Raw genomic sequence first — 72,089 nt, 5'->3', positions numbered from 1 at the left:
GAACATGGCAAACGACTGTTGAATGGTCACATAATGCCAAAAAAATAGTTGCAAGATGGAACCCACCCTTATGTTGTTGAAATAGGACATGCACACTTTAACAAACCAATCATTTCAGCGACAGGGCCTACCAAACAACTGTGGCTGAAATGATTGGATTGGTTTGTTTGGCCCCCCACACAAAAATAACAATTCATCTCTCCCTGTACAACTACAAACTAAACAGGCTCTACTGAGGAAAGATGTCGTCCTCATCCTCAACCTCTGATTCCTCTCCCCCTATAGTGTGTACTTCCTCCTCCTCACACATTATTAATTCGTCCCCACTGGACTCCACAACCACAGGTCCCTCTGTACTATCTGGAGGGCAGTGCTGTACTTCATTGAGGAATTGATTTATTAATTTTTATAAACATCATTTTTTCAACGTTGTGAGGAAGCAACCTCCTTCGCCGCTCACTGACCAGGTTCCCCGCTGCACTAAAAACTCTTTCCGAGTACACACTGGAGGGGGGGAAAATTCAGTTAAAAAATAGAGCCAGTTTGTACAGGGGCTTCCAAACTGTCTTTTGGAGTTCTACCACGTCACTACCTCTAGTTAATTTAGATTGCAAGGCTTGTAAATATAAATACTTTGAAGATAAAAAAAAAGCAGGCTGCACAGACTGTGGAGCTAGAAAGTGAAATTAAATGGACCACGTTACTTTGGTGGCTATCTATGCCCCCCCCCCCCCACCCTACACTTGTAGTTGAATATAAATAAAGCAGCCTGCATAGACTGTAGAACTAGAGATTCAAATATACAAAGAAATGGACAAAGGCAGTTTGGCATCTGTCTGCATCAGATCCCCTCTCCACTAGGAGTAAAATAGAAAACTATTCAGCCGTTATATAATCTAGAATATAAATAGAAATTGAGAAAGGCAATTTGGTATCTGTCTGCATCATAATCATCAACATTCTCCTCAGCGCCAGCTACATCAAAATCCTCCTCCCGGTGTACAACATTCACACCTTCATTAGCCAAATCTGTAACTGGACTGTGGGTGATCCTTCCAGCATATGCAGAGGGCGTGCTGCAAATGCTGGATGGAGTCACCTCTTCCCGTACAGTGATGGGAAGGTCAGGGTTCACAACCAACAACACCCTTGGACTCGCCTTGGGGATTTGTGATGTCATCTGTTTAGAGTTCTTTGCTGTTTTGTTGTTGTTGCTGACAGCATAACTCTCTTAAATTTTTTGTGGGGGGGGGAGGAGGGCTGAGGTCCTTGGGTGAAGCTGGACCACTAGTCATGAACACGGGCCAGGGCCTAAGCCGTTCCTTGCCACTACGTGTCGTAAATGGCATATTGCCATCTTTACGTTTCTCCTCAGATGATTTTAAGTTTCTCTTTTTGCTATTTTTTGAGAACTTGGGCTTTTTGGATTTTACATGCCCTGTACTAGGAGATTGGGCATCGGGCTTGCCAGACGACGTTGATGGCATTTCATCGTCTATGTCATGACTAGTGGCAGCAGCTTCAGCATTAGGAGGAAGTGGGTCTTGATCTTTCCCTACTTTATCCTCAAAATTTTGGTTTTCCATTATATGTAGCACAAGAGAGTGTACCCCTAAGCCACACACACTCGGCAAAGCCTTTAAAAATTATATGCGGCACAGGAGAGTAGCACTGGACTTATACTGCTGAATCAGTGAACTTTGTAATTTAGCAGTACCACTGGACTTATACTGCTGAATCAGTGAACTTTGTAATAGCAGTACCACTGGACTTATACTGCTGAATCAGTGAACTTTGTAATAGCAGTACCACTGGACTTATACTGCTGAATCAGTGAACTTTGTAATAGCAGTACCACTGGACTTATACTGCTGAATCAGTGAACTTTGTAATAGCAGCAGCACTGGACTTATACACTGCTGAATCAGTGAACTTTGTAACAGCAGTACCACTGGACTTATACACTGCTGAATCAGTGAACTTTGTAATAGCAGTACCACTGGACTTATACACTGCTGAATCATTGAACTTTGTAATAGCAGTACCACTGGACTTATATTGCTGAATCAGTGAACTTTGTAATATATCAGTACCACTGGACTTATACTGCTGAATCAGTGAACTTTGTAATATCAGTACCACTGGACTTATACTGCTGAATCAGTGAACTTTGTAATAGCAGTACCACTGGACTTATACTGCTGAATCAGTGAACTTTGTAATAGCAGTACCACTGGACTTATACACTGCTGAATCAGTGAACTTTGTAATAGCAGTACCACTGGACTTATACACTGCTGAATCAGTGAACTTTGTAATAGCAGTACCACTGGACTTATACACTGCTGAATCAGTGAACTTTGTAATAGCAGTACCACTGGACTTATACACTGCTGAATCATTGAACTTTGTAATAGCAGTACCACTGGACTTATATTGCTGAATCAGTGAACTTTGTAATATATCAGTACCACTGGACTTATACTGCTGAATCAGTGAACTTTGTAATATCAGTACCACTGGACTTATACTGCTGAATCAGTGAACTTTGTAATATCAGTACCACTGGACTTATACTGCTGAATAAGTGAACTTTGTAATAGCAGTACCACTGGACTTATACTGCTGAATCAGTGAACTTGGTAATATTGCAGTACCAATGGGCTTATACTGCAGGATTGGTTTTGCAAATTTTGTTGTAATAATTTTTTTTTTAATTATTTTTTTGTATTTTTTTTTTATTTTTATAACTTTTTTTTAATTTTTTAAACACTTGGGAATAATGGGGAAATAACTATGCCCTTAGAAGGACAGAGCACAGGACACAGCACCACTGGACTGAACAGGACACAGCACAGGACCCAGCAGCACCACTGAACTCAAAATTGACAGAGCACAGCACACAGCACCACTGGACTGATACTGCAGAATGTGGGAACTTTGTAATATTGCAACAGTACCACTGGACTTTTACTGCTAATTGTGTGAACTTGGTAATATTGCAGTACCAATGGGCTTATACTGCAGGATTGTTTTTTTAAATTTTGTTGTAATTAAATTTTTTTAAAATTAGTTTTTTGTATTTTTTTTATAACTTTTTTTTATTTTTTAAACACTTGGGAATATTGGGGAAATAACTATGCCCTTAGAAGCACAGAGCACAGGACACAGGACCACTGGACTGAAAAGGACACAGCACAGGACCCAGCAGCACCACTGAACTCAAAATTGACAGAGCACAGCACACAGCACCACTGGACTGATACTGCAGAACACAGCACAGGACAGCACAGAACTAAACAGCACAGCACGAGATCTACCAGGACAGAGGACCACCTAACACACCCTCCCTCTACCCTGATCAATACCCGAGTGAAGATGGTGGCGACTAGCGGGGAATTTATAGGTTCCGAGTGTCACGAGATCCGACAGCGGGATTATGACTCCGAGCCTCGGTTTCAAGTTTTCATTTGGCGCCAATACCCGGATCTGTCTCGGATCCGGCTTGGATCGGCAACGTTCGGGTGGGCTCGGATTCAGGAAATCCGAGTGCGCTCATCTCTAGTGTGAAGGGGGGGCTGATGTCAGTGTATTGTGTGTGTGTGTGTGAGGGGGGGGGGCTGATTTCAGTGTTTTGTGTGTGTGTGAAGGGGGGGCTGATGTCAGTGTATTGTGTGTGTGTGTGTGTGTGTGTGTGTGTGTGAGGGGGGGGCTGATGTCAGTGTTGTGTGTGTGTGTGAAGGGGGGGCTGATGTCAGTGTTGTGTGTGTAAAGGGGGGGCTGATGTCAGTGTATTGTGTGTGTGTGTGTGTGTGTGTGTGTGTGTGTGAGGGGGGCTGATGTCAGTGTTTTGTGTGTGAAGGGGGGGCTGATGTCAGTGTTGTGTGTGTGTGAACGGGGGCTGATGTCAGTGTTGTGTGTGTGTATGTGTGTGTGTGAAGGGGGGGCTGATGTTAGTGTTGTGTGTGTGTGTGTGTGTGAATGGGGGGCTGATGTCAGTGCTGTGTGTGTGTGATGACAAGGGGGCGTGTGGCAATGTAATGTGGGTAGGTGGTGGCTAATAGGTGCTATTTTGTTTGTGGGGTGATGGTGGGGTAATGTAATTTAATAGTGGGGCCTATTAATTTAAGAAGGAGTGGTTTGGGGGCTATTACTTGAATGTGAGGGTGAGTTTGGGGACAATGAGGTCTATTTATTTAATTTGTATATGAATTATTTAATGCCTGGATAGTTGTGAGAAATGGTTATATTTATTAATTTATTGCTGGGGCTCTTGGAGGGAGGTTTATTTATTCAATGTGAATGCTAGTATTTTAATAATGGGGTTGGAGGGAGGCCTTATCATTATATGTGGGTTATTTTGATTTAACACCAGAGCTCCTTAGAGTTTTCTAAATTTCATGTACCCATTTTCTTTTCCAGATAGGGCACCCAGCATTTCAGGATCCAGACAAGTGGAAAACTGAGCAAGAGACACCAGAAACCACAGGTAGGGAAAGCAGCAATAACAGGTAAGAGAGAGCAGGACAGTCTGCCAACTGTATTTTTCTATATTGGCAGTTCCTTTGCACCCTGTTATTAAATAAACAGAAATATGTACAGTCATGGTGTCACACAACTTCTGGGCCACATACTGATTGATGGCCGCCCATTCTTGCCTAATCAATGCTTGGAGTTTGTCAGAATTTGAGGATTTTTGTTTGTCCACCCGCCTCTTGAGGATTGACCACAAGCTCTAAATGGGATTAAGGTCTGGGGAGTTTCCTGGCCATGGACCCAAAATTTTAAAGTTTTGATCCCTGAGCCACTTAGTTATCACTTTTGCCTTATGGTAAGGTGTCCATCATGCTGGAAAAGGCATTGTTCATTATCAAAATGTTCTTGGATGGTTGGGAGAAGTTGCTCTTGGAGGATGTTTTGGTACCATTCTTTATTCATGGCTGTGTTCTTAGGCAAAATTGTGAGTGAGCCCACTCCCTTGGCTGAGAAGCAACCTCACACATGAATGGTCTCAGGATGATTTACTATTGGCATGACACAGGACTGATGGTAGTGCTCACCTTTTCTTCTCTGGACAAGCATTTTTCCAGGTGCCCCAAACAATCTGAAAGGGAATTCATCAGAGAAAATTACTTTACCCAAGTCTTCAGCAGTCCATTCTTTGTACCTTTTGCATAATTTCAGTCTGTCCCTGATGTTTTTACTGGAGAGAAGTGGCTTCTTTGCTGGCCTTCTTGACTTCAGGACGTCCTCCAAAAGTCTTCGCCTCACTGTGTGTGCAGATGCACTCACACCTGCCTGTTGCAAATACTGAGAAAGCTATGCACTGGTGGTGCCTTGATCCCACATTCTGGGGTATATGCAAATTTCCATCATAAAAACTGAGACAGCAGACTTTGTGAAAATAATATTTGTGCCATTCTCAAATTTTGGCCATGACTACATATTGTGATGACATTTTCTGTTACTGGTTTACTACTGCTTAATTTAGTTGCTCATATTGTCCTACTTACTATGTATTAGTCAAAGTGTACCTATCACTCGTACACAGAGAAGGCAGCCATTATGTGGGTGAACCAATAATACCACCCAACTGTCCCGATTTCAGTGGGACAGTCCTTATTTAGGGTTCTGTCCCGCCCAGGGACATGTTTGTCCCATCGGTGGGAATGTTGGGGGAAGGGTGCTATGTAAAAGGCAGTCTAGCACTTTACAGGCCTCTGGTGGCATAGTCGACTTTGTAGTAATCTTGCCTCATTTTGTGCTTGCCCCGCCTACAGTTGATATGGTCCCGTCCACATGAGGCCACTTCCAGAAATTTTTCCAGGGCCACTTTAAGTTCCCAATCCGCCCCTGCGTGTCTCCATACCTATTCTTCTGCTCTGTTCTTACTCCATATGGCTGTCCCGGAGTTACTGAAGCATTGGTACTTTGTGTTTATCGTTCTGTCAGTACAGAACGATAAACAGTTTTAACCCTGTATGGTCTACTGTTTGTACTATGTACGGTGCTGCAGAAACCTTGTGGAACCTAACAAATAAATGATAATAATAATAATAATAATAATAGCACTACCAATCCATAGAGCAATATATTGAACCAAGGTATGTCCAATGCACAGCGGCATATTTCAAAAGAGTCTTAATTCAGGAAAGTTCATGAATTGTTTCACATGGGCTTGAAATCCTGAAAAAACAGATCTCCCGATGGTCTCATATATTTGGGAGAAAAAGAGGTCTTTTTCATTTACCTTGAAAAAGACCCAAGGAGGCGAGTCGAAACACGTTGGTGTTCAAGTGGATTTTGTGTAATTCACTATCCAGCCTGGGATTGAGAAAGAAATCAGGTGTGAGAGAACCTACACACCGCTCCGCATAAGCAACCGGCCTTGTTAAAGGGGTAGCAGCGGCCCCGTCCGGTAAAGGGAGCACCAATCCTGCCACATCCTAGTTGCCGGCACCACACTGCTCCCTGAGAAACATCCCCCAACCGTCCTGGCATCCTCAGCATCCCTATATCCTAGCATGAGGCTCGCATGAGCTTCATATTATTCCCAGAATGCTTCATCATAAGCCAACCACACCCCAGGGCACAAAGATGTGTACATTTCGTGGATTATGTAAAGGCATTTCCAGGATGTGAGTCTCCAAGTAACATACCGCAAAAAAGTATGACCCTTGTCAGACACTTCTTATAGGACTTATAACTAGCTTCGCCCCCGCCACAGCGCTCAAGGGATTGGGACATCACTTTCTTTCCCTTCTCCGTTAAAGCAAATATATCTATGTTTCTGTCTTTATAAATCCTGTCCAGCACTGACACTCAATCCCCTTGAAATATACCAGTGCTAGCGCAGCGCATCATTTCATCACCTGTGAGATTGGGAACCACGAAACTGACCACCCTTGCGGGTGTGATACGATTTTCCGATACTGAGCACACCGACATTGAGCAGACTGACATTTAAAATGCGAACACTGACACCCTGACAGGACAGAAACTGTAACTTCCCGACCCCGTCTCTTCCCGACTGCTGAACATGACTTCACTTGAGAACGCGACTGCAGATAAAGCGCCAATGCACGGACCCGGCTTACTATCATCTCATGTTAGTAGTACATGAAATAATAGTAAGCCGGGTCCGTGCATTGGCGCTTTATCTGCAGTCGCGTACTCCAGTTACGGCATGTTCAGCAGTCGAGAAGAGACGGGGTCGGGGAGTTACTGTGTTAGTGTAATGGTAAGTCGCTGTTTCTGTCCTTTCGGGGTGTCAGTGTTTGCATTTTAAATGTCAGTCTACTCAATGTCGGTGTACTTGGTAACGGGAAAGTGAGTACCACCGGTCCTCGCGTGGTACAAAATGCTTGCGCAAATTCTTAAGAAGCTTCTGGGGGCAGGCCCTTGAGCCATCAGACTCCGCACTATATAGCAATCGGACCACACAGATTGCACATCAGGTAATTCAAAGAGTTCATGCTCACCTGCAAACACGGATCCGCCCTTAGAACCGCCTGCCTGACCGTCCATGTCCAACAGCACCAGAAACAATCCTGGCGGTCCACCGATCATGCATACCACTCAGTAGTGTAAGCGCCGCTATCTGCTGGGAGAGAGATGTTACTACCAGAAGCCTGAGACAGGGAACCACAAGAACCCTGAAAGGGCTCCCTATTATCCATAATCAGCGAACCCTGCCTTCCTCTGTGAAACTGATCCACTCGTTGCCTATCGGTCCTACTGTCACAATTCTCTGACCTGTTATACGACCGGGACCTGCGCAGATCATCCAAACTGCGCTCCCCAGCTTCAGAGCCACAAAGTGTCAGTTGACTATGTTGGATGGTCGTATCATTGGCTTCTGCTACCCCTTGCACTTGCTCCTCTTGATGAATTTTGCCTGTGGTGAGACCTGTTCCTCCTGTCCTACCTATGGAAGCACCCGTCTGGCTCCCAGAAACCGTGCACCTTTGGGAACCAGTAGATGTATGCTGTGGGATACTGCTCCTACCAATAGCTGCTTCTCTCTGTGGAGCCCCGTCCTAGCATTCTGAGCCACCCTCACTGCATCATAAACCACCTGTTGGGGAGCTCTACTTCCCCAATGACCATATAATCCTGGGACCTAGCGTCCCTATTTTCAGCGGGGGGGACGACTGCCCCTGAGAGATGAGAAATGAGATGAGGGCACTCCTATTTCACCCCCAGCAAAATGCCCGCAGGATCTAGAACATAGCATCCCGATGTCCTGCTGCCCTCAGCATGAAAGCGGCCATGCCGCGATCCAGCCTGCTGGCCCCAAGTCTCTACAACGCTCGGGGACATGCCGGCATAAGAGGTCCTAGACCGGACGTGACCGTCACTTCCAGATCGGCAGCGCGGGTCCCAGGCAGGGGCGTAGCTTTTTTCCACAGGCCGCGCCGGGGGGTTACTAGGTTACTAATATAACTATTTTAAATTGCATTCAGGCTTATTTCATCCCTCAGTTCTTATTGTGGGGAAGACATCTGCATAATGTATAATACATATTAGGGAATACAATGTCTATGGCATTCTGTGCAAAATAATTTCTTATTTGATGATTTTTGATGTGGACTTTTTTTTTAACATAAACCCCTATCCTTCATACCTGCCTAATTGTGGTGGGCCTTTCCTTTAACTGCAAATAAGCAGAATCATGAAAGAGCAATAAATTCTCATTCTTATTGTTGGCAAACACACCTTAAAACAACAAGTAAATAAACAACATGGTGTTCTCTTTCACTACATAGTGGATTGCTGCTGTGTCACATTAAAAATCTTTTTGCCCCTCTTAATAAAAATGAGTTAGAGCAGATTTCCCATTACATAACAGGGCAGCTATACTTGTTCAGCATTTCGTTTAATATTTGGATGTTATTAATAAAGGTTATGAACTTATGTTGTTGGGGTAAGGTATTTTCATAATAAAATTGTCTCCAGTTTAAGGCTGAGGACTTCTTGTGAATCTGGAAATATACCTAGCACCCGCACTCACTCCATTGGACTATTGGAACAACCTCTCCTTCCTTGCTTTACTGGGTTTAGCCTGGACATACTGGGAGTGGTGTAAGACTATAGTAGTAAAAAAAAATAAGAAATAATTAACTAACAACCCACCAGTCCATTGTTTTATGTACAAAATAGGCACTGTAATATTATAGTAGGACCAGTTCAATGTTAATTTGCAAAATTGGAAAAATTATCCTGTTCCCAATATAATGAGTGTACACACTAAGATGAACTGATCAGAAATCTGTATAGCTGGGTGGTGTGTAATGGAAAATGTATAAAGGAGTAGAAGTCTGTACAAATGGTGACAGAACCTGTGCCATTCAGCTAGCAATGGAGGTTGTAAAATGTCATTGTTTTGTATTGTTCCCAGTAATGTTAAACAGGACAAGGACCAGCTCACATTTGATGGTCTACATTAAAATTATATTACATTAAGCAGGATAACCTAGATATAGTTTTTTCTGCTTAATGTAATGTGAATTTTGCAATAACAAGTTACTGACCTTGATGTATCTACATTATGATCCTTATACATCACATTCAAATGCATCTACCAAAACCTAACTCATTTCAGTTGTCACATTCATAAGTTGCTTAAAACATTTGAAAGGAACATTTAATTTTATGGGTTACCCCCCCCCCCCCCATCTCATCCTAAAGATACTGGAGACCCTCAGTGGATTAATTGATTAATTGGCTTTTCTGTTCTTCTGTGTTTGCATTGTGACGTGAGCTGCTTGGGTTAGTATGGTGATAATAATATTATAAATAATAATGGGGACAAAAAATGATTCATTATTTTATAGACTAATTGGGCACAATTCATTAATTCTAATACTATGACTAGAGAGGCCCTAAAGCACAATACTTAGCTATGTAGGGTTAAGTTTTTCTGTAGGCTACTTCTAGCCAATGGGATCCATTAGGGGCATATTTTGGGTTTTATCTGGTTGCTCTTCTGCCTAATTCACCTGCACAAAATCTGTGGGATCTGTGGCATAAAAGGCTCAGTATCAGTCAACGCAATTTTCTTCTTAACTGTCTATATTTTTCTTATACATTATATTACCTTTCTTTCTACTTTTCTGTACCTTGGTCTTCATCCTCCCTTTGTCCTTGCCTCCTCTCTCCCTGTTCCCATCTTTTCCCCTCTAACCTTCCTTTCACCCTTTTCCTTCTTTTTATGGCTGCTGATCATACCTTTGTGGGACCAGTCAGCAAGGGATATATATCTAACTAATCCAATTTTCCTGTGTTAGTCTTATTTTCTTAATTCCCTTATCTCTGGCATCTAATTTTAGCACCTTTTCTCCCTGTTCTCTCGCTCCTTGTCATCCCCCCATTTTTTTTCACAGGTCTCCTTTTTCCAGTCCCCTACCCACATTTTTGTAATTTCGCACTCCCCCATTTTTTACCTTCCCCCCAGCAAGTTTGCGTTCCAAATGCCGAACTTCCTGTCGGTGGAACGCACATGCGTTCCACTGCGGAAGTAAAAGGCAGAAGAACCTCCCTCCCTCCCTCCTCAGAGTAAAGACATGCAAAAGGCATTGGTAAGTATCAGAGGCGAAAAAACTGCTAGGACTTTTGTCTTTGTTCAAAATATTTTCTCTGTATATTCTTCCACATAAAAAGTGCACACAAAAATATTGCATATATATCGCTGCGGCTCTCGGTTATGATTACTGCATAAAATACCCGCTATGCCAGTGCTTATATTGCTCTAGATCCATATCGCATATCCCAGAATTATCTTGATAAGGGTTTCACCTAGTACCACCAAGTTACTCATAACTACTTTCGCTATGCAATAGGAGATTTCCATTTATTTCTAGAGGCTGACTTAGATTAACAGCGTCCCTGTAGGAGACGCGCTCACCATACTAGTGTCGGCTCAGTTAAACCACCGCTTCTCAAGTGACAGGCGCGCTCTCTCTTGTTTTCTGTTAGATATTCCCATTAAGTCAATTTGAGAAAGACTATTAGAGACGATGGCACGGTAGCGATGACAATAACTGTATAGACCCGACTTAATAAACAGCCCACTAAATACACTCCATTGGGGATTCATATTTACTACCTATCTTTCCCCATGAGCTACAGCTCTGTGAATATATACACTTATCTCTCTTGGCAAACTAGATTTTATCAATCTGGACAAACATTAGGTTCCATTGCTCAGTTAGATCTCCGTTTTACATATCCCTCCCTCATCAGCTCTTGCTACGATCAGTTCTATATGGTAAAATGAGCCTGATATGCATCTATTAACCTAGCAATACGAATGAAAGCCCTATCTCTGGTTATTTATGACCAGCCCCTCCTCCGGGTAGAGTTTTAAATATACACCTTTTTCATTTATTTTCCACCAATCTATTATTTTAATAATTCGCCTCTTCCTACTGGTCATTGAATTGATGTTTTAATACTTATCAATAAAAGTTTTAAAAAATAAAATATTTTATTTTATTTTTCTTATGACCACTTTAAACTAGAGTGCTCTAAGTGCAGTACTTTCTTCTTTTTGTTTTCATATATGAAAAACTGTAAACATGTACACATCCTGAGCACAATAATGTGATGGACTTTTGATGTTTGAAACAGTTCAATTAGTGTTTCTCCAGAAAAAGGGGTTCAAAGACACTCATCCTTGCTCTTCCTGGGCTGTTTAGCTCCCAAGGTTTATTTTGTTGACTAACAACCATTTTAGAATTTTAACCACCGCACTTTTAAATCAGGTGAGCTAGAGACCCAAGAGTGATGTGCAGTGCACGGTCAGTTTTATTTTATGTGGGATCAAGTCAGGGAAAGAGTGAAAACTAGATACTACGGAGTTAGCATAAACTTTCTTGCCGTTACACATACAAGAGCTAAGCAATCACGTCTAATATTCATATAATAAGATTCATTTTTGGAAAATAGCATTCAATGTCGGTTTTAGTTGTTTGTGGTTTTTGAGACTAAAGTGGGTAAAATTTGGGTCACTGGTCTAGGTCTGGCACAGTTTTGATGTAAAAGACGTGTAAAACGTCACACTAATATGTATTCGTAAACATATGGATCTAGAACACAAATTGCAAAGAGGCTGAATCTATCCAGTGAGAGGGACTTGGGAAATTCTCTTGCCAAATAACTCTGGTTAGTTTATTTAACTGTGGTATAAGAAGTTGGAAAAGAGCTAACATAACTCAACTTTTATCCACTCACCTTCAAATTGTACTATCTGAGACAACTAAATAGCATAAAAAACCCTGTGTAAAACATCACTAACATTACACATTTCAGAACTTCAGCTGTATGTAAAAACTACTTGTAAGTAGTTTTTAAAGCACACATTAGTTTACGTACCTTTTTACCCATTAGCACAGCTCATATATGTGTACGGCACCTGATTGTTATATATCCTATTTTCAAAGCTTTTCATGCATTTATTAATGTAAAAAGCACAAGGGTGCAAGGTTAAGACAATTAAATAACATATTTAAATGGTCACTATGGCATAGAACCGGTTGGTAATTTATTTGAATCCCACCACTGACTGTGTATGTATATATATATATATATATATATATATATATATATATATATATATATAATCATGCATTTGCAAATATGTGTAATAGAATTCCTTCAGTAAAGTGCTAGCCACACCCCCACATTAGGTTGGCCACACCCACTTGGAAAATGTCACTCCCACTTAGATGGGGGCGCCGGTGCCCTGTCTCGCCCAGGGCACTAAAATGTCTAGTTACGGCACTGGTCAACACATCCACAGCTACAGTGAGATTAACGTCACTTAGAAGGACGACTGTTAAATTTATGCTATTAAGGGGGCTATGCAAGGACCTCAAAGTTCTGTAATGTGTTTTAGTAAGGGTTGGATAGTAGTTCTCGCATTGCCCCTTTAATACCATACATGTAACAGTCCCAAACCATGCCAAGTACAGTTCTTATTTTGTTACACATGTTCAACTTAGCTGAAACACTAGCTTCTTGGGGATACCATGCATCCATGTTGTACTGAGCGGAATACCTGGTATTTTCTATTGATTTAGCTTGTTAATTACACTAATTTCTACTCAGAGGACATATTATACAACAGTTTTAAACAGTAATATAACAATAAATTCATTCCAGAGTATAAACTTTTTATATTTTAACACGTTTGCTGAAACATCATCCTCACCATATATTTATAGCGTCATTGATTCCGCAGCGCTGTACAGAGTACTCATTCAAATCAGTCCCTGCCCCATTGGAGCTTAAAGTCTAAATTCCCTAACATGCACACACACAGACAGACAGACAGACAGAGAGAGACAAATAAGGTCAATTTTGATAGCAGCCAATTAAACTACTAGTAACTACTAGTATTTTTTTGGAGTGTGGGAGAAAACAGGAGCATCTGGAGGAAACCTGCGCAAACACGGAGAAAAACATACAAATTCCACACAGATAAGGCCATGGTCGGGAACTGAACTCATGACCCCAGCGCTGTGAGGCAGAGAATCACTGTCTTAAGTGCACCACAATGCAACATTTCTCTTCTTTCTGCTTTGTGTTTTAGCTGGTAGTACCTCCCTGTATATAAATGATAAAACAAACTGAAGAGAAATTTTACAGTCTGCGGTTCAACAAAATAAATTGTCTTCTTAGATGGCTATATTGCAGAAATACTCTCTGTTTGACTAAAATTCAAAGGTCTGAAAAGTACTATTTAGGTACCAGGCTTTGGTCTCCATTGTTTGTTCAGTTGATTTGGCATGAAGTATGTAGCCTTTAGACCGCAAGGTTTATACACATTATTTTTTCTTCCCTGACTAAACTGCAAGTGGGAGCAAGTTTAGCTCAAAGAAATATGGCATCCATTCATCATCATTCATCATCATCATTTATTTATATAGTGCCAACATATTCCGTAGCGCTTTACAATTGGGGACAAATACAGTAAACTAATAAACAAACTGAACAAAGAAACAAATTCTGAGTGTCTGGCGCTTCACTATGGCATGCAGCCTCTCGTATGTATAAGGAACTCCACTTTATAATTCCAAAACTGATCTCAATTGTAAACAAATAGTTACATACATGAAGCGCTTCCTTCCCTTGCACCTGACGATATTTTACAATAATTGAATGATGATCTATTTCAGACAATATACATAAAGCATAGCTTCACATAGCAGAAAACACATGGGTTGTACATACATTAAGAGCTCCCCTGATTTGCACTTCCTTATACGTCCAACCAATTGTTCTTAATGGTTGATATCTGTTTAAAAAACTAAAAACAAACAGAGCTTCTCATAGCACAATACAGTATTGTACACAATAGAGGAAAAAGAAAACACTAGGGGGAATCCGTGTCTTGATATGAAGGTACACCACCAGTCACCCGTGTTCTCACTCCTGCTTCACATCCTAATGGATATATGCTTACACGGTTAAAATGGAATACACGCCCCAAACAATTGCTGTGTTGAATTCCTCCCTCTGGAGATCTACATCGGACTTGTGTAGTAGTGGAAACATGTGGGCATATCAGATTCCTCACACCGATTTCTCATTCCACGAAAGTCACGTTCATGTATAACATATAGGGGTATATTTAAGAAAGCACGGTAGTGCACTTACCGTGTAAATTAGGCCAGGATGTGCTCTCTGCAAATTTATTAAAGGTGCATCGCAGCAGATATCATTGATATCTGCTGCTTTGCACTCCTGATCGTTTTTGCGAGCAGTCACCATTCAACAGAATGGTGACTGCTCCTGGCTGCAATCTATCAAGTCCCGAAAAAATGTTTTTTTCGGGAACTTGTTGTGTTAATGTGAAGCTGGCGTACATCATAACAAATGCAGGTGAAACTTGTGTTTTTCGTTATGTCCAGCTCTGCTCCGGACAGCAGAGCTGGACAGCGCATGCGCAGGGAGTGATCTTGTGATCCCTCCCTGTCACAGCCTCAAGCTCTCTGGTCGGCACATGCGCAGTAGCATGAAGAAGAGACAGTGCACCGAAGAGAAGGAGATCCGGAGCCAGCGCGACCGAAGAGGCAGTGGTGAGTATGGTTTTTTTTTATCACAGAAACAGCAGTTTTTTTCGTAACTGCTGTTTCTGTGTTCCATTTTTAATAAATTTGAGATATACATCAATCCTTATCCATGCGATAAGGATTGATAAGTATTTCTCGTTTTGTCCGATACATGATAAATGTGCCCCATAAAGAGAAAACAATCTAGTGTTTCACCTTTTATTAAAATCGAAATATACAGGAATAAAGAGGACCCGTATCAAATGACAAATGATGTGCGCATGAAGCAGGTAAGTAACGATGCCGCTCACCACAGTCTCCTCTGGTACATCTGAAATCGGGTCTCAGGATAAAATCAACCAACGCGTTTCAACTTCCTCTCGAAGTCTTTATCAAGGTGCAATAGTTCAAATCCTTCTAGTATCTTTCATATATCTCCACGAATTGGTAAACTCCCAAAGCATTTCCAAAATGAGGCTTGGTATTACCCGCTGTGCGGAAGTATCTCCTCATCCAAAGCGAGGTCTGGTTTCTTAAAGTGCCCTCACCCCATTCTAAACACTCACTAATACAAAGATGTATGCCTCTATCTTAAAAGTGTGACAGTTCTCCTTTTCCACAGATTCTTTATTAGATGAATGTACCTCAATCTGAAATAAAAAAGAGATACAGCTTCTGTTAGTGCACAATATCGATCACAGTTCAAGTTACAGAACTATCGGTTAACATAGTCTTACAAATGTACGGACATTTATACCACAACTAGTAATCTTTAACAGACTTATAGCACTTCTCATAATGTAAAACAATAATGAGTGGTTATACTTATGTCCCTTTCGTTCTGTACATCATTAATATTATAGCAGGATCAAAAAGATAAACATAAAATCACAAGAACCATTTTAGTTCGAAATCGGCATTAAGGCCTGTGGGGATGAGTGTATCTATATCATATATACATTTAATTTCCAATTTCGCTAGAGAAGTTGTTAAATCTCTATTTTTCCAGTTCTCTTCTATTTTATTCAAACCCCATTTTTTCACATGTGCCCCTAAACATGAGTATACGAGCTTGAAGTGATTCGAAAGTTCGTGAGTATCAAGACCTTTTTTGATATTATAGAGATGCTCTCTTAGTCTTACTTTAAGTGGCCTTGTCGTTCTTCCTACATACACTTTATTGCAAGTACATTCTATCGCATAGATCACATTTTTAGTATGACACGCAATAAATTGTTCGATTTTATAATCCTTTCCGTTAAGTGTCAAATTAGTGTACTTGCTACACTCGCTCTTACAGATTTTACAGGCAGCACACAGGCCGCACCTATGGAAACCTTGCGTTCTCACAGAATGCCTCACATTATCTGGGAGATCACTCCTTACCAGCTTATCTTTCAGGTTGGGCGCTTTTCTATATATGAATTGGGGTCTCTTCGGAATCATATCGCCAATAACACTATCCTTCTTAAGGATCCCCCAATGTTTCATGAATATTTTCTCTACCTGAATAAAATTGCTATTGTAGCTTAAAAAAATGCCCACTCTTTCTTTGTTGTCTTGATCTTTTTTTGTCAATAGATCCTCCCTTTTGTTATAACTCAATTGTCTTTCTGCCTTTCTGCTTTATCTAGCATGTCCCTATTGTACCCATGAAAATGTTGGCCAACATTAGGTAGAGAAAATATTCATGAAACATTGGGGGATCCTTAAGAAGGAAGTAATAGTAGTGCCAACATTACGAGGAGTATAAATTATAAAAACAAAATAAATACAATTAAGGCTGATGGTTAACGTCGCTATGACTCTCTGTGGAGTTGATAAACGTCCCTTAATTACAGTAGAAGGTGCTCCTTTGTTTAGATAAGATGGGGTTCACCTTACTAAAGATGGTTTGTGACTGTCCATAGAAAAGATCTATTGGAGGAAAGGGAGTTGGCTTTGGTCATTTGGTGGCGAGCTGTTTGCCTATTAAAGGGCTACAGCGTTGATGGGAAAGTACTGTGATCAGCAACAGATACATATGTGTTTTCACTTATTGGCCACAGGTCATTGCCCCCTTTGAAGGATAGGTGGCTCTTGGCCATTTTGTACGGGCACATCATTGTGAGTCTAGAGGGGGTGTAGTCACTCTGATGCTAGATTTAGTGCCAGCCATTCAGTAAGGGAGGTTCTGCTTGGTTTAGTGGATTCAGCGCCATTTGGCCATCCACTTGTTTGGTTCAATAATTAGTTGTTTTAGCTGTCTTGCATTTGTATGGTGGTAGTCACATTCCCTACACTGAATAACACGACAACAATAAATTATACACGAAATTAAAGATACTTCATTTTTAGACGCAATTATTTACCAGACCAAATAAATTAAGACATTGCTAAAATAATGACATTAGAACAATTACTGCCTCACAAATTCGACATATTTAATCACAACACATTATAAAAACCTATATAAAACATACCTACACAAAAAAAACGTGATACTATTAAAGTACCTAATAAAACAAATGACGACCTTAATAATCGCAATCATAGGAAAATAACTACATAAATATCAAAATAGATCTGAACACGATCAACTAAATAAAGATCCTGAATGATATCTACTAACTAAAATATGGACCTACCTAATTTCGAATCATACATAACTGTAGACAAATTAATTAAAACGACATAAGTAAATATCTACAATAGTTTTATTAAAAAAAATAAAACATTATTTACATATATCCAAATTTTTTATTCCCAATTTTTTTATTCGATGCTCATTTATCTTTATAGTTGTACAACCACAATTATCAACAAAACATTCCCTTAAACACAGCAACCCAATACGATTGTCTTGTTAATAAAGTCATAGTTGTTCAAATAAAAGAGCAGGTACAGAAACAGGCTTATGCAATTGTCTTATCAATAAAGTCATGGTTGACCAAAAAAATAAAAATAAATTTAAACTCCTAATTCACTGATGATGTCCTAGAAATATTAATATATTAATACTATCCTATCAAATCTAAAAGAGTACCATAAAATTGATACAATTCGCGTCTTGAATCCCCTACTATAAAAATGTTAGGCGCAAATATGCACAATGCCATTTCTAAGACTCTGATGATCTTGCTGCTTTTTGTGGTGGATTTGGCTTTGCTGACCCGGTTACTGCTTCCAGAATTCCTTTACCAGTGGTGCACAGTTGGTATAGCTGTTAATTCGACAACTAATAGTGAACAACAAAACTGCTTTTTTAAAAGCACAAATTATTATTATTATTATTATTATCATTTATTTGTTAGGCGCCACAAGATTTTCGCAGCGCCATACACAGTACAAACAGAAGACTATACAGGGTGAAACAGTACAGAACAATAAACAAAAATAACAATACTTCAGAAGCTCCAGGCAGGCTGCTGCAATAAGCATGGAGCCGAAGAACAGGTGAGGAGACAGGAGGGAAGAGGGCCCTGCTCATGTGAGCTTACATCCTAAAGGAGGGTAGACAGAACCAGGCACAAGGGGAGCCAGAAGAGAGAAGGGAGAGCGAGTGGAGGAGGTGAGGTGGTTAAGTAGATGGTTGGTAGGCTTTGCGAAAGAGGTGAGTTTTCAGTGCACGTTTGAAGCAGCACAGAGTAGGAGAGAGACGGATGGAGCGAGGGAGGTACTTCTCTAATCTCACAGTATGTCTAGTGATGGTAGGAGGAATGTTTCTTCACAGGAGGAAGAGCAACGCCTTCAAGACTCAAGTGAAGAGGAACCAGTGGTTCACAGTACCGAACCCGTTCTAGCTCAATCAACATAGGCCATTTCAGAGGCAGAAGAGGAACTGGACATGGGTGACCAGGAATCGAGAGAGGATGATGACGGTGATGAGGGGCCCAACACTTCAAATCGAGCCCCATGCTTTAGCGAGGCTGAAAAATAAAGTCTTGGTTTCTCCGGTAAAAAAACTGATATTTTAATTTATTACCCTAAAACCCCACCCCCAATGTAAATGCTCATCTAAACAGTGACTTGAACTAGTAATATTATTTTGCAAAATTACCACTTAAATTCACATCAGTATTAATGGTCACATTTGTTTTATTTAATTATTGTTTTACATGCATGTACAATGTGCAAGAAAATTATTTTTCTCTCTGCTTCTAAGCCCATTAAAATAATGTTAAAATCAGATGCACTCACCCCCAGGGTATAAGGGCTGACATGTATCAAGGTCTGGCTTGTGAGCAACACCCAAATAAGCCTGAAAGACTAATATTTAATCCCCAATGTATGTTTTTCCAAATTGGACTGCTACAAAATATAGCCCTTACACATTTACAATACATCAGCCTCAAATTAACCTCCCTTTTTTATTTTATTTTTTGTACATTATGCGGTTACATTTCACCATTCACCATCTTAATATCAAATGTTTTTTCTTGTTTGGTGGTGTCAACATTTAATCAAATTTTCATATCCAACAATTACTTCAAACAAAAGCTGTAGAGATGACCAACATTATTTTAATCTTTTCTGTCTAAAGTAGAGCTGTGCACACTAATTTTATGGCTTCTATACTGCTTACAACAGGGCAATTTTCTATCTGTAATCTGTTCAGTCAAATGTCAATTACCCCCATGTCTATCTATCTAACATTGACTGTTTGTATTCATGTACAAGAGAAGAAATATCTTTTTAAATGTACTTAAATCCCCACCCCCGCCATAAAATACCTTAAGTGTGATCCACAATGTAACACTGAAGGTAAGTGTTGTGTAATAATGTTTAATGCTACATTTAAAAACCCCAAAAAATAAAAATAAGTCCATTTCATATTGTTGTTGTTTATAGGTTTTGCGATTTAAGGACAAGATGCCTGGCAAAGAGGGTATAAAGACCAGCTACCATGTCAGAAGGAAGATCTGGGGGTAAATGTATCATACTCCGGTTTTTTTAAGTTGCCGGAAATCGGCGAGATGACAGCTAAAATTTAAAGTGGCGCTGCCTTGTAAAGGCAAGTTTCCCTTTACAAGGCAGCGCCGCTTTAAATTTTAGCTGTCATCTCGCCGATTTACGGCAACTTGAAGAAACCAGAGTATGATACATTTACCCCCTGGAGTTTCATCGCCAAAGCTGTGTCAGCGGTTCCTGGCATCCCTCGCAACAAGCAGACTTGTAAGAAGCTATTAAACTTGGTGGTACCAAGCACTTCAGGCTCAAAAGTGGCAGTCCTTGTCCCTTAAGCTTGGTTTCAAAAACTGACCATGTCCATTTTAATATATTTTCAAGGACAATTCCTTCTTGCACTGTTTGACATTTATGCCTTGGTCTATCAACTTGTGCAAAAGTCAACAATTCAGGTGTCAACAGTATTATTAGGTCGCCAATTCACTTGGTGTACAGTATTATTAGGTAGACTATTCAAATGTGGATAGTATTATATAGGGCTAGGGATACGGTTAAGGACAGGCCTAGGGACAGGTCTTGGGATAGGGACAAGGACAGGTCTAGGGACAGGGATAGGGACAAGGACAGGTCTAGGGACAGGGATAGGGATAGGGACAGGAATAGGGACAGGTCTAGGGGCAGGTACAAGGAAAGGGATAGGGACATGTCTATGGATATTGATAGGAACAGGTCTTGGGACAAGGATATGAACAGGTCTAGGGACAAGGATAGGGACAGGTCTAGGGACAAGGATAGGGACAGGTCTAGGGACAGGAATAGGGACAGGGTTAGACTTAAGAATAATGCTGTCTGACTTCATTTCAATTGTCAGCCTAATAAATACTATCTACATTTCAATTATTGTCCTAATAATACTTTCAATGCTATGATATTGTCGACTTTATAACCTTGTCTAGTCTGCTGCAAATCAATCACATTATGTCAATCCGACTAAAGGGTGGGTGTGAGGGCCCAAGGACAATTCCTTTTTGCACCATTTTTCTTTTCTACCACTGCTGTGTGGCAATGTTTCCTACATGTGCAATAAACTGTAGTGTGTTTGGGCCGTTGCTTGATCGCTTAGTAACCAGCCAGCTCGCTGCAGTCTTACAGTTCATTGACATCTCTGTTAGCTTAGCTGCCTTAAGCCCATTAGTAGCTTATTTTGTCAGTGCCCAAACAAACCAAGCATTTCAGTCACAAAAGTGGCACTCTTTCTCGAAAAGCCACAGGGATTAAAGTTAGTAAGAAGCTTACTCAGATCCTACTTAACCAGCCCATCCCTGTTATAAGAAAAGCTGAAAATTGCTTAATTGCACACATTTACCAAGCTTCCAAACTACTTAGAGCAAGAGCCTGGAAACAACCCACGGCCCCTTCTAAAGCAGAACTGATTAACCGTATTTGGTTTATCTCCTATATGGAGCATATCTCTGCCCTGTTGAATGATACCTTACCAAAATTTAGGGAAGTGTGGTCACCCTGGTTTAATTGGCAACAATCCTCCATCCCGGGAAATTCTTGATTTGTAACTCTAATAGATTAAGAGGTTAATACCCCCCCCTCTTCCCCTCCCCCCTGACCTTCACCTTCCCTTTTTCTCCTATCCCGTTCCCTTTCTCAAAAATACAAAACCACCGCTGATTGTTTTACATTTGAAATTCGCTCAGCTGTCTATACTTCCGTGTTGTTGAAAGTGATAATTTTCATCATTGTTAAAGTGTCATGACATTTATGTTTCAGATGTACAGTGTTATTGCTTAAACTGAGTATGTTCATTTACTTGTCTATGCAGTTTCAAAAAAATATATAAAAAAAAGTGGCACTCTTTCTCACTGAAATGCTTGGTTTGTTAAACTGTACCTGTTACCCGTCCTGTTTCTGTGTGAATTTGTTAAACCTTTTTAACATATTGGTGGGTGGGTGGGAACAAGGACAATTCCATCTACCACAACTTTTTTTTTCTGCTACTGCTGTGTAGCAATGTTTCCTAGATGTGCTATGAACTGCTGTGTGTTTGCCCATTGCTCTGTCGCTTAGTATCCAACCAGTTCACTGCAGTCTTTGGCCGGAAGTGGATGTAAGTAATATTGTCATCTGTGAGGTGTTCAAAATTGACTGGAAATGATTGAAAATTAGTGTTATTGAGGTTATTAATAATGTAAGATCAAAAAAAGACCCATATTGTTTGATTTGACCAAATTTTAGCCATTTTTTAAAAAAAATACAGATCGAAACACAAAAACCAAAACACATGAGGTGGTTTTGCCAAAATCAGAACTAAAACCAAAACACAAAGTTAATACAGATCCAAAACCAAACCCACAACCAAACACCAGTGTCAACAAACATCTTTAGTCCTGGTTTTTGCCGTTTGCCTGCGGATGAAGTTTTGAAAGTGTATCTGTTTAGCTCTGAGGTGAGGGAGGGATGTATTTCTGTGAAAGGGGTGGGTGGAATTCACCTTACTGTACCTGTAGCCAAAGTTTACCTTGATTGGGGTGCTGGAAGAGGAAGAGGTATAAAAGATGTTGGGGTATCAGATAATATGCCTATAAATGTGTTACTGGGGACAGATTTAGGAAGAATGCTGTCTCAGTATGTCTGTAATGATGAAGTCAATGCCACCCCTGTTACCGTGTCAGAATCAACTGAAAGTACCAAAGTTTGTTCCCAGGCAGCAGGAGGTGACAAGGAAAAGGTCTGTTCAGTTGCACCTGAAATGTGTAAACTAGGGCGTGACAGGGAGAGGGAATGTCTTATTATATCTGATGTAGGTAATGATGCTAATGCCACTGTGTTAGAATCAGCTGAGAATACCAACGCTTGTTCCCAGGCAGCAGGACATGACAGGGAACGGAAATGCCATATTATACCTGAAGTGTGTAATGATTTTAATGCCACCCATGTTACAGTACCAGAACCTGCTGAGAGTAACCATGTTTTTTCCCAGGCACCAGGAGGTGACAAGGAAAGAGAATGTCTTTTTGTACCTAATGAGTAAAATGAAGAAAATGCCAATAACAGTATTGCATTAGAATCTAAACCTGTGTTAACACTGACATCTTGTCATGGGATAGGGACAGCGGACACTGTTATTGCAGATATTGGCATTGATACTGGTGTAGATATTATGCTTACTAGAAATGGGACAGATGACCATGTGATTAATTCTGTTGTGCTAGAGAAAGACAATGTTTCTACCCAGGTAATATGCTCAGGAGATGCTGTACAAGGTAACTGGGAGGGAGGGCAGAGTGAAGATGTGTATTCTGTGCCTGAACCAGCTGCACACAGAGAGTTTGAGCATGTGGGTGAGACACATAGTCCTGACCAACGGGAAGTAGCGAGTGACAGCAATCCTTACATTGCTGCTGGGACCTGTAGTTTTAATGTTCACCACTCAGATCTACATCTGAGTTCTGACCATTCATCTGAGTTTTCTATAGAGACAGGGGGGTCAGTGGCTAGCCCACACTCACTTAGCCAGCCGTCTAACAGCTTAGAGGAGATAGATGAGGGGCCCAAACTCCCTGTTACTCTACACCCCCAGATAGATGAGTCCATGGGGGAGTGGAGTGTCCTGTTCCGTAGCCCGAAAGATAAGAATTGCATAGTGTGTCCCATTGACAGGGAATGTTGTAACTGGGGAGCAGGGCAGAGTGGAAGTAGGTATTCTGCTGTGCCAGACGTAAGGGGTTCCCACTTAGATGTGTTTCTAGGGGAGGGAGGCGGTTTTGCATGCTGCCCCCACAAGGAGACTCAGTCAGTGAGCAACACACAGAGGGTAGCTGAGGGGCCTAGCAACCCTGTTACTGTATGTCCCCACCTAGAAGTGCAGTGTCAGGAATCCCAGGCCATTTTTCCCTCAGGCTTTAACTTAGAGGACATGAGGATTAGAGACAAAGTGCACACTGTAACAGGGTTGGTACATGAGAACATGACGCAGGCCCAGACAAGCCAGAAGGCTGTGTGCCAGTGGGGGACAGTATATTGGGGTCCTATTGCCTGTACTCTATAGGTGGTGGCAGAACCTGAAGTGTCTGTGGGTCTGAGAGCACTGTGTTTGGGGGCAATTCCGTAGGTCTAGAACCTGTGTGATAGGTGAGAGAGACTGCGGGCTGAAATTGTGTGTGACCTCATGCAGCAAACACCCCAAAGTCACGGGAGCTGGGAGCGTGTTCGTGACACCTTATGAGAGTGGCTCATTTTCCAAGATGCTGTTCATGGAGGTGGTGAAGATTGGGGCAAGTGGATACTAGAGTTTGTGTGGGCTGGTTATACCGATGGTAAGTCGAAATCGGCAATGTCCGCTGCTCTGGCGGGTATCTTTTTTTTCCTCCAAATTGTATGGTCATGTTGATGTGTCCAAATGTCCTGACCTCTAGGGCACTGCGAGGATGGCATAAGAGGTCCCCATTGTTCTTGATGGCAGGTGGCTGATTAACCCCATGTGTCAGGCGCCGTCTCCGCACTGACACTTGGTGCAGGAGACAGACGCCTGCACCTTCCAAGCAACCCCGTCCTGTTGCCTAGCAGTGGGACGCTATCTATGCTCACCTGTCTGCAGCCAGCATGTCTTACCGCTAAAATCTCCCTAACCCTATCAGGAGGCACCTTAGGGTATATAAGGCAGCCTCTGACACATGTCTAGTGCCAGAGTATTAGGTCTTCAGCCTTGCTCCAGCGTTTGTTCCTGTGTTGCTGTTATTTGGATTCTGACCTCGGCTTGTTCCTGACTTCTCCTTGGTTCCTGATTCTGGCTTAGACTGATATTTGGTATTGACCCGGCTTCCTGACCATTCTCCTGCTTCTGATTTGGCTATATCCGTTCCTCTGTTTTTGACCCGGCTTGCTGACTACTCTTCCATCCTGCATCCTGGTGGGCTCTCACCGCTGCCTCAATTGTTACCTCGCCAGCTGACTGATACTGAGGGCCGCGACCTGCACGTCCCTTGCAGCGAAGTCCATACCTCCTTGTGGGGGTTCCTGGTGAAAACCAGGGGCGTGTTAGACTCCCCGCCTCAGTACTCAGTAGCGCCAACTGCTGGCAGGTATCATCAATTCCACCTAGTGATTCTGACAGTATACTCTGCCATGTCAAATGCCGAAGGCACCGGTGATCTCTCTGCTATTGACCTCCTGCAGCACCTGACTCGCTGAGTTGATCAACAAGAGGTTAACCAGACTCAGCTCCTGCAATGCCTTCAGGGACTGGCTACGCACTTGGATACCCTCCAGAGAACCCTGACTCCTCCCGGAGTATCTGTTGCTCCCGCACCCCCCGTTGTCGGCTCTCCAGCTGCACCTAATCCTACTAAAGGGATTCGCATCCCACCTCCCGAAAAATTTGGTGGTGATCCGAGAAAGTGCAGAGGGTTTCACAACCAATGTGCTATCCAGTACGAGCTATCACCAGGAAATTTCTCTTCAGAACCAGCCAAGGTAGCATATATTATTTCGTTACTCACGGATCAAGCGCTTGCCTGGGCCTCTCCTCTATGAGAGCATAATGACCCCCTGTTACAAAATCCATCCTCCTTCATACAAAGCTTCAGAAAAGTGTTCGATGAGCCTGGTCGAGTTGCCTCTGCGGCCTCCAACATTTTGAAGCTACGTCAGGGAAGCCTTCCCGTTGGTCAGTACGCGATTCAGTTCAGAACTCTCGCCTCTGAACTGAACTGGAATAATGAGGCCCTTATAGCTACCTTCTGGCAGGGGCTGACAGATCGGATCAAGGACGAGTTGGTCTCCAGTGATTTACCAGCTACCCTAGATGATCTGATCTCCTTATGCATCAAGGTCGATATCCGGTATTTGGAGTGTAATCAGGAACGAGAACAATCTCGCCGGGCTAGTCCACGTTTGGTCTCCACTTTTCATAACCCACCAATTCTACCTGAGGAGCCCATGCAGATCGGGCGTTCGCGTCTAGCTGTGGAGGAGCGGGAACGAAGGTTTAAAAACCATCTATGCCTCTACTGCGCTGACCCCTCTCACATTCTATCTCAGTGTCCCAAGAGACCGAGGAAACGCCAGATCCTAGTCGGTGCCGGGAAAGCTGGTCTAGGACTGAGTACATCTTCCCCTTATTCTCCAGACAAAACTGGCTTTTTGATGCCAATTATCATCCATGCTTCCCAGGGTCCGGTCTCCCTTTGGGCCTTCGTGGATTCAGGGGCAGCTGGAAACTTTATTTCTGCATCCTTAGCATCTAACCTTCATCTCCCCCTGGAATCATTATTGCAACCCTTGGTTCTGACAGCGGTGGATGGTAACAGAGTGGCCAATGGATCTATCTCTCAGGCCACCCGGCCGATCCGACTGCAAGTTGATCTCCTCCATTTTGAATGGATCTCGTTTCTAGTCCTTCCACAGACTGTTAATCCGGTAATATTAGGACTACCCTGGTTAAGGGACCATTCACCCCAATTTGATTGGCATCATGCTCAGGTTACTTCCTGGGGTCCGCTCTGCGCTGATCGATGCCTCAATAACCTACCTATTAGATGTCACGCTCTCAGACCCAGTCTTGGGTTGCCATCTGAATATGCTGCCTTCGTGGATGTCTTCAGTAAGACTGCCGCTGAGACTCTTCCACCCCACCGTCCTTGTGATTGTTCCATTGAACTTATTCCTGGAGAAAGGATTCCTCGTGGCAGATTGTACTCTCTGTCCCTCCCTGAGACTCGAGCTATGACCGAGTATGTATCTGAAAACCTCGAACGAGGATTTATTAGAAAATCTTTCTCACCTGCCAGTGCAGGATTTTTTTTTGTAAAGAAGAAGGATGGTTCTCTAAGACCATGCATCGACTACAGACTTCTCAATGCCATTACCGTGAAGAACAGATACCCCATACCCCTGGTTTCCGAGTTATTCGATCGGATCAAAGGTACCACAATATTCACCAAACTAGACCTCAGGGGCGCCTATAATTTGATTAGGATTCGTGAGGGCGATGAATGGAAGACTGCTTTTAACACTCGGGATGACCACTATGAATACCTGGTGATGCCTTTTGGCCTTTGCAATGCCCCAGCGGTCTTCCAGGAGTTCATTAACGACATCTTCCGAGACCTACTCTATCTCTCAGTTGTTGTCTATCTGGATGACATACTTATATACTCCAGAGACTTAGAATCCCATAGAGGTCACGTCAAGGAGGTTCTCTCTCGACTACGTTCCAACCACCTTTGCTGCAAACTGTAGAAGTGTGTCTTTGAAGCCTCTCAGATCCACTTCCTGGGATATATTGTGTCCGGTGCTGGTCTTTCCATGGATCCTGGGAAAGTGGCTGCCTTTCTTAATTGGCCACAACCATTGGGCCTTAAGGCGATCCAACGCTTTATTGGCTTTGCCAATTATTATCGGCACTTTATCCAAGACTTTTCAACACTCATCTCTCCCATTACTGCTCTCACCCGCAAGGGAGCAGCAAAATCATGGTCTGCCAAAGCCCTCAGTGCCTTCCAGTCATTAACCTGACTTGTCTCTGCCTTTCTTTGTTGAAGTTGATGCATCCTCCATTGGCATAGGGGCCATTCTTTCACAGAAAGATTCCGATGGAAAGTTTCATCCCTGTGGTTTCTGTTCCAGAAGATATACCTCCAGCGAATTAAACTATGGTATCGGGGATAAAGAGATATTGGCCATAAAAACAGCACTAGAGGAGTGGAGACATTTGCTAGAGGGGGCTGAGCATCCTGTTACTGTCTACACAGACCATAAGAACTTAACGTACTTGCAAACAGCTCAGTGTCTGAACCCACGTCAGGCCCGCTGGTCCTTGTTTTTTGACCGTTTTAATCTCATTTTGACCTTTTAACCTGGGGTTAAGAATATCAGGGCGGATGCTCTCTCCCGGTCATTAGATGATAAAGATCTTCAACCCGCCCCCACCCCCAGAACCATCTTGGATCCTACTACCATTGTGGCCCTCACCAGAACTTCAACCAAGGTTCCTCCTCCTGGTTGCTCCTTTCTCACTTTAATGGTTCGGCCTAAGGCTCTCAAGTGGGCCCATGATTCTCTGCTTGCCGGGCATGCGGGTGTCAAGAAGACCTTCTCGTTGATTTCTAGGCATTATTGGTGGCCCTCTATCCGGGCGGACGTTAAGGCCTATGTTGCCGCATGTGGAATCTGTGCCAGACACAAGACACCTAGGCAGTCTCCTGCAGGACCCTTGGTACCACTTCCTATTCCAGAGAGACCATGGACTAGTATTTCTATGGATTTCATCACCGATTTACCAGCTAGCCATGGATTCAATTCTATCTGGGTGGTAGTGGATAGATTCTCCAAGTTGGCACATTTCATACCTCTCAAGGGACTTCCTTTCGGCTTCTATCCTTGCTAACCTCTTCATCAAGGAGATTTTCCGTCTTCACGGCTGTCCCCAGGATATTATCTCGGATAGAGGAGTACAATTTGTGTCCAAGTTCTGGAGATCATTCTGCAAAGAGTTTGGGGTCAATCTAAAGTTTTCCTCAGGGTACCACCCTCAAACCAACGGCCAAACGGAGAGGGTCAACCAAGACTTGGAACAATTTCTCAGGACCTACTCTTCGGGTAATCAGGCTGAATGGAGTCGTTTCTTGTGTTGGGCAGATTTTTCTCATAATAACCAGGTGCATGTATCTACTGGTTCGTCTCCATTTTTTCTTACCTATGGGTTTCACCCTCTCCTTCCTGAACTTTCCCAACCTGGTTCAGCACTTTCGGCCATGCAGAATCTCATTCAGGACTTTTCTCAAATATGGTCTCAGGCGAAGTCCAAATTATTGGAATCCTCCCGCGCTACAAAGCTAGCGCCGATCGTCGCCGTAGACCAGTCCCCAGACTTCGAGTTGGGTACAAAGTGTGGTTATCCACAAGGAATTTAAGACTTCGAGTTCCCACCATGAAGCTCGCACCCCGTTATATTGGACCTTTTCAAATAACTCAAGTTATAAATCCCGTGACATTCAAACTTCTTCTTCCTCCATCACTCAAGATTCACAATGTGTTTCATATTGCTCTACTTAAACCCCTCGTTCTCAACAGATTTGTCAAAAGAACACCACCCCCGGTCCCAGTAAAGACTGATCATAGGGAAGAATATGAGATCAATCAGATTCTGGATTTCCGGATCTCCAGGGGTCGCCACCAATATCTTGTTGACTGGAGGGGTTATGGCCCCGAGGAGAGATCTTGGATCGATGTACAAGAGATACATGCCCCTCACTTATTGGCCAAATTCAAGAAGGAGAGAGAGGCGACCTTGCAAGCCCTGAAAAAGAAGAAAGGGGAGAGTACTGTCAGGCACTGACACTTGGTGCAGGAGACAGACGCCTACACCTTCCAAGCAACCCCGTCCTGTTGCCTAGCAGGGGGGCGCTATCTCTGCTCACCTGTCTGCAGCCAGCATGTCTTACCGCCAAAATCTCCCTAACCCTATCAGGAGGCACCTTAGGGTATATAAGGCAGCCTCTAAAACATGTCTAGTGCCAGAATATTAGGTCTTCAGCCTTGCTCCAGCGTTTGTTCCTGTGTTGCTGTTATTTGGATTCTGACCCCGGCTTGTTCCTGACTTCTCCTTGGTTCCTGATTCTGGCTTAGACTGATATTTGGTATTGACCCGGCTTCCTAACCATTCTTCTGCTTCTGATTTGGCTATATCCGTTCCTCTGGTTTTGACCCGGCTTGCTGACTACTCTTCCATCCTGCATCCTGGTGGGCTCTCACCGCTCCCTTAATTGTTACCTCGCCAGCTGACTGATACTGAGGGCCGCGACCTGCACGTCCCTTGCAGCGAAGTCCATACCTCCTTGCGGGGGTTCCTGGTGAAAACCAGGGGCGTATTAGACTCCGCGCCTCAGTACTCAGTAGCGCCAACTGCTGGCAGTTATCATCAATTCCACCTAGTGATTCTGACACCATGATTCTGGAAGGCTTGCTGGTGGCACTTGCCAGTGTTGCACATGAAGGCTTTGAGTAAAGTTTATTTGACGCTGCTTTTACCATGTTATTCTTTTGGGCCTTTAGGGTGAGCAAATTGGTAGACATTTGGTGGTCCACTCGGTTATCTGAAATGCTGGCTGAGTACATGGTCCTGGCCACGGGTTCCATCTCATGCAGGTGCATCACTCCAAGTCAAATCAGTTGAGTAGCTGGCGATGGGTTACTCTCTCACTCTGTCACAGTTGCTCTTGCTCGGTTTGCCCAGTGCGGGTTGTGACTGAATTTGTCTTGAACGCTGCTGTTGTTTTCTCCACCTTTCTTGCTTCTCTTGGGAACAGGGGCACAAAGGGATTTTTCCAGATTTTTCCTCTAAAGTGGGCCTGATTGGCTATTGGCACCATGAGGTTTTGATGGTTTTTACCTTAGTCTGTGTCGCCCGTTTTTTCCTTCCTTTACCTCCTCTGTTTCTCTTGTTTTGTTTTTCTTACCTACTCTTTTGTCTCCATTCTCTGTCAGTTTGCAGTGATTCTGTATTGTTGTAGGGTATTTAACATTGACTTGCGTTTGCTGTCTTACAGTGCTTGGGACTCCCCTGCAGATCTGGGTCATTGGCCGCTTTGCATTGGGCAGCACAGGATACTTCTGCCTTTCCGCACCCTGTGGATGTGTCTTGGTTGGGGCAGCAGGGGTTGAGGTGGCCTAGATTTAGAGGGGTCCTATCACGAAAAATTGGCAAGTATGGGGTGTCCCATATCTAGTTTATCCACCTTGGTGGGAATGACTTTGGCCATGTGAAGTCAGTGGAGTTGATCCTGTTCAGCCTGACCTGGCATGGGTGTATACCTCCTGGCCTTGTTTGTTGCTGTGCAGATCCATTATAATACATAGGCAGGTGTAGCAGTACTTTCTTTAAGGATGGGTAGTTGACCATTTGCATAGGAAGGTAATTTCGATAGTGGCCCAGTTTCTCCGCTTGATGGGTATTTGGCTTGAGGTCCCCTTCATTAGGTTTCAGAACCCTGGTCTCTACAGGCTTGAAGGAGTGCACTTGACGGAGGATGGTTTTATTTATTGGGGAGATATATTGCAGTTTAGTTGGGGTTATTAGTAGGGAGTATTGTGGTGGGCCTAGGTTCAGGAGGTAACCTGTCGTGGCAGGAGAACACAGTAAAATTGTCTGGCAAGCTTAGTGGGGCACACAAAAGTTGTAGTGAGGTGTTTGGATCCCATTCCCTTCAAAGAATTGGCTTAGGTTTAGTGCAAGTACCACACATTGGGGCTGGCTTGTGGTTTCGTTATGATTAGCCCAGAAGAGTTCGGGTTCTGGAATGCCTGGGATTATTGACCCCATTTTAAGAAAAATGACAAGGGTACATTCAGGTAAAATGGTGTATAAGTATTGATGTACCAAGGATATGAGACCAGCGAAGGGATACCCGGATTGTGATTGGACTTTTGCCGATCTGCTTACAGTGTTCTCACTCCACCATATAGCGTGTGTCAGACGCCGTCCCGCACTCTTACCTGCTGCGTGATGGATGCCCTCTCTGCAGCCACTCGTCCCGTTGCTAGGCAACGAGATGTCACTTCCGGTTTCACAGGAAGTGTGCATGCTAGACAACCTCCACTCCAACCAATGGTAGTTCTGGCCCCACTATTTAAACTAGACTCTGGCATCACTAGGGTGCCAGAGTATTTAGTCTCCTAGCCTGTCTCTTGGCTCCAGTGCTTGATATATATATTTAAGGATATATTTATTCTGGTGACTTTCTGGATTCTGACCCCTGCCTGCCTGACCACTCTCTTCGGATTCTCCCTGGTTCCTGTTTTGATCTCCTGGCTCTAATCCCTGGCTACCTGACTATTCTCCTGCCTGACTCCTCTGTACCGTATTGCCTGCTCGGTTTTGACCCAGGATTGTCGACTACGATTGTTCACCAGACCTCACTGGTAGCTATCTGGGAGGACCGCGATCGACACGTCTCAGCGGCTAAGTCCAAAACTCCTCGCGGGGTTCCCTGGTGAAAACCTGGGACGTGGTTAGACTCCGCACCTCCTCGCGTAGATACCAGCAGGTAAGGCCTTCTTATTACATTGTTCGTGACAGCGTGTTTGCCAAGTTAAATAAATTACTTTCTATTTGCCAACAAGTTTCCTGTGGTGTCCTTTATTTACATTATAGTATTAAGGATAAGAGTAAGGGGTTATAGTTACATCATCAACTGTTAAGCATTTTAAAGCATTTTAAGATCCTGTTTGTTATGTATCAATAAATGGTGTGACTCATACAGCAGGTTACGGCATTCATTGTATTCTATTGATTAAGCCAACTCTGCCTACACAATACTTGAGGAGTTCTGAACCTGTATTCTGTAATTTCTTTATGCTAGTGAATTTGTACTTATTATATAATAATAAGTGCATTATTATTGACTGCAACAAGAGCCTTAGAAACTGTATTACGTGTGCATGCAATAATTGTAATGTTATCAGTAAAGTTGCCAGGAAGCATAAAATACACGAATTGCAATGCATTAATTAATTATTAGTCAAATGACTGTGCTTAAATTAATATTAAAAAGATAAAATGTTACATGTTTGCCAGAAGTGATTAAAGTTCCTGATTGTATGCCTGTGTCTCTCTTTCAATCAGGAGCTGACTGTCATTTCTATCCTTGTAATGGACTCCTCCCTTCTACAATGAACAGAAATTATTATAACAGCCAGCAAATGTCCCCACTAATTATACATTTTTTGTCCCTTCTGAATTCAATAAATAGGGGAGTTAATAGAGCACCCACAATGAAGTACTAACGAGGTGAGGTTAATATTTTTTAAAACATATTCAATTAAGGTGAAAATCCTGATTTTAAAGTAAAAAATGCAAGTTTATTACACTGACAAATATATGTAAAAGTGTCACAAAATATTATAAATGTAAATTATTTGAGATAAGACTAATATGTTAGGTGACTATTTTTTCTGTATACAGTACATCAGGTTTCCTGTCAATAATTCTACTGGACAACACTGTGTGGAGCAATACAAAAACTATATTGTCATAATTTGGATGCATCAACTACAGATTCTTTCCTTCAAAGTTTCCATTTAAATCATTTTGGGATTTATGCATATATTCATCAATGTCAGTATGTTTTTTGCTAATAATTGTGAGAATAAAATTGACTAATAAAAATCTAATTCTGCAGCAGAGAATTCCAGTAACCAATATTATGGTGTCATCGTCATCAACCATTTATATAGTGCCACTAATTCCGCAGTGCAATACAGAGAACTTACTCACATCTGTCCCCGAGCCTTTGGAGCTTGCAGTCTAAATTAAATAATATACACACACAGCTTGAGAGAGATTAAGGTCAATTTAATAGCAGCCAATTAACCTATCAGTATGTCTTTTGGAGTGTGGGAGGAAACCCATGCAAACACAAGGAGAACATATAAACTTATGTACTCATGACTTCAGTGCTGTAAGGCAGAAGTGCGAACCACTAAGTCATTGTGCCCAGGAGAGTCACAGACTACTCCTACAAACTACAAGAGGAGCTTGAAGTTACATGTGCAATGGGTGCACGAGCTGGACTAAGCATGGGCAGAAGAGGCCCTCGTCCTGCTCTGTTGAGAGCAAAGTGGGGGGGAGGGGGGGGCGGGGTTCATTGGAGTCTAGAGCAGCATCAACAGGCTCCTATCAAAATTTTAATATGGTGCCTGGCATTGCATTTTCCCTTCCCTGGAAAATTTGCTGGTAACATATTTCAGTGAAGTGGAATCACCAGAACTGCATTGGGGTGGATATTTAGCTTAACAATTTTGAAATGTTCTCTCATTTCTATTTGTGTTCTACATCCTATTCCAAACACACCTCAATGCAGGATGAAGTGACCACCATCATCCCAACTCTATTCAAATTCCACAAAATACGATTTAAAAAAAATCAGCGTGGAATGGAGTTCTTTGGTGTGGTGAAGCAAAATCTAAACTTGATGATTTTATTGCTGGAACTTTTCAATTCTGTGAAACAGCATGTTTTGGTGCAAAACACAGTAGTCGAAGTGGGCTGGTGTATGGGGCTATGCCATACCACCATTTCTCCTACTGTTTTGACATTCACTTATCATTTTCCATTCCACTGCTTCTAAAATTTCATACTGCCACTTCTAAATTTCCACTTTCAATACTATGTATATGTTAAATATCTGGCACCCTTCTTGACACAGATACCACAGTAGAGGAGCTATGCAGCTGTGAGTTCCTGGCATGTGTCCTCCGCTCCTGTATGGTATTTGTTTTCTTCAGCAGACATACATATATTTTTTCTTGCCACCTCCTTTATTTGTGGCTTTCATACAATGGGCCCGATTCATCAAGGTACGTAAACGCATACGTATCTGCGTTGCATACTTTGAGTGACGCAGACACTTACGCGAGTGAAATAAATACCTCAAACAGCAAAAACACACCCTCCTGTGGTCTTCTACAATTAAGGGACGGAAATAAGCAGCGCAAACGCAATTAAAAACACCCACCTGCGGATCTTTAAACATGGTACAAGCACAAGCGACGGATCTCAAGCAATCGACGGGAAGCTAAACAATGTATACGTCACGCCCAATGTGGGAGGGCCGAACAGTTTGTTTACACATAACGCAACACAATGCCTGTGGCTTATTTTCACAGGATAGCTCTGTACTGATTAATCAGTGGCAAATAGTAATAGTGTGGAACAGTGTGAACGATGTTTATCGTTTGCTATTAATTAGGGTAATACACACTTTAAACTAAAACACACATTGTTGACGGCGTTTCTGTGTTTAGGATTTCAAGTCGCTGTATAGTACGCAAAATGTATGGACATGGCTACATTAAAAGCATATGAATAATGGAATATATCTAAATGTATGTTGTATAGATCCATCTGGCTTTTATGAAAAATGCTTAGCATACTCTTCCATAAAGGATTCACACACGTGTGTATACAACCTCCAGGACAGATAAAGGGTTTCTGTCTGGATTAGAACTCATGAATGACTTTAGGGAAAGTGAGACACCTACCCACTAGCACAACCTTAGATTTGAGAATGCATGAAGAACACCAACAATACAGCATGCATGCTACACAGGCAAATGACATATCATAGCACTCTTCCTCTTCATTATACACACAAATTACTGACAAAACAGCAATCTCACAGGTAGCTCAGTGGTTAGCACTTTGGACTCACAACACAGCAGCCATAAGTTTAAAATACCAAGCATACCCGTAACTAATGTGTTGACTGTAATCATTATGCTAACAAGAAATGCAGGAACTTGACACAATGGTTTTATGTTGTAATTTTGATTTGTTCAACACGCTCAACCACATTGTAAAATATGCCTTCATATTTATCCTGTATTGTAAGAAAATAATTTTTTTGGTGGGAACTTTAAAAAAGCCTCAGGGCCCACACTTCACATGCACATTATCATGTGCATGCTGACATTTATTACTATGAATGGACTAAGTGTTGGGGGGGTTGCAGGGGACAGCCTCCTTGGAGTTAAATGCAACATTGCCTGCAAACCGACTTTCATCTGGATCCACGGCGTACAGGTTATGTCATGTACTCAGCTTTATCCAAACAGGACGCCCACCACACTCCAGTACCATGGAGCTTTGCATCACTTGCACTTCTGCCTTACAGCACTGATGCCACTTCTGGGTACACTTTCGATGATCTCTTCAATGTGTGATTGGCTTTGCTCTGACACTTGAACATAACGTTGAACTATCATTACAATGACACATGATGTGGGGAAATTGGTAACAAGCGGGGGCGATTGACTTTTTGGACTTTATCTTGCACACAGGGTCTACAGATGCAATACCTCTTATAGGGGTGGCTTGTTGGTGGAGGGCACATGTTCCTTTTGGATGACATGCAAAGAGTAATTCTAAACCTTTTCTGCTAGCGAAATGATGATAGACTTCTAAACAAACCATCTGATTTAAATGTTACTCTTTTTGGAATATTATATACTTTCTCTTTTTGCCGTACGCCCACATGTTGGGTAATTAAATGAATAAAGAAACACACACCAATTTTTTTTTTAAACAACTTATATATTTTAAAACTTTTGTAATGCCGAACCACTATGTACAAAAAAGCATCAAATATGTACATTAAAATAAAAAACAAAAATAAAAAAATATTTACAAAAATGAGGCCCAGTAGGCCAATTTAAAACGCAAATCGCCTATCAATTGGCGTTGCTGGTTCTGGAGGGCTTCCAAGTCCGTCGCAAATTGGAGCATGTGGCCCATAAGCTCACCCACAGTTGCTGGTTGGGTAGGCCAATTTGGGGATTCCTCCATGGGTGCTGAAAGAAGCCAAAAAAAAAATTATTAAAATACATGTAAACCTATTTTGTCAAACAGACAGGATTTACTAGAGATCTCTACTGTTACATTACTTTCAAATGTTAGTCCTCTAGGTACAAATGCATTTGGCCGCACAATAGATTTTGATAAGGCTTTGGTGTTGCACTTTGATAGATGTTCTACATTCTGGTGTGCCCCGGGGAGAGGGGCGTGGACAGGGTGGTCTTAACAGCATAATAGGCCCCAAGGCAAAGCAGTACTGTGGGTCACTACCTACACAACCACTCACAGGAAGTTAAAATAATTTGGTTTAGATTTGAAGTTAAAAAAAAAAGATTCATACACTGACAAGTTGACAAGGCTATCGGCCACATTTGTGTTGCCCTGCCCTGCGTGCCCATGTGCTATGATGGCTCTGGCTGTGGTTTGAGTGGTTAAAGAAATTTAAATTTATAGGGCCATTTAAACCTGTGACATTTAGGCCACCATTTAATCAACATGTGTGACAGCAGGTTTTTTTTACGAGGACAATGGACATCTCAATGTTATCCAATTATGTCCAGCAGTTATAGCAAATACTTACTATCTCCAAAGGCCTCTACCTCTTGGCTGGATGCTGCTTCCTCCAGACTCTCCTCTGGACTCTCCGCCTCCAGCACCACCACCGGCTGGCGCAGCTGGTCCTCCTCCTCCTCAACCTCCACCGACTGGTGCTGTTGGTACTCCTTCTCCTCAACCTCCACTGACTGGTGCTGCTGGTCCTCCTCCTCCTCAACCAACACTGGCTGGTGCTACTGGTCCTCCTCCTCCTCAACCAACACCGGCTGGTGCTGCTGGTCCTCCTCCTCCTCAACCAACATCGGCTGCCACAGCTGGTCCTCCTCCTCCACCACCGGTGGCGGCTGCTGCTGCTCCTCCTGCTCCTCCTCCTCTACAACTAGCTGGCGGGGCTGCTGCTGTTGGCGGCGTTCCAACCGTGCCCGGTCTGTTGGAAACAAGGCACAAATAAAAAGGGTATTGTAAACCGATTCAACAGCATTAAAAATGAATAGTAGTACGATAATCATGTGATCAGACATTTTTAAATACGTTCTCCTTGCCAGCAGATACAAATATTACCTACTTTACAAGTTATGAGCTAAACATGATACACGCAAAGCATATCACATGACCTGTCACAAATGTTTGTTTTTGGTATAGGGAAGTGGAATATATCAGTAGGCTAGTGGTTAGTACTTTGCTCTCAAAGCACTGGGGGCAGGAGTTCGAGTCATGACTATAGTCTTATCTGTGTGGAGTTTGCATGGTTGCTCCACAGTTACATGTGTTGACTACCACACTACCACACTACCACACACAGTAGTCTGTGTTGCAATGTTAGGGAATTTAAGTCTGCAAACTGCCATGGGGCTGGTAATGATGTGAATTAGTTCTCTCTATACAGGGCCACTGAATTAGTGGAGGGATCTCAAATACTTTGGTTGATGAGTATACTTTGGAAATCAGCCTTTGTTGGGATTACCTCTCATTGTAACTTGCCAGTTAATTAATGATAGATTAGCTATATATAGTACAGTATGTAATCTGTTTGCACCTTATGGGACCTTCAAATAATTTGTAAAAACGCTAAGGTGTTTGGGTTTTAAAACCTGCCTTTTAAATGTTTGGTCAATAATACCAACACATCTGCCACTCCAATCTGTTTTTAAGGTTAGGTCAGCAAGTTACAGCACTCGGGTCAAGAGTTGGAAAGCCTGATTCCAAAAACCACCCTTAATGTTCAGAAGTTTCTCACAAAAACATTTAGGTCAGTAAATTGTCAGCAGAAAAATGTAGGCGACAGGAGCCAAAGCATTTTGGGTGCACTGGAAGGGAATGACCTTTATAGTGTGCTTGCACATTGTTATGTAGGCCATGTCAGGTGATTAGGGTGAACATATTTTCAAACATATATATATATATATATATATGATATATGTGTACACATGGTTTTGGCGATTAATAGAGAACTCACTTCTTATAATCTCCTGACACAGTTCATCCAGCAGCTGGGGCTGACACCTGCGGAGCTGGTCGATGCTGCGAGATTTATTATATCGCAGGCGGAGGTGTCTGCGGACCCTCTGGTATGCCCGCAGCTTGATCTCGTTCCAGATATAGTGGCTCGAGGGCACGTTATCCATGCCCTCGGTCAGCACTCACAACTCCCGGCTGCTAAAGATTGCGGCCTTCATTTTTTCTACAACTCTTCCTCTCACAAAATGGAAGTATTCTGCGCTGTGTTTGGTTCTCTCAGCAAGTATGGCCGCGCTAACATCACACGCTGATCTTTCAGACACCTGTGTGTGTAATGGTTGCCTCTCCCACCAAAAACATGGCGGCTGTCGCGGATAAGACGAGTACTCTGTGCTCTGCAATTAGGAAGAGAATGTACACCTGGTTTATTAATAAAATCAGGCTTTTAAACCCACCTGGACTTTGCTTTCCTTCCTGTTCATTTGCTATTTTGCAGGGCAGGCCAAGCAGATTATTGAAGTGGAGTTTTTTGTGGTGCTTCCTATCAATCAAACAAACAGTAAGTTCAAAATGTTCAGATATATTTTAATATATACAAAATGTTTGACTCACATAATGGAGGCAGCTTTTTAGGATGAAATATTTGTGACATTGTTGTAAACAAAATGTTGTAAACAAAATGTTAAAACAAGTGGCCTTGGCCTCTATTTTTAGATGGAAAGTATACAATTTCATGCAACACTCTGCTAATTACCTTCTCCCTAACAAACACACCAATAGGTTGATTATAGCATTGATGATCACATTACCTGACCTTGGCTTTCATTCCTGTTCTATTGCTGTTTTGCAGGCCAGCACAAGCATATTCTTGTTTTTGAAAGGTTTGTTGGTGCTTCTTACCAATCAAACAAACAGTAAGTACAAAATGTTCAGATATATTTTAATATATACAAAATGTTTGACTCACATAATGGTGGCAGCTTATTAGGATGAAATATGTGTGACATTGTTGTAAACAAAATGTTAAAAAAAGTGGCCTTGGCCTCAAAATTAACATGGAAAGTATACAATTTCATGCTACACTCTGCTAATTACCTTCTCCCTAACAAACACACTAATGTCATGATAGCATTGATGGACACATGACTCCAAATGTATCTAGTCATTTATTTTGAATATTGCAAAAAATTGTACATTTGTAGTACACAATATTAATTGTGGTGGTGGTTGAATTTCACAATAAGCTTAAATTTCTATTCACAATCTGGGGATGCCACTCAGAAAATTGGATTGTGATATAAGTGACTTTACTGTGTTGATAAAATGATAAACATTGTTATGATTTTGAAAGTGGAGAGTGGTAGTATTAGCAGAATGTTGAAGTAGTTATTGTAGGCCAATGAGGTAAAAAGACAGTGGCCTAAGTCACTGATGGTGAAATATTGAAGCAACAATGATTATTAGATTAAGGGGCATGTGCTTGATACATAGGTAGAATTTTGCTAAATGTTAACTTTAAGGGGGTGGATGGACTTACAATCTTTAATTGCACCTGACTGTTTGCATTGCCGATAAATACACTCCTTTTCTTTTCAATAGCAATATGTCTGATGCAAGCCCCAGTGCCGAACAGGCCCTAGGGCTGCCAGTTCGGAGCAAGCATAATTTTAATGAACAGGAGCTTGAAGTACTTTTGGATCAAGTGATCCAGAGATTTCACTCAGAAGACAGGCAGCTCACTGGCCCTGATGGCCATAGACATTGGCATGAAATTACTGCCTCTATCAATGCGATCTCGAAACACGTACGTCGAAAGCAGAAAGTTCAGAAACGGTACTAAGCAAATGGTTGTCCTAAAGCCCTATTTAGGTTGCATGACTGTGTATAGTAGTAGTTATATATATATATATATATATATATATATATATATATATATATATATACACACACAAGTTAACCCGTGCATGATACTCATGCATTCTAGTCAAATCAAGCTACTTAAGGTGTTAAAAAGGTTCTTGTCATGCATTTGGGCCATAGCCCAGGCCTCAACCACCAACCACTCCCCACTGTCACCCCCAGCAACCACCAACCACTCCCAACTGTCACTTCTCCTTCAAGAAATATATATATATTTTTTAAATCTTTATAAACACTTTTAACAATTAACAAATTAAAAACATCTTAGTATACCAAATTTCAGCCCTTTCTGAATTTTTTTTTCCACACACACTAAGAATTTAGTAGGTCAGTGTATAACTCCGCCCAGCAGGTGGCGCTGCAGCTTGCTTTTATTTTTTCCACACACACACACACACACAGACAGACAGACTAACACACGCCACTAAACATATATATATATATATATATATATTTCTCTATCAGGGTCTTAGTTGAAATAAAAAATCAGCATGGGCCTTGGTCACATTAACATGTTCAGTTTTCCACAGTATCCAGGCTTGAAAAGGGCCACACATTTTACAGTGTATTTGTTTTTTAAATTGGTGTGAATAGCAAACGTACACTGTGTTTGTTTGTTTTTTGGATTGTAAGCTGCTATTTGACGCCATAATGTTTGTCTTTTCCACAGATGGGCAGACTATAAAGGCCGCCTGAAAGCCAAACTAGTACGCCTGCACAGACATGCCAAAGGGACTGGTGGGGATCCTCCCCTGGACACATCTTTAACACCCCTAGAGGAGCGTGCAAGGGCAGCAATTGCTCTGGTGGAGATAGTTGGGGTGGGTGACATAGACACTGGGTATATCCCACCCCAAACAGGAGAGGACTCTCCACTAGGTACATGATGAGTTTCCTTATTTGATGTCTGTAAATGTTTGTGTCTGTCTGTGCAAATGTGTCAACTCTCAGAATGTGTCTGAAGGAAAACTTTAATGGCACAATGTGTTTGCCTATCAGATAGTAGGAAAAGAAATGTACGCACTGAAGACAAAATGTCTCTATATGTTCGTTTCGATAAAGGTTGCACCATAAGTGAGAATGTCTGCTTTTGTGGACTGTCAGGGGCTGTTAGCACATTCAATGTAAGCTTACACTTTACCAATGCTACATCACGCATGGCTAAATATTATATTACTGTTTGAATATAATATCTTACTGTTTCTTTTTCTCTCTCCCTACAGATTCTGAACAGCAGCCTGCTCCACAGGTGCAGGAGGAAGTTGCCCATGATATGGAGGACCCCCAGTTGGATCCGGCTGAACGTGTAAGGGTGCAGACACTCTCACTCGCATCACAATTTTGGGCAGCATGGTGGTGAAGTGGTTAGCATATCTGCCTCACAGCGATGGGGTCATGAGTTCAATTCCCTACCATGTCCTTATCTGTGTGGAGTTTGTATGTTCTCCCTGTGTTTGCATGGGTTTCCTCTGGGTGCTACGGTTTCCTCCCATGCTCTAAAAATATACTGGTAGGTTAATTGGCTGCTATAAAAAAAAAAAAAATTGATCCTAGTCTCTTTTTCTCTATGTCTGTCTGTGTGTGTATGTTAGGGAATTTAGACTGTAAGCTCCAATGGGGCAGGGACTGATGTGAATGAGTGCTCTGTACAGCGCTGCGGAATCAGTGGCGCTATTGTTAGGGTTCTGTTCACAACCACTTCCTTAATTACAGCCATGGAGCCAGACACGTGATATAAACGTTTAAACTGTTTATTGCAGTAAAGTAAAGTCCAGGTAAGGCAAAAATAAACAGTAACAGTTCAGGCTGAATGGAACAATGGATTTCCAGATCTTGGCAAACAAGCAGTAAATAATAAAGAAATGCAGCAGATGATTTAACTGAAACCAGTTTGTAGTAGCAGCCAGAAACATGCAGGTAATCCAGGAACAGAGAGACACATGAACAGGCTAGGAACATCACATGAACAGGCAAGAAAACTTCAATGACCAGCAAAGGATACAGGAATCAGCAGGCACATATAGGCCACAGACAGGTGTGGAGTGATTAACTAGCAGTGCAAGTTAACCCCTGACCAGAAAGGCTGAACAGCAGTACCCCAGGAGAATCACAGGCACTGCAGGGTAATATGCACACAGGGAAACTAGGCAAATAATAACACAGGGCAAAATGCACACAACGATACAAGGCAGATCATAACAGCAGGGTAATATGCACACAGGAAAACAAGGCAAATAATAACACAGGGCAAAATGCACACAAAGAAACAGGGCAGATCATAACATAGCCCCCCCTTTAAGGAGCGGATTCCAGACGCTCCATACATGCTCCTTTCAGGTTTTTCTCCTCTTCTTTTTCTTTTTATAAGATCTCCCTGGAGACACAATTGGGCTCTTCTCTAATGGAGTACAGAGAAGACCCAATTCTTCAGAAGCAGAATAATTGGCAAGTTCGTCCACTAACACTCTAGTATCCTCCAAAAATTCGCTTTCAGAGTCTGAATCCCAGCCTAGAGTTGGAACAGGACTGTTAATTTTATGAGAAGATGGTAAAATGCCCATGAAGCCGGTAACCAAGGTTTGTTGTTTGTGATTGTTCTTTTTATTTTTTGAAGATATAGGCTGACCAATGGAAGCAACAGACATCGATGACTTGTGAATAAGCTTAGGTGCAGAAACACAGGCTGGAATGGAAACAGAAGAACTATGACCAGGAAACTCAACTGTTGATATAGAGTACTTCTTGCACACAGCGTTAACAAAGTCCATGGTATTATGGATAATGAGGGTATTGGAATTTAAAAGGGAGAAGGCCCAGGTCTGTGGCTCCCCTCTAAAATTCATGATCATAAAACCCACTTGGTTAAATTGGCTGGCAAAGTAATCTGGCGAGTCTTGAAACAGTTTCATGGTAAGCTGAAGAACCGAAATAAACTGTTTGATGTCTCCATCAAAGAAGACTGGAGGAGGATCTGATGACTCGGAAGAGGCATCTGGGCATTCTGGCTCACTAGGAAACTCTGGGGAGTCTTCAACTTGAGCAGCAGTCTCTGGAGAATCCCTCACTGGGATGGCAGAGCATAAGTCCCCGACTGGGACGGCAGAACAGGAGTCCCCCACTGGGACGTCAGAGCAGGAGTCCCCCACTGGGACGGCAGAGCATGAGTCCCCCACTGGGACGGCAGAGCATGAGTCCCCCACTGGGACGGCAGAGCATGAGTCCCCCACTGGGACGGCAAGCTGGGCACATTGGATGGATTGCCCAAACTGAGCACACCACTCGGATTGGACAGCACTATGGGGAGCCGCAGAGCAGACAGCACTGTGAGGAGCCGCAGAGCAGACAGCACTGTGAGGAGCCGCAGAGCAGACAGAACCAAGTGGTAACTCGGGCTGAACCGCATGCACTGGCAACTCGGGCTGAACCGCATGGACTGGCAACTCGGGCTGAACCGCATGGACTGGCAACTCGGGCTGAACCGCATGGACTGGCAACTCGGGCTGAACCGCATGGACTGGCAACTCGGGCTGAACCGCATGGACTGGCAACTCGGGCTGAACCGCATGGACTGGCAACTCGGACTGAACCGCATGGACACGGGCCCTCTCTGGAGCGGACTGGAGGGACAGGGCCCCCTCTGGAGCGGACTGGAGGGACAGGACCCCCTCTGGAGCGGAGTGGAGGGACAGGGCCCCCTCTGGAGCGGACTGTAAGGGCAGCGCCCCCTCTGGAGCGGACTGTAAGGGCAGCGCCCCCTCTGGAGCGGACTGTAAGGGCAGCGCCCCCTCTGGAGCGGACTGTAAGGGCAGCGCCCCCTCTGGAGCGGACTGTAAGGGCAGCGCCCCCTCTGGAGCCGACTGTAAGGGCAGCGCCCCCTCTGGAGCAGACTGTAAGGGCAGCGCCCCCTCTGGAGCAGACTGTAAGGGCAGCGCCCCCTCTGGAGCAGACTGTAAGGGCAGCGCCCCCTCTGGAGCGGACTGTAAGGGCAGCGCCCCTTCTGGAACAGACTGTAAGGGCAGCGCCCCCTCTGGAGCGGTCTGTAAGGGCAGCGCCCTCTCTGGAGCGGACTGTAAGGGCAGCGCCCCCTCTGGAGCGGACTGTAAGGGCAGCGCCCCCTCTGGAGCGGACTGTAAGGGCAGCGCCCCCTCTGGAGCGGACTGTAGCTCAGGAGCAACGACAGCAGCTTGTGACTCGGAACTGGAGGCCGTGGCTGAAGACTCGGAACCGGGCAGCACAGTGGCAGGAGACTCTGGTGCAACAGCTGCAGCAGCAGGCTCAGGACCGGACACAGTGGCAGCAGGCTCCAAGCTGGAGGCAGATGATGTGACCTCAGAGCTGGAGGCAGATGATGTGACCTCAGAACAGGAGACAGAGGCTGGCACCTCGGAACAGGCGGCTGGAGCTGGCACCTCAGAGCTGGTAACTGGGGTTGGCAAATTGGGTCTCATGCCAGGGAGCAGAATAGGTGAAGTATAAACAAATCCAGAATGCGGAGAAGTAACAACAGAAGATGGTTTGGTAGGCTGTCGTGGTCTGCAGAGAGGACAGGCTTGTAAGAAGTGTATATTACTTGCACAGTAGAGACACAGTTTGTTGGTTATTCTGCGCCGTCGCTCCGCTTCGGTCAGGTGGGGGCGTGGACCACCTGTGAACCGGGCATCTGTTACACTGTAGTTGTTAGTTAAATGCAAATTTGTCCTAGTACTATTAAGATGTGCTGGCAGCACAGTTTCAGCAGCAGACAGAGTTGGCTGAAGCAAATCAACAGTATTGGATTTCAGAGAAACAGATTCTGATAGTCTTCTGAGTGGGTCCAAAAGTATAGCAGAAAATTGAGCCAGCTGAGAGCGTAACAAAATTATGTCAGTTTGCAGACACTGAAGCAGAGGCTGTTCAGCCATTTGTAGAGCAGACATGTTTGAAGGGAGAAAACAAATGAAATTAATTGCAATGAGAGTTCCAGGTGAAATCTGAAGCAGGGTTTTTTCACAGGACTCCAAGGCTTTCTTTTTGGCTGGTCATTCTGTTAGGGTTCTGTTCACAACCACTTCCTTAATTACAGCCATGGAGCCAGACACGTGATATAAACGTTTAAACTGTTTATTGCAGTAAAGTAAAGTCCAGGTAAGGCAAAAATAAACAGTAACAGTTCAGGCTGAATGGAACAATGGATTTCCAGATCTTGGCAAACAAGCAGTAAATAATAAAGAAATGCAGCAGATGACTTAACTGAAACCAGTTTGTAGTAGCAGCCAGAAACATGCAGGTAATCCAGGAACAGAGAGACACATGAACAGGCTAGGAACATCACATGAACAGGCTAGGAACATCACATGAACAGGCTAGGAACATCACATGAACAGGCAAGAAAACTTCAATGACCAGCAAAGGATACAGGAATCAGCAGGCACATATAGGCCACAGACAGGTGTGGAGTGATTAACTAGCAGTGCAAGTTAACCCCTGACCGGAAAGGCTGAACAGCAGTACCCCAGGAGAATCACAGGCACTGCAGGGTAATATGCACACAGGGAAACTAGGCAAATAATAACACAGGGCAAAATGCACACAACAATACAAGGCAGATCATAACAGCAGGGTAATATGCACACAGGAAAACAAGGCAAATAATAACACAGGGCAAAATGCACACAAAGAAACAGGGCAGATCATAACAGCTATATAAATAAATGATGATGATGATGATGATCCCAAAGATTTGAAGATGCCACTGTAGCACAGAACACTTACCTGGCACAAATAGCAAGCACTGTACACTGCACGGACCAACAACTCACTACTCTTAAAACCACACTCTCCACTTTCATGAGCACACCCAACAGCAAAATGGATATTCTAAACACCACAATGTCTACCAATGTATCTCTGGCACATTCCCTTCACCCAGTTCAGATTATTCTTTCACCAGCCCCCAACCCCAGTTGTCTGTTGTCTCCTCCCTCTCTGTTCCATCTGTTGACTCTCCCCTCCTTGATTTGTCCCTAGCCCATCTGTATTGTGTATAGTTTACCCGTGCCTTTGGCACCCCCCTTGCCCTGCCCCCTGCCACCCCCCTTATCCTGCCCCCTCCCACCCCCCCTGTCCTGGACCCTGCCCCCCCCCCCCCCCTGGCCATGACCCTGCACCTTCACAGCGTCAGACACAATCTGTTCCCCTTGCAAGTTTGGCTGGTTCCTCTAACTCCTCTACATCACGGGTAACCCGAAGTCAGAGCCGGCATTCTAATGATTCCAAACCGTGTAAGAAGCCAGAAAAAAAAAGAGTTTTGTTTATTTTCTCTTATGTTTTTTATTTACAATTAATTTAATATATTTTATATAAAAAAATATATTTTTAAAAATGTAATTGTTAATACTACTGAAACTATGTGGTTGTTATTTTGTGATTGCATATTTTATTATGGATGTAAAAAATCTAGACTTTTTATCAAGTCTAAGGACATTGTTATCTCAGAACACTAAGTCTACAGTCCATAAATTTCTTGGTAAACGTGTCTGACAAGACATTTATTTGTCAAATGTTAAGTTTATATCTAGAATGACGGACGGAATCATGAAGAATCTAAACTTGAGACACTTCTTATTTGAGTCTCCTGTCCAAAACCATGTTACAATGCAAGTGCAGCAAAATAGTGTTTGCTTAGGCACACAATTTAAATACTGACTGTTTTTTCATGCAGCACACAAATTTCAACATTGAATTTCAGTGTACAAATAAGCTAGCAATTATTTGTGTGCTACATGAACAAACAGTCAGAATTTAACTTATGTGCCAAACCGAAAACTATTTTGAAGCCCTTACATTGTAACATGGTTTTGGACAGGAGACTGAAATAAGAAGTGTCTCAAGTTAAGATCCAGAATGACTAAAAGGACACACATCTTACAATCATCTTTCCTACCTTTCTCCCTCCCTGCTTCTATTAGCTGGTGATATATCACCTAATCCAGGTCCCCCTCACTTCTCCCACATACATATATCTGAACACTACAGAAATCTGGCAAACCTCAAACACATCACCTGTCTCCCCTCTCTTCCAAAGTCCTTTAGATGTGCCCTTTGGAATGCACGCTCTGTTTGTAACAAACTTACCTCCGTACATGATCTCTTCCTCTCATACAACCTCAACCTTCTAGCAATAACAGAAACATGGCTCACGCATTCAGACACTGCCTCACCTGTAGCCCTTTCACATGGTGATCTCCATTTCACCCAGACCAGGAGGCAGACAAGGAGGGGGGGTTGGAAAACTTCTTTCCCCACAGAGCGCATTCACAGTTCTACCAAGTATCCCTTCACTCACATTCACATCTTTTGAAGTACATGCTGTTAGGATTTTTAACCCATTCTCTATGCGTGTTGCTGTCATCTATCGCCCCCCTGGTCCACACCAACAATTTTTTGAACACTTCTCTGCATGGCTCCCTCACTTCTTATCTACTGATATCCCCACCAACATCATGGGTGATTTCAACATCCCTATTTCTAATCCACGTTCCAATGCTGCTTCCAAACTAATCTCTCTAACCTCCTCACTTGACCTCTCCCAGTGGATTGAATCTGCTACTCATCAGGATGGCCACTGTCTTGATCTTGTTTTCTCAAGACTATGCTCAGTTTCTAATTTCCTTAACACTCCTTTCCCCCTCTCGGATCATCACCTTATTAGCTACGCGCTCACCCCCAGTTATTTACCCTCCATGGTGTCAAACTCTTCCAAGCCTCCTCGTACCCGCAGGAATATCAACGCTATTGATTTTCAACAGTTTTTCACCTCTCTCCAACACCTTCTCTCCCCAATTTCTACATTCTCCTCCCCTGATCGGGCAGTACCCCATTTTCATCAAACCCTAGCAACTGCTCTGGATCAAGCGGCTCCAGCGACACTACATACTTCGCGTAGAATTCGTTGCCAACCGTGGCACACTACAGTAAGACGAACTCTAGAAAAACTTTCTCCTAAAGCAGAACGTCACTGGCCTAAATTTTGTGCCTCTAATGATTTCATCACATATACTGATATCTACCACTCCTACAGAAATACTCTGGACACTGCTAAACAAGCATACTACCCATCTCTCATCTATGCTCAGGCTTCTAACCCCAAACGCCTCACATTTAACTCTCTTCTGAATCCTCCCGTCCCAAATCCTCCAACTAACATCAGTGCACAGGATCTTGCTTCCTATTTCAAGGACAAAATAGATAAGATCAGGCTTGAAATGGTATCTCCCTTGACAAGCAATCTGCTCAATTCCTTTGTAGCACCCTCTGACACTCTCTCTTCATTTGATCCCACAAATGAAGAGGAAGTTTCTACTCTCTTCTCATCTTCCTACTCTACCTCCTGTCCTCTTGATCCCATTCCCTCACAAATGGGTATGTCCCTGTCTCCTGTGCTCATTTCCCCTCTAACTAAAATCTGTAATCTATCTCTTTCTACTGGTATTTTTCCATCTATATTCAAGCATGCAGTGATTACTCCCATTTTAAAAAAACAGAATTCTGACCCTAACTCTCTCATAAATTACCGCCCCATCTCCCAGCTCCCATGCCCCTCCAAGCTTCTCGAGAGAATTGCCTACACATGCCTCACACACTTTCTTACAGCAAACAAGATATTGGATCCTCTTCAGTCAGGCTTTCGCTCTCAACACTCCACAGAGACTGCGCTGACCAAAGTTGTCAATGATTTGATCACAGAAAAAAATAATAACCAATACTCTCTTCTAATTCTCCTGGATCTCTCTGCTGCATTTGACACTGTTGACCACTCTCTCCTCATACAAATGCTGCAATCCCTAGGTCTTGAAGGCACTGTCCTATCCTGGTTCTCATCCTACCTATCTAATCGCTCTTTCAGTGTTAATTTCTCTGGATCCACCTCTGCTCCGCTAACTTTATCAGTTGGAGTTCCACAAGGCTCAGTCCTAGGTCCTCTTCTATTCTCTATCTACACCACTTCTCTTGGAAAACTAATAAGCTCCTTTGGATTTCAGTATCATCTCTATGCGGATGATACACAAATTTATCTATCCTCTCCTGATCTTTCACCATCTGTGTTGTCTCGCGTTACTGACTGTCTTTCTGCCATTTCATCTTGGATGTCTTCTCGCCAACTCAAAATCAATCTTTCAAAAACTGAATTAATAATATTCCCACCCAAGAACAGAAGCTTCCTGCCTGACATTTCTATTTCTGTTGATAACATGACTATAAATCCCACCCCTCCCACCAGCCAAGAAAAATATTAGCATACGTCGGTGCACAAGATGTGCCCATAGCGGTTCCTCTGGTCTGCAGATAAAATTTGTCATCAAATATAAAGTAGTTCTTTGTCAAGACAAAATCAAGAAGTTCAATCAGGAATGTATTAAAGTCACTCTGGGTCTTCATGTTCAAAAAATATTGGACTGCCAGGATACCAAATTTAGAAGGAGCTCCAATAGATACATCAGATGTCTGTTTGATACAAGAAAGACTGATCAATTCAACACACATGTGCAATTACTAGAGCAATATAGTGCTAGGGTATATAACCAAGCCAAACAACCGTCAGGCAGAGACCCTATTTTAAGCACTAGTAATCCAATTACTAATATAACAATAGCTTAAGCCCTTGCAGGGCTCTATATGCAAGCAATTATGTGGATCAGGGTAACTACACTGAGAGTGTGTTTTTTATTTATATGGAGTTTCTACTGTGCTCAATCACTCCTCATTATTTGTCTCTATTCAGCATTCTCAGATAACCAAACCTTGTATGGGTTATATTACAGCACGAGTGTGTGTGTGTATGACTAAAAAACGGCAGGCTTCTAATTTAGAAGGAGCTCCAATAGATACATCAGATGTCTGTGTGATACCAGAATGACTAATCAATTCAACACACATGTGTAATTACTAGAGCAATATAGTGCTAGGGTATATAACTAAGCCAAACAACCGTCAGGCAGAGACCCTATTTTAAGCACTAGTAATCCCATTATTAATATAACAATAGCTTAAGCCCTTATTGGGCTCTATATGCAAGCAATTATATGGATCAGGGTTATTACATTGAGAGTGTGTTTTTGATTCATATGGAGTTTCTATTATATCAGGATATCCCATTATCGATAATGTAGTTACTATAAAGGATTACTGGGATATTGGATTAAAGTAATAACTGCCAAATTAGTCTTTTTTATACCACACATACTTCAATTATTTTGATTTGGAATAGTATCCAATTGTGAGACTGGTCTAATATAGGAGTGATTATTATATTATATACTGAATACTTATATAGATATATATAAAGTAGCGGGGCATAGCAATTTATTTTGCTATTTTAATTCACTTTAATCACTTTGGTTTTAATATTTCGCTATCCAATTAAGAGGGATTTTCTTAAAGCATACCAATAAAGATATAGTTATTTTAATTTATTATTGATATCGCAGAGTGCCTTTGAATACACAATTTCTTCCTATCTTCTTTTCTTACCTGATTAGCTATCTGTGTTGAAGTGCACCATCCAGTAATCATGTTACCTAAATATTTATAATTGACAAGAATATGACACTGGAATAGCGATACCTAGTGCAGTGGTATTTTCTTTTGCAATTAGATTATTACAGTGAATTCATCACTATCTTTCTCCACTAGCACAGGCAGTCTAATTTTGGATTACCATATCCCCCTCTGAGTATACATTTTGCTCAAATTATACACAATGGCATCGTTTAGTATTAATCACGAATTGAGTCTCAGACAAGAAAAATGGTCACGAGATATTGAAATTGATTTCCTTGAGGGCAATCCTCTAGAAGGGAATGAAAACAGGGGTTGGTCAGACTACCTAATGGAATTAAAGAACTTATTGTTTAAACAAACCAAAGTACATTGGAATAAAACAATGTTTAATAATTATATCAAACAAAAGATGATTCCAAGAGGCCTGAGACCGAGATTGTATCCGGCCTTTGAATTAGCTACATTAGACCTCAAAAAAGAGTGGGAATCTATCTTAACAAAATGTTCTACTGATTTAATTAATGTATTGTTGAAACATGACAACCTACTGTTAGAACAATATACAAGAGACCTTGCCAAATTAGGAGATAAATTGAAAGAGTTTGAAGGATTAGACCGTTTTAAGAAAGCTTATGATAAAATTAAGGAAGATTTAGATGAGTATGACAAATTTATCATGGAGAAAAAACGTACAAAATTTATTCGTGATAAAAACGATTATGCTCAAAATAAAATATTTAAATGGGATTCTCATAAGTCTCAAAGACCCATAACCTCATTTAGCACCTCTGAGATGGAATCATCTGAAGGTGAAACTTCTGAAACCTCCCCTAGAAATAGAGACCATACATTCCAATCTAGAGATTTTTTAGGACGAGGTTCAAGAGATACAGAAGGAGGGGGTCATGTACAAATAAACCGATACGAAGGGGGCGGGGCAAAATCCAAAGACAAAAAGAGGAAGCAAATGGAAGGATTAGAAGGTCCCCAAGCGTTTCGGAGGAACAACAGACGACAGAGATAATGGAGGACACTTTAAAAATTATAAATGTGTCTGATAGATTACTTGATACTACACATATTCAAGTTTTAAGTAAGGGATTAACATTCTCTCCAACAAAGACATTCATCAGATTTGAATGGGAGAAAGACCTTACGTTATTTACAAGAAAACTTCTCCTTAAAAAATTATTTAGTAATAAAGAGAGATTTAATTTAGATACAAACGATGCCACTTTACAATCACTTAATCTAGAAACTGAGGAGGATAGACAAGCCCTACAGATTTTACAGGAATTGGATACCGATCCTGATCAGTGCTTACCAACGGATAGCAATACTGTCACTGTTCAACTTAAGAAAAAATCCAAATTCTCTCCTGACCTGTCAATATGCCTGCAAGTTAAAATCTACAGAGATCTGGTGTCAAGGGATCTTGATAAGTTAATGGGTAAACCTAGATATTCACAATCCAAATGTAATCTCACTATACAAGAAAGGAATGCTCTAAGGGATTTAGAATCTTGGAAGGACATAGTGATCAAACCCTCGGATAAAGGGGGGAACATTGTCCTATGGCCAGTATCAATGTATAAGGCTGAGATATATCGCCAATTGGATGATCCCTTATGCTATAAATGATTGATCTTTAACCCCACTGAAAACTTTTTATCAATGTATATGAATTTAATAAAATGAGCTTTCCATAATGGAATAATATCAAAAACAGACTTTAATTTTCTTGAGGTAGAAAACCCAAGAATTCCAACTCTTTATGCTCTACCGAAAATTCATAAGAATGACAAAGTTCCACCTGGAGACCTATAGTCTCAGGGGTTGGTAGCTTAACTGAAAAAGCCAGTAAATTCATAGATCAACATCTACGTGAATTTGTAACGAGTCTACCCTTGTATACAAGAGATACTTTGGATGTACTATCCAAGATCAATGACTTATCAGTAAATAGTGAAACCATGCTGGCATCTCTTGATGTGGAATCCTTGTATACAAATATATTACATAAATTTGGTATCCTGGCAGTCCAATATTTTTTGAACATGAAGACCCAGAGTGACTTTAATACATTCCTGATTGAACTTCTTGATTTTGTCTTGACAAAGAACTACTTTATATTTGATGACAAATTTTATCTGCAGACCAGAGGAACCGCTATGGGCACATCTTGTGCACCGACGTATGCTAATATTTTTCTTGGCTGGTGGGAGCGGCAATATGTATTTAATGATGTCAATGAAAAGTACACTAGACATATATTATTATGGCTTCATTACATAGATGACATTTTAATATTATGGGATGGTCAGGAAGATTTATTCCATGAATTCACGGGAATTCTGAATAATAATAATCTTAATCTAAAATTGACTTCGGATATACATCAAAACACCATCAATTACCTTCACCTAAAAATACAAATTAACAGAGAAGGTAGACTGTTTACTGATGTCTATAGAAAATCTACAGCTACCAACAGTTTATTATACCACACCAGCTCACATTTTCCCCCGGTCCTTCGAGGTCTCCCTAAGGGTGAACGTCTCAGGACAAAACGCAATTGTTCAGACGAGAATACTTTTCAGATCAGGTCTCAGGAATTGCAGATGAGATTAAAACGGCGGGGGTACAGTAATAAAATCATACGGAAAGCAGTACACTCGGTCCAAAAAACAAATAGAGAATCTTTAATTTATCCATCCACAAAAGAGAGAGTTCAGGACTCTGGAGTCAGAATGATTGGGTCATTCTGCAATGAATGGAAGGAAATTTCAGAGATCTTTCAGAAACATTGGAATGTATTGTTATTAGATGAGGATCTCAAGCAGATTTTGGATAAGAGAGTCTCCATGACTTGGAGAAGATCTAAGAATCTTAAAGATCAATTAGTGCATAGCCATTTTAGTTCCAACAAACAGACTCCAAAGACAACTATAGGATTTTTTAAATGTGGCACGTGTAAAGCGTGTAAATATTGCATCAAAACCAAAGAATACACTGATCGGTATTCAAAAATCTGGCGAATAACAGAATTTCTGAATTGCAACTCTATTGGTGTAATATACTGTCTAACGTGCCCGTGTAAGTTGAAATATATTGGCATGACAAGTAGGCCGTTCAAGAAACGCCTCTTAGAACATGTAAACAACATTAAAAACGCTTCTCGAGATAGAGATAAGTTTAAACCCCTAACAACTGTGGCAAAGCATTTTTTATTATACCATGAGGGTAATCCTAAACAATTGCGAGCGTTTGCTATGGAAAAGGTCTCATTGGGGATTCGTGGGGGAAATTTCCAACAGGAACTCCTAAAACGAGAAGCAAGACAAATCTTCATGATGAATAGCCTGATTCCGAATGGTCTCAATGATACTAACAACCTCATGGTGTATTTATGAATGAAAATTGTTTGACTCTCATATATATGAATCTTTCTATTAAGAGTCATCCCCATTTGATGTATCTTGCACATTTATTTTTATCACCTATTTAATAATTACGTAATCATATAATTATTCACCGTGAATATTGTTCTCCAAATTAGGTATGAGCAATTAATATTACATGTAGTTACAAGGTTATACTCTAATGCCCTCTTACCTTTATTTTTTATATGGGCATCATAGCACATCAACGTTTATTTTTATTTTTTTTCACATGTTATGTCTTCTTAAAAAACCCTGTTTGGGCTTTATGTATTATTACACTATTTCACTATTACCACATACTTACCTTATTACATGGGGAACATATCTAGATGTTGATTTAGGTAGGATCCATGAAGGTTCCTATAAAGATTAGATAAGGTTTAACATAATAATATGTATGTGGAGATCTAAATAATATAAGAGAAACCCTAATCTATAATATAATAACTGATTAGCTAAATCAGCAACTTTGAATCACTGGTAGAATGTATTTGATTACCAGTGACAGATTCTATCTAACCCATGTTACTTAAATCAAAGTATACACATATGGTTAATTTTCACTTTATTTCTATCAATTTTTATTACATGAATTGATTATCACTATATATCTATTGCATCATATGGGGAATTAATCTTTATTTAGATTGAGGGAGAACTAAAGAGGAATCAGACATGAGAAGTGACAATTCAGTATCTCATATACTGCTTGTTTACATGCTGACAGCCTGAAACATCGATTTACCAATCACTTACTCTTGTGGGCGGGTGAATACCAATCCTAACAAAAGGATTTGTTATTTTAGCCATCAATCATTGGAATCATGACACACGAAGTTGCCACCTATCAGATTATGACAAGTCAGACAAGTAGGCGTGGTGAGCTGCATAAATATTTTCATACCTCCTCATTTCGGGTTGCCTTGAAAAAGCATGTAGCGAAATGCGCGTTGGCGTTCACCCCGCTACTGTGCTCAATCACTCCTCAATATTAGTCTCTATTTAGCATTCTCAGATAACCAAACCTTGTATGGGTTATATAACAGCATGAAAGTGTGTGTGTGTGCATATGACTAAAAAACGGCAGGCTTCCAATTTAGAAGGAGCTCCAATAGATACATCAGATGTCTGTTTGATATAAGAAAGACTGATCAATTCAACACACATGTGCAATTACTAGAGCAATATAGTGCTAGGGTATATAACCAAGCCAAACAACCGTCAGGCAGAGACCCTATTTTAAGCACTAGTAATCCCATTACTAATATAACAATAGCTTAAGCCCTTGCAGGGCTCTATATGCAAGCAATTATGTGGATCAGGGTTACTACACTGAGAGTGTGTTTTTGATTTATATGGAGTTTCTACTGTGCTCAATCACACCTCATTATTTGTCTCTATTCAGCATTCTCAGATAACCAAACCTTGTATGGGTTATATAACAGCACGAGTGTGTGTGTGTGCATATGACTAAAAAACGGCAGGCTTCTAATTTAGAAGGAGCTCCAATAGATACATCAGATGTCTGTGTGATACCAGAGACTAATCAATTCAACACACATGTGTAATTACTAGAGCAATATAGTGCTAGGGTATATAACTAAGCCAAACAACAGGCAGAGACCCTATTTTAAGCACTAGTAATCCCATTATTAATATAACAATAGCTTAAGCCCTTATTGGGCTCTATATGCAAGCAATTATATGGATCAGGGTTATTACACTGAGAGTGTGTTTTTGATTCATATGGAGTTTCTATTATATCAGGATATCCCATTATCGATAATGTAGTCACTATAAAGGATTACTGGGATATTGGATTAAAGTAACTGCCAAATTAGTCTTTTTTATACCACACATACTTCAATTATTTTGATTTGGAATAGTATCCAATTGTGAGACTGGTCTAATATAGGAGTGATTATTATATTATATACTGAATACTTATATAGATATATATAAAGTAGCGGGGCATAGCAATTTATTTTGCCATTTTAATTCACTTTAATCACTTTGGTTTTAATATTTCGCTATCCAATTAAGAGGGATTTTCTTAAAGCATACCAATAAAGATATAGGTATTTTAATTTATTATTGATATCGCAGAGTGCCTTCGAATTCACAATTTCTTCCTATCTTCTTTTCTTACCTGATTACATTTTCCTTATAGAGCTTCACCAAGGTCCATGGAACACAGCCATGCTCACATGTAGCCAGGTTCAGAGAGAGAAAGAAAGAGAGCAAGCCTTAGATGATAAAACAGCTTAATAGTATCCAGTTTCAGTATAGAAAAAACTACTGATGATCTCATGGCATGTTTCCATTGGTTCAGGATTCAGGACAGTCCAGTGTAATGCAGATCATAGGTCAGTTCAAAGGATTTCTCTGGGAAGAGTTGATCACCTTCCCCCAACAGCTGAAAACATGTGCTTCTCAAGGAAACTGACCCAAACCAGTCTAAACAACTTAAAACACAATGCCATTTTGATCATTCATTCTTTTATCTTCCATAACTTTTGATTGCAGGAAGCGATCACAAAGCCGAAATTAGCGAATGAGAGATGGTAATGTGCATATTAAAATGATACTAAACATGACATGTTTCCTGTAACCTGAACCTTAAATATCACTAAAGTGTACATATAACCTTAATATATATAACTATAAACTAAATACCATCTGCTCATAAATCACTGTGGAATGGAACCATCATAAATATGTAATATATAAATAGATGAATGTGGGAGTGCGAGTGTATGTGTGCATATTGTATCACGCGATCGCGCCGTGCCATGTGTTAAGTGGCGTACTGATCGCAATCGCACGGGAAAACAATATTAACCAATATACTTTCGTTCATCCAATTATACGACTTCGACAAATCCATGATTCCCAGAAGTCATTCTTGCATGCTACAGCTGCTGCTGTTGGGGGTGATACATGTATACAACAGCAGATCACTAAAGCCATGACAGCTATGCTACCATTGGATGTGTCTCTAGTTTCTGCTATCAGTGCATAAGGTTTTAGCAGATTAGTGGAGGTCATGTGTCCACGGTACCAAATTCCATCTCAACGAACATCAATCCCTCAACTGTACCAGGAGTTTAGGCAAAAAGTCATTCAGTCCCTAGAAAATGCCATTGTAACGTCTGTCCACTCAACTACGAATATGTGGACAAGCAGTACTGGTCAAACCAAAGACTACATGATCATGACAGCCCACTGGGTAGGTGTAACACCATCAGCAGAAGTAGTGCTGGTAGCTTCAACATTATTCTCATCATACTTCTAGCATGGTAGAGCTAGCACTTAATGTCAGGTCATTCATAGGCAAGTTACACTTTGTATCGCTTGTTTCGCAAACAAACATACTGGTATCAATCTGGTGGAAAAACTCAGCAATGTCAAAGCAATATGGCTCACACCACTAAGATTTTTATCAGGACTCCTAATTGCTGATAACGGAGCAAACATTGTGTGTACATAACGGTTGGGTAAATTTCAACACATACCAGGGCTTGCACACACAATAAAGTTGGTAGTACAATTTTTTTTAAAAATGAGAGGTCAGTGCAGGAGATGTTGTTCGTTGTCCATAAAATTTCTGGATATTTTTTACATTCAGAGACTGTATGTAGAATATTGGAGCAGCTGCAAAAAAATAAATAATCTGCCATGCCATCAACCGAAGAAAGAAGTAGTAACAAGGGGGAATTCCACACTTTATATGCTTCAGCGACTAGAGGAACAGCCAGTATAACATACACAGTAAACCATGAGATAGGAAGAGGGGGGGGGATGTTACCTTACTCCAGCACCTTGGAGAATCCTTACTGTTTTATGTAAGCTACTAAAACCATTTGAAATTATAACAAATTAAGTGAGTTCAAACACTGCCAGCCTGAGTCAAGTCATGCCACTAATCAAACTACTGGAAAAGCAGATGGAGAAACGGAAGGAGGAGATGAGCCATAACGATACTGATAAGTATGTCTGCCTTGTAGATCAAGTTCTTTATTCTCTTCGCCAGGACCCAAGGGTTTGTAGCATTTTAAAATTGAATCACTACATTTTGGCAACCCTGCTTTATGCTTGGTTTAAGATGTCATATGTAATGTATTTTCTTCCAACTGACACAAATCTTTACACATGCAACCACCTCCTTCTGACCAACCTGTTGGATTAATGTGCACATGACACATCCCTTGCTCCATCTTTTACTAGAAAAGGTAGTGCCAGAAAAACAATTTCCATTTCTAAGAGTCACACTGATGATGAGTCAACAGCAAAGCAGCACATGACTGTGAAAGGTTATGACATCTGTTCAGGCTTCAAAGAAATGCCCAAATATATTGATGACTCTACTGTCTCAATCGGATACACCTTGTCTTAGTAGAATGGTGGAGGATTACTCAAAAGAACTTAGCATCTCAAAGAGTTCCTTTGATTCCTGGGAGGAAAAAAAGGCAATTTTTGTACAAACTAGTTATGGTGTACTTAAGCTGCCCATCCTCCAGTGTTTACTTGGATAGAGTGTTTACCGCGGCCAGGAACATTGAGAGTGACTGAATTCCCAAAAATGTAGAAAAACTGGTGTTCATCAGCATGAACTATAAATTGTATAAGGAATACATTTCTCTCCACCAAATTTAAACAGAATCTGTAGATTCAAGTGGGGATAAATTAATATTGTGTGATGATGATCATCAGCGATGAGGTTGATGACATTTTCAACAACATAAAAGAAAATGATCACTGTTAACCAAATGCCTGTTAGTAATTTGTTAAAATCCCTATCTATTCTCTCCAGCTCATCAACCAACATCCAAAATGTTCTCTTTTGTGGGGGCCCAAACAATCAAGCACTTCAGCCACAAAAGTGTCAGTCTCTTTCGCTGAAGTGCTTAGTTTGTTAAACTATGTACATGTCCTTTTAACATATGGGTAAGTGATTATGCCCAAGAACAACTACATCTTGCACTATTTTACATTGGTCTATCATCATCTGTTAAATGTCTACTAATGCTACTGTCCATCTAATGAACTCTACCACTTGCTATCAGTGTCAATCTGATGGAAAAACTCAGAAATGTAATTTACAGCATTCAGTGACTGCTTGTCGATACTTAATGCACACTGCTGTGTCACTAGAGAATGTATCTTTCATTAAACTGCCATAAACTTTTGCTGTTTTTCTGATTGTACAATCCGCTCAAGGGATTGCACTATCCTCATCAAAGTACATAGCCAAAGCAAATAAAGAGTATGGCCTGAGGGGATGCTCTCCCAACTATATATATATATATATATATATATATATATATATATATATATATATATATATATATATATATATATAGTTCAAAGAGCATGCTGTGAATGAATCACCCAACACTAAGTTGGCTCTTGAGGCACTCAAGTCCACTAGTGACATTAATATAAAAGCAAGTTTATTACATAATACATTTCAACAATTCATTTCTAACCAGGTCTCAAAAATTGGCACAATATTTTAAAATCAAAATGTGTGAAAAAGAATAAAAATAAGTGAAAAGGAAATAAAAGCAATCAGACGCTTCAGGGAAGCTGGCTTGAGATGATGTGTAAATGTCATTATCCAGATGTCTATAAATATTGACATGAGGATGGTATATCACACAATGTTGATTAATGTTCATGTACACATATTGCAATATATAATTTTTTATTGTGACTGTGTTTACAAAACTATATGGACAACAGTATTCGGACGCTTGACCATAATACCAACAGGGACAGTAATGACATTGTATTCAAATACATATACTTTAATATGGAGTTGGTCCCCCTTTTGCAGCAATAGCAGCTTCCACTCATCTTGGAAGGCTTTCCAAAAGATGTTGGAGTGTTTCTGTGCCCATTTATTCTGTAGAGTATTTATAAGGTCAGGCACTGATGTTGAACAATCTCCTTTCCAGTTCATGGAGTTGTGGTCAGGGCTCTGTGCAGGCCAGTCAAGTTCTTTCACACAGAACTCCTAAAATCAAGTCTTTGAAGTCCATGCTTTGTGCACTGGGGCATAGTCATGTTGGAATATAAAAGGGCCTTCCCCAAATTGTTGCCACAAAGTTAGAAGCATAGCAGTGATCAAAATGACTTGGTATGCTGAAGCATTAAGATTTCCCTTCACTGGAGATAAGGGGTCTAGCTCAAACCCTGAAAGTCAGCCAAATACCATTATCCCTCCTCAACTAAACTTCACAGTTGGCATAATACAGTCAGACAGATAACGTTCTTCTGGCATCCAACAAACACAGACTCACCCATCTGACTGTCAAACAGAGACGTGTGATTTGTCACTCTACAGAACACATTTCTACTGCTCCACAGTCCAGTGTCGATTGTGCTTTGCAACACTGCATCTGACGCTTGGCATTGGTCTTGGTGATGTGAGGCATGCATGCAGCTGCTCGGCCATGGAAACCCATTTCATTAAGCTCTTGACGCACAGTTTTTGTGCTTACTATAATGCCAGTGGAGTTTGGAACTCTTCAGTTATGGAGTCAGCAGGGCATTGCAACTTTTACACACCATGTGCCTTAGTATTTGTTGACCCCGCTCTGTGATTTTACATGGCCTTCCGCTTTATGACTTAGTTGCAATTGTTCCTATATTGTGGCAGGAGGCCGCTACTGCTGAAGCACACGCGGACAACTTTTTCTTTTTATGCAGCTTTATTGTCAGGATGGTTAAAATGTATTTGACTCCGTATGACTTTCACAGCAATTATGGAGACCCTAAACACTAGCTAGAAATAAAACAGCTCTCTCAAGACCAGCCAGCTTCCCCAGCGTTGGTCTCAGTGAACAAATGACACAATCATATACATAATGCTCCTCCCCCAGCCTTCGCTTGATGGGCAGGTGACACCCACCTTCTCTTTAAGAGGAAACTCCCACCACAGGTTCTGTTTCTACTAACAGACACACCCTGTCTGTTTGCTGAGAGGAAGGAGCTTTTAAATCATGCAAGTTAACCAAACTTTAAGCTACACATAAGTCTTTACCTGGATTAACCTCAATCTAGGTGCATAACTGCGCCAATGTTTTATTATGCTTGTATGCTTTGTCTGCATCTTGTCAGATAAATGCCTCCCTGTGTTAATATATATATATATATATATATATATATATATATATATATATATATATATATATATTGTAACAAAAGGAGGCATTTAGCTGGCAATATGCAGAGAGAGCAGGGAAGTAGAGTAAAACATTTGTGCAGTAATGCACCTAGATTGAATGTAAAGACTTATGTATGAAAAGCAATAGTTTAAGTTTGGTTAAACTTACATGATTCGAAATCTTTCCTCTCAGCAAACAGACAGGGTGTGTCTGTTAGTGCAAACAGAGCCAGGGATGGGCGTTTCCTCTTAAAGAGAAGGTGGGTGTGTCACCTGTCCATCAAGCTAAGGCTGGGGGAGGAGTATCAGGTATAAAAGCTTGTTTGTATCATTTGTGCACGGAGACCAATGCTGGGAAGCTGGCTAGTCTTGAGAGAGCTGAGCTATGTCTAGCTAGCGTTTAGGGTCTCCAAGAATTGCTGTGAAATCTGTACAGTGTCAAAACATTTACCATCCTGACAATAAAACTACATAAAAAGGAAGAAGTTGTTCGCATGTGCTTCAGCAGAAGCGGGCTCTTGCCACAAGTGGTGTCAGGAGTGGGATACCCCGGGAAGCAAGTTTCCGCTACTTAACCCGCGCAGACATCAACATGGAGGAGGTACTGAGAAACCTCGTGAATGTGGCCGCTGCGCAGCAACAGCAGCAAGCTCAGATTCTACGAGTTGCCGAGGCACAGGTGGAAAACACAAGGCTCTTAAGGGAAGAGTTAAGCCAGGTGAGGCGTGACAGAAATGAACCACCTGGTCCTGTTCTCCAGAAAATGTCACCAGCTGATGACGTAGAAGCATATCTGGTGTCTTTCGAGAAACTTGCAAAAAGGGCAAAATGCCCTCCTAAAGATTGGGCTGAGAGACTGGCGCCATATCTGACTGGTGAAGCTCAGCGAGCTTATATGGATCTAGATGAGGAATAGGCCTTTGATTATTTGTGCCTAAAGTCTGAGATATTGGCTCGCATTGGAGTTTCCGAGCCAGGCCGAGCCCAGCGCTATCACCAATGGTGCTATGATAAAGAAAAACCGGTCAGAGCGCAAGTGGCTGAGCTTTGTAAAATTTTAAAGAAATGGCTGCAGCCTGAGGAGAATTCGCCTTCTCGGATTATTGAAGTTCTGGCGATAGATCACTGCATCCGGGGGTTGAACCGCGATTTGCAAAGGTGGGTTCTGCAATCAGACCCACAAACTTATGAAGAGCTTGCCACCGTGGTAGAAAGGTTTTGTGCGCTACAGCAAATGACTAAAGATCCTGCATTTGTGCCAAAAACCGCTGCCACGCCAAAAGCCAGGTTTGACAATCCTTGCTACAGGGTCCAATGGCAAAACTGCTACGGACAGAGGGCCAGGTGCAAAGCTGTCTAATCTAAAGTGTTTTGAATGTGGTGAGCCAGGCCACTTTAAGGCAGAGTGTCCTAAACTATATGAATCCATGGACTGTTCCTTGGCACATATTGGACCTGCATTTCCAAGCTGTTTTACCATGATTCCCACATCAGGAAGTCCTTGTTTGTTCCGGGTGACTGTGCTAATCAACCAAAACCTTGTTCTGGCCTTGGTTGACTCGGGGAGTGAACTCTCATTGGTTTCCAGCTCTGCCTTACCCGAAACCATAACTTCTCGGTTGCCCAAGGTGAAGGTTCTTTGCATACATGGCACAACAGAAGAGTGTGAAAGAACAATACTACCAGTCACACTTAAAGACAAAACTGTTATGGTGGTAGCTGCCATAGCACCTAAACTCCCATATCCACTAATTTTGGGGTGAGACTTCCCACTGTTTAATGATGTCCTCGGTGAGCGGATCTGGCCGGACATGCCGGCAACTGATGCAACGGTTGGGACCCCGGTCTTGAAGAAACCGCCTAAGAGTCCACAACATCTGGACATCGATCTTTGGGAACCGCCAAACCGGAATGCCATCCTGAGAGTCACAGCAGGAGTTCCACAAAAGCATCCACCTGCGGGGAAACATGGACAGTCTAAACTAGCATTGGTCGGTGATGTCGCAGATGAGCCCATCCCGCCCATCAGTGAGGATACGAACTGGTCTGCAATACCAATTTTGTTTCCTCTGCAGGACTTTGCTCAAGACCAACTTAATGATGCCACTTTGGAACATGCCTTTAAAAGTGTGACTGAGGTAAATGGGGTAGTGAAAGCTGCCCAGCCTGCAGAAGGTATACCATATTTTATTGTTAAAAATAATATCCTGTATAGAGTTGCTACTGTACAGGGGGAAAAAATAGAACAATTAATGGTTCCTCAGGTCCATTTACCCCTAGTGTTAATAGCAGCACACATACATGTCTGTGGGGGACACCTAGGGGAGGATAAAACACGGGAACGAGTTCTGCTTAGGTTTTACTGGCCCGGTGTACACATGGCAGTGAAAAAGTATTGCCGGTCCTGTCCCATTTGTCAGAGAACCTGTCCCAAACCCATGTACAGGGCACCTCTCATTCCAATACCAATAGTACAAGTTCCCTTTGAACGGATAGCTATGGACCTTGTGCGGCGACTGAAAAAATCCACACGTGGGCACCAATATATACTATCGGTGCTTGACTATGCAACCAGGTATCCAGAGGCAAATCCCCTACGAAACATAAAGTCCAGCACTATAGCTAGAGAACTTGTATTGATGTTTACACGCTTGGGAATACCCAAAGAAATTCTCACAGACCAGGGTACTTCATTCATGTCTAAACTGATTAAGAACATGTGCCAGTTGCTAGGGGTTACGGCGCTTCACACCTCTGTATACCATCCACAAACAGATGGCTTGGTGGAAAGCTTTACCCGCACATTAAAGCACATGCTCAGGAATGCAGTGGCTCAAGAGAAAAAAAGATTGGGACACTCTTATTCCCTATTTGATGTTTGCCATCCGTGAGGTACCTCAAGCTTCAACAGGATTTAGAGTTATTGTTTGGGAGACAGTCCAGGGGTATCTTGGATATGTTAAAAGAAGGGTGGGAGCAGCAAGGTCCCAGGGAGCCAAATCTGGTACAATTTGTGTCCCAAATGTATGAGAGGCTAGTAAAGATAGGGCCCATTGTGCAGCAACATGTAAAAGAGGCTCAGGAACGACAGAGAAAAAGTTATGATAAAAATGATGTTGTTCGATCTTTCAAGCCTGGGGACAAGGTCCTAGTCCTGGTTCCCACCCAGGAAAGCAAACTTTTCGCCCATTGGCAGGGTCCATATGAAGTTCTAGAGGCTGTCGGTCCTGTCATTTGCAGAGTCCGCCAGTTAGGTAGGAGAAGGGAGGAGCAAATATATCATGTTAACCTCCTTAAACCTTGGCATGATGAGGAAACCTCTCCTCAGGTAGTGAGTACTGCCATTGAAAAGTCTGAAATGCCCATAGAGCCAGCTTTGTCCATTCAGCAGAGACAACAGACTGAAGAAATGATTCGCCGGAACAGAGATGTCTTCTCTTCCATTCCTGGGCGCACTACCTTAATCGAACACGGCATTGTCACTGCGCCAGGAGTCATTGTAAAGCAGAGGCCGTATCGTATTCCAGAAGCCAGATGGGTGTACGTGAGAAAGGAGATCGAGAAGATGCTCCAGTTAGATGTGATTGAAGAGTCCACTAGGGAGTGGAATAGTCCCATTGTGTTTGTCCCGAAACCCAATGGGACAATTAGGTTCTGCAATGACTTTAGGCGCCTAAACAGTATGTCACAGTTTGATGCCTATCCGATGCCACGTGTGGATGAACTAGTGGAAAATCTTGCTGGTAGCAATTATTTGAAAACCCTTGATCTAACAAAGGGTTATTGGCAAGTTCCCCTGACTTCCACGGCCAAGCCAAAGACTGCATTTTACACCCCTGATGGTCTCTATCAATATAAAGTCCTACCCTTTGGGTTGCATGGGGCACCTGCCACCTTCCAAAGGGCCATGAATAAATTGCTACGACCTCACACAGCTTATGCAGCCGCTTACTTGGACGATATAGTGATTTATACCCCAGACTGGGGATCACATTTAGCCAAAGTTGAGGCGGTCTTAGCTTCATTAAGGTCAGCAGGGTTAACAGCTAACCCAGAGAAATGTGCCATAGCCATGAGAGAAGCCAAATATTTGGGGTACGTTGTTGGTCGAGGGCATGTAAAACCCCAGCTAGACAAAGTGGAGGCAGTCAAAAATTGGGCAGGACCAGAGAAAAAGTTGCAGTTTAGAACCTTTTTAGGCTTAGTAGGTTACTACAGGCGGTTTGTAAGACACTTCGCCACTAGAGCTGCTCCACTTACGGACATGTTAAAAAAAAGTTGTCCAGATAGATTAACCTGGTCTGATTTTGCAGAAACCGCCTGGTCTGATCTTCAGTTAGCTCTTTGTTCCTCTCCAGTTCTACAAGCACCGGATTTTTCCCGGAGGTTCTGTTTACAAACTCTGCTTTCACAAGAGAAATCATACTGCCAGAATCTAGCAGATCCTTTACTTTTTTACCTTCTATGGTGACTTCACATATTAACTTGTCAGCCTGTTTGTCTGCATTACAGGCTAGCTGGACATATAAAGACCTTCTACAAGGTACATAAGCATTATTATTTTGCATAGATTCAATGGCACTTGAACAATTAGCAACTAATTAAATAATTAACAACTATATGGCCTAAGCTACCACATCTAATACAAGTAATTACATTTTTATCACAATTCTTACAATGCCAGAAAATTCTTGGCATAACTGGCCAATCTCCAGGTTCTGAGACTACAGTCTCTACAGTCTCTGTACATTTCAGTTTATTGCACCTCCCAGCACCCTTTTCCCCTGGAAGTCTTACCAGAATCCACTGAATATCGCCGTTTCCGAACTAGAGCTGGCGGGCTGTATTCTTCATCTCTTTTGTTGCAACATACTTTGTCTGCACCACTTTCAGTGGAGCAATAGACAAGGACAGGAACTCAGCTTCCTGGCGTGGCTGACTTTTCAGCCGACTTAACTGATGCAGATGCAAGTCGGTAATATTCGCGGTCTGTGGCACCTTTCAAAGCATATTATTAATTTCTTGAATTCTTGTGACTTGAGGCTCTGGTAAAATCTTGGACAATCCTAGATCACTTAGCTGCTTTACTTTCCTGAAGTGGAAGGTATCTCAAAGCCATAGGCAAACCTCTCCCAGTTATCCTTAACAGTTTGTATTCTGCTGATATTGTCTTGAATAGCTTTAATAGCGTACTGTAGTTCTTTTGCACTGTGGACAACTTAGCTAGAATTTTTGGGGTTTGTTCCTGTTCCACTTATTGACTCTTGTTGGTCTATCAGTGCAGATATCTCTATTTCAGCCTGGACTCTTTCAGCCTAACTCTTGTACTTCTGTTTGAGAAGCTCGCTCTTCTAATGGTGCAATCTGAGCTAGGGGGTTTCGGCAACCAGCTTATCATGCTGAATCTTTAATTATTCATATTGAGTCTTATTTTGCTTTCCAACATTTAACCTGGGACATAATCTTAATTTTCTCTTTTATATCTGGGACTATGGCATCAAGTCCTTCCTGCAGGTTTTCCTTTTCATTCCTTGGTTTTTTAGCTTCCTCTTTTGCACTTTGATATCGACCTTTATTTGTATTCTGGGCTGCAATTACCCTTGCAATATCAGTTTTTAACTTTCCATTCTCTGCAGTGAGCTGCTGTATTTGGGCCCTCCCACTTTTTACACCTTCCTCAAGAAATTTCTTTTCCACCAGCAACGTTTCTCTTTTCTTGCCGAGTTTGGAGTCAGATTCTTGCAACAGTAACATATTTGCTTCAAGCTTCTGTATCTTACCTTGAAGATGCGGTATTTCACCGTTCACTTTTTCACTCTGATAATTGTCATATGCCTTTATATACTCTTGCTTCATCTGTTCTTCGCATTTCTGCAGCTCTGACATTTTCTCCTCACGTACCTTCCGCATCACTTAATCAGAAAACATCTGTTCTATCAATTTCTGCAACTGTGATTGCAATTCTACATGTATGATAGCTTCTTTAGTTATTTGATATTAAAACTCTGCATTTACTGCAGCCTCATTTTTCAGCCTTCCTTCAAGCCTGCCTCTTTTCCAACCCAACTCTTCAGCTGCGTCTGCAACTTTTTATTTTAGAGCCATCTCCCTGTCCAACTGAGCTTGCAGGGCTGCTTGCTTAGTAACCTCTCTCTGCATCTCTGTCCGTATCTCAGTCAAGTTTTTTGCCTCACTCTCCAGTTGCTTCCTGATCAGGCCTAGCTCAGCTTTAGCTTTCTCCAACTCTGTGGTCAGTGCGGCAGAGGCTTGCAGGTGTGTTGTCAGCAGTATGTGGTTTTCCCGCAACCTGGAATTTTCTGATAGGAGAGAGCTTGCTCTGTTTGCCTCCTCTTCACATTTCTGTGACACATCTGCCAACTGCTTCTCCAGTTGCATGATCCTTAACTGCATATCCTTAATATCTTTTTCATGCTCCTGGTGAGGAGTGGAGGATGCTTGGAGAAGCATCATACCATCCTTTAGTGTCTTTTTCTCCACCAGTAACTTGCCCTGCTCCAGCTCAGCCTTCCTGTGATTCTGCTCTGACTGCTAATTTTTGGCGTAGTTGAGCAATGGTCTCATCGCAGGCTCTCTTGGTTTTTGTGTGCAGCTGTGTTGGGACATGACTACTTCTCATCTGCCCCTTCAACTTTTCAATCTGCCGCTGCAGCAGGATTTTCTCCACCTGCAGCTTCTCCCTTTCCTGAGTAAGAGTACTGCTCTTTACTTTCATTTCATCAAATTCCTTCTTAAGTGTGTCCCACTTTGCATCTGATCTTTTCTTCTCCCTGTCTGCAGTTACCAGAGCTTTTCACCACTCTGTCTTCAAGGTTTAAAGGTCTTGTTGCTGGGACTCCTCAATGGCTTGAAATCGCCTGTTGGACTCATTAGCTATCTTCTGTAGCCTGTTAGTTTCCTGCTGAGCTGCAATAGCTGCCTGATGTACCCTGGTAGCTTCCTGCTGAGCTGCATTAGTTGCCCTGGTAGCTTCCTGCTGAGCTGCAGAAGATTGTATCAATGCTTTGACTATATTTTCCATATTACCTCCCGGTGCAGGAAAAGGGCATAATGTAGTCTTCTTAATCAGCTGGCGATGTCCTGAATTAGGGTTCATGAGACTTTTTTCATATAGAGTACTTTCCCTCTCGAAGCCAGCAAATTGGATAAAGTAATTTCAATTAATATCGAACAAACTTGGTTGTCTTTGTCTGAAACTATGAGTAGAGCACGCTACGGTGTGGAAGGGCGTATCCAGCCGCAACATGTGGCAATAACAGTTTTTACACTTTTATACACATTCACACAAACACACACATTTGTAATTAGTACACAATAATTTTACTTGCAACACATAGTTATTTATGTAAGAATATTTATGTTTAGTATTATAAGTTATATGCATGTTAGTGAAACTTAAGGTTCAGGTTGCCGGAAATGTGTCATGTTTGGTATCAAGAAATCGCACATTGCATACTTTAGTTAGCGATGTTAGGGAATAAATGTTTAAAGTGGTACTGACTATAAAATGCAAATAGATTAGTTGAAACTGGATTCTTGGCGGGAAAGTCAGAGCACATCCCCTGAAAAGATGACCCCCACCTTTGGATATTTTGGTTTGAACAGGCCTATGACCTGCAGTACACTGGACCTTCCTGATGCCTGGACCAATAGAAGCATGCCACATCATCTGCATTGTTTTACTATATTCACTGACTGCATATAAGCAGGGGCTCTGGAGCTAGTGAACAGTCTTCTTTTACCACAGCCTACAGACCTGAATGACTGTTCACTGGATCCAGGGTACTTGCGATAAGTAACGGCTGTACTTATTTTTATTTCGCTTGAATTATTCTGCTACTTTTGGATAATAAATTACTTTGTGCTTTGGAAACACAAATCGAGATTCGATAATCGTTATTGGATATCGACAAAACGTGCATAACAACACAGTCTCTTTTTGGGTTGAGACAGTAGGTTTCTTCTTTTTCTTGCCCATTGTAGCTTGTGCAAAGTCGAATAATTGGATAAAAGTATATTGCTTAATATTGTTTCACCGTGCGATTGCATTCAGTAAGCCACATGTCATGACGCAATTGTACGATAAATAACGCATGCATACACTCGCACTTACACATTCAGTTATATATAGTTCATATTTATTAAGGTTCAAATCCACATCCATTTATTAGTAAAATGTATTAGATTGTTTATTTATGCATATATAATACTGTAGTAAAGGTATTTATGGTTCAGGTGTTTTAAAAGGTAAAGATTAAAGCTTATTTCACCAGCATTAACCCGGTGTGGACGGAATAGCGATCGCATCTAGCGATCGCAAGATACAAGCAATATGAGATTAATACTCAAAAGAACTTTTGTTTGGGTAAGTTTGAACTGGTCATTCAGAGTCAAATCGAGCGTATTGTTTGCAACCGCCTCACCTGTCACCTCTCTGACAATTCCCTCCTTGACCCTCTCCAATCTGGCTTCCGCCCGCTCCACTCTACTGAAACTGCCCTGACCAATGTAACAAATGATCTCCTCTCTGCTAAATCCAGGGGTCACTTCTCCCTGCTCATCCTCCTGGACCTATCCGCAGCCTTTGACACCGTGGACCACCCCCTCCTCTTGCAGACACTTCACTCTCTCGGTCTCTCTGGCTCTGTCCTTACATGGTTCACCTCCTATCACGCCAACCGCTCTTTCTCTGTATCTATGTCCGGTTCATCCTCCCCCCCCTCTGCCCTCCCTGTAGGAGTTCCTCAGGGCTCTGTTCTTGGCCCTCTACTCTTCCTCCCTTGGTGTTCTCATCACCTCATTCGGCCTTCAGTATCACCTATACGCCGATGATATTCAGCTTTACTTCTCTTCTCCTGATCTTTCCCCTCCCCTCCTCTCTCGTGTATCTGACTGCCTCTCTGCCATCTCCTCTTGGATGTCCTCTCGCTTTCTCAAAATTAACATTGAAAAAACAGAACTTATTGTTTTCCCTCCGTCTAAGTCCTTATCCCATCTGGATCTCTCCATCACTATTAACAACTCCACCATTTCCTCCGTCCCCCAACTACGCTGCCTGGGTATCACCCTCGACTCCTCCCTCTCTTTTACCCCCACATTCAATCTTTTGCGCAATCCTGTTGCTTTCAACTTCGTAACATTGCCCGCATCCGGCCCTTCCTATCTAATAAAGCAACCAAAACTATTATCCACGCGCTCATCATTTCCCGGCTGGACTATTGCAATCTTCTCCTCACCGGCCTCCCCCGCTCTCGCCTTGCCCCCCTTCGTTCTATACTAAATGCGGCGGCGAGGCTTATCTTCCTTTCTCGCTGCTCCTCTTCTGCCTCCCCTCTCTGCCTTGCCCTTCACTGGCTCCCCTTCCCCTATCAAATTCTTTTCAAACTTCTTACCCTCACCTACAAGGCCCTCTCCCAGTCTACTGCCCCCTATATCTCCAATCTCCTCTCCATCCACACTCCCGCCCGTTCCCTGCGCTCAGCCAATGACCGTCGCCTCTCCTCCACTCTAATAACCTCATCCCACTCCAGAAATCAAGACTTCTCCCGAGCTGCGCCCTTTGTCACTCACCGGACTGTGAGTGCTTCTTCCCGGACATTTAGGAACCGTGGCCGTCCTCCATCCTGAGGGACTGCGAATGCGCAGCCCTTTCTAAACCTTCAGTGTATGTTCCTTTAACTTAATTGGCAGATCAGGCAACCTCCCTATATTAAGCACCTGTGGTCAACACCACGTTGCCTGATCTTGGAGTCTCATTCCCCATGAGTCTCTGAAGGTGTTCCTGTGTTTCCTCGTTTATTCAGCCCAGCTGATTCCTGTGGTTTCCAAACCACTTCTACCTTTGTGGTTTCCAAACCACTTCTACTACTGTGGTTCCCATACCACTTCTACCATCTACTGTATCATCGTGACTGTGAGCTGATTCCTATCCGCTGCCTCCGTGCACTACAGTCTTCTAACCACTTCTACTACTGTGGTTCCCATACCACTTCTACCATCTACTGTATCATCGTGACTGTGAGCTGATTCCTATCCGCTGCCTCCGTGCACTACAGTCTTCTAACCACTTCAACTCTACCATGTATTATTGGGACTGTTAGCTGATGCCTATCCGCTGCCTCCGTGCACTACAGTCTTTCATTCACTTCCACTCACCTGTTCATGATTGTGACTGCCAGCTGATTCCTATCCGCTGCCTCCGTGCACTACAGTCTTCAACCTGCAACTCGTCTGTGTTTCATCATCGTGACTGCTAGCTGATTCCTATCCGCTGCCTCCGTGCACTACAGTCTTCAACCTGCAACTCGTCTGTGTTTCATCATCGTGACTGTTAGCTGATTCCTATCCGCTGCCTCCGTGCACTACAGTCTTCAACCTGCAACCCGTCTGTGTTTCATCGTGACTGTTTGGCTGATTCCTATCCGCTGCCTCTGTGCGCTTCAGTCTTCAGTCCTTGTCAACTCTCCCGTGTTTCCTTGAGTCTGCTGCCACTATTGCTACCCGCTATTCTCCGTGATCAACAGTTCCAGTTCAACTCTGCTCTCCCGTGTCCCATCGTTACTGCACCTGCTGGTTGCTATTGGCTACCTCCGTGTTCCCGCAGAGACCCGCTGCTGCTACTCCTCAGCGCTACTCATCCATCTACTGCTGATCCGCTCTCCATGCTTTCCTGTGTTCCC

This window comes from Mixophyes fleayi, chromosome 9, assembly GCF_038048845.1.
Source record: "Mixophyes fleayi isolate aMixFle1 chromosome 9, aMixFle1.hap1, whole genome shotgun sequence".
NCBI classification, from domain to species: domain Eukaryota; kingdom Metazoa; phylum Chordata; class Amphibia; order Anura; family Limnodynastidae; genus Mixophyes; species Mixophyes fleayi.
Note: the sequence above shows the minus strand (reverse complement) of the source record.